This window comes from Drosophila innubila, chromosome 4, assembly GCF_004354385.1.
Source record: "Drosophila innubila isolate TH190305 chromosome 4, UK_Dinn_1.0, whole genome shotgun sequence".
Taxonomy (NCBI): Eukaryota; Metazoa; Arthropoda; class Insecta; order Diptera; family Drosophilidae; genus Drosophila; species Drosophila innubila.
The window spans coordinates 246,134-318,222 of NC_047625.1; the positions used below are offsets into that span (position 1 = coordinate 246,134).

Genomic DNA, 72,089 nt, shown 5'->3' on the forward strand with positions numbered 1-72,089 from the left:
CACCCACGCCTACCCTGCCATTAATCATTCAATTCCGTCTTGCCAGGCATAAAAGCAAACCAGGCAAATTTTTTTAATTTTCTGTCGCTGCTGTTGGCCTTGCCTATTGTGGAACACAATTTGCTTTTCCTCCCCTTTGCCTCTTTCATTATTAGTTCCTCTTCTTCGCTGTCTTTTAAATTTACTTTGCAAATAATTTGTAGTAGGCGGAAAGAACACAAATTGCACTTGAATTGCATGAAAATATACAAAAAAAAAAAAAAATTGGACCCAAAACCAACTTAAGGTTTTGTCGGACAATGGTTTAAGATTTGAGGGACTGTGGGAGACAGGAAGACAGGGGTTGGGAGTGGACGACATTGCGTGCAAATGGCTTTTCACATGCAAAGTTGTTGCAGCAACAACAACAACCAACAGCAATCAACGTGCAACAAGCCGATGCTGGCGACAAAGTCGCCAACGTCGCGACGTTGCCGCTTCTATAAATGGCTGTCAGGTATTGTTGTTATCCTCACGTTGCTATAGCTGTTAAGCATCGTGTAATTCATTTTGAGCGTACACAAGAAGGGCGACTGTCGTCCCTATATACCCCTGTATATTTTGGTATATACTCGTACCGTAGAGAATGAGACTGTGTTCTAAATGGGTTTTATGTAACATATTAAAACTCAGATCAAGTTTGTTTCAAATTTGATGATGGAACTTTCCCCTTGGTCATTCACGTTAGATATTATTTATATAATAGTTTTATTAAAACCTTTTAATGCGGTTATAAGATTTTAAGCACCTGAAAGTATGCAGTAATTTATACACAGCGAAAAAATGATCAGGACAGAGACCCGAACCGCGGTTCGACCGTTTTTCTAGGTACACATATACATATGTGTGTTTGCGTCAAAGTTCTTATTTTAAGGGGACTTTTGGCAATCGATTAACGATTCATGTATCTGCGCATTATTTGAGCACAGCTGTTATATGGGCATACGCCAATCCGTTATTCTGAGATTCACCTACGCTCCAAAATCAAACATCTGTATGCATGTACATGCGTGGACAACTGAATACCACAAATTTAAACATTTTTTTTTTTAATTTTTGCAATATTTCTTAGCTGATTTCTAAAATTGCCACCAATATGTATTTCCATTATTTTTATTTTATTTGCTTACCAGCATTTTTGAAAATTACAAACCATGCATTTTTAAAAAAAAAATATTCCTAAGAGACATTTTCTTATTTCTGTTCAATATTTATTTAGTTTATTATTTGGGCTTTTATTTAAAAAAATTTGATAGCTATTAAATAAAATCTTTTTTTTATATGTAGGTTTTATTCGTGCTATTTATCTCGGTCCATGGTTTAACATATGACATGTATATTAAATTGAGTTGGACGACAATGCGGTCACGTGCCTTATAGGCTGTGTCAACAACCTGCAATTCGCTCGTTCGACGCCTTCGCGCACGTTGACGCTTCTGCCAGGCGGTTGACGTTAAACGAAACGAACGACGTTGGCGGTTCGCGTGACAACGACGCTGGAACGTGATTTCGAACGCGCAACCGTATAATGTCATGTGCGGCGTGGCGTTACGACGTGACGACGTTATGACGTTGATTTTTTTTTTTATTTTAATTTTTTTTTTTATTTTTTTTTTTTTTTTTTTTTTTTTTTTTTTTTTTTTTTTTTTTTTTTTTGTTTTTTTTATTTTTTTTTTTTTTTTTTTTTTTTTTTTTTTTTTTTTTTTTTTTTTTTTTTTTTTTTTTTTTTTTTCGCGTTTATCGTAGAGCAGCGCAAGCGTTTTCGTGCGCCAGCAAGCCCTCGAACATTCTTCATGATGAACATATCTGTAAACAATGGTTTGGAACTATTGGGGTTTTAGTAGGTTAAGCGTTTACCCTTCGACTAAGCACAAAAGTCAAAACAAAGGTTCGGTTTTCAGCGAATATATAATCATTGTTTTAAAAGCTGGCTTTGATGCAAACAGACAAACAAACTGACTTTCATTTTTTTTGAGTCCACTAAAATTTTAAATTGTTTATCTTTTGAACCAGTTATCATCGGATTTGGGTCATTGAGGTATCAATCAACGCGTATTTTTAAGTAAAATTTTTAAAAAATAAAAAAATTTTACAAAGACCTAACAGCCCTATTAGCTGCAATCAATTAAATTTTCCCCTCCCACTTACACCCCGTATTTCATGACCAAGTTGGTAGAAAAGATTCAGTATGCTATTTTGTAAGTTAAGACTAAACCTTTCGATCGGTATATAACTCGATTTGATCGGATATCATGTAAAATTTTCAACTTAGCTGTATATATAGTTAGTCGCCTTTAGCACCCTTCGTGATGCTTTCGTCACTAACGCGAACTGCCGTCCGCAGTGATATTTGTTGACGGGCCAGCAACCGTTGATGTAGATGCAGACAAAGCAGATGCGTCTGTCAGCAAAGGTTTTAGACAGACAGACTTAATGACACAATAATATATTAATAAATTCCTTACAAGTGCAAAGAAATCAAAGAATCGAAGAAATCGAAAATCGAGAAATCAAGTTAATTTCTAAAACTTATATTTTACTAGTTACTTCAGCTGGTGCAGTATCCGTGATTCTGTGTCCCCTCGCAGACACTGACACTGGCAGACGCATGGGCACTTGAACAGTAGAAGAATAAAGCTCAGGTGAGTTTGTAGATTATTTTAAGTATTATGTTAAATAACTTCAATATTGCTGCAGGTTCATGAGGAAGTCGTCAATTTGCAGGATTCTGTATTGTCGTTAGTATACTTTAGGCTTGGAGACGTTTGGCTGGTGTTTTTAAACACGTGAACATTCGTTACGTTAATATTTACGTTACGTTAATATTTAAAGTAAGCTTGTACAACATCAGTTATAAATGGTTCATTTTTCTAACGCAGGTATGAGGAGACAAGTACCGTCGACCCGTTTTGGTACGCAAAACAATCACGTCGCAGACATCGGATCTGTGTTCATTACGCAGTGTTGTCAATATGTCGGTTTGATGTAATGCATTATTAAATGACTATAATTGGAATGAGCTGCATGTCTTGTATTGGAATCATTTGGAATGGCATGAATTTCAGCAGGCTGGCCATGGTTGATTTCTAATTATCCTTCGATAAGCCGAAGCTAGTTCGTTGCCGCCTTCTGTTTGATTTGTTATTAAGTTTCTTGCCTATACAGCTGCGGATGCGTTGCGTTTATTCAGTTAATTGCTGCCAAAGGCCTGGATCATTGGACCGCATGAACGTTGCTGATTGGACTTTGCTGGTCATTACGTTGTTGCTGTTCTGCCAAAACCCGCGGCAACGGTTGCGCAAGTTCCTCAATAGTTAGGCCTGCAACATATTCGCGCTCTCATTAAATATATTTGATCTTGTTCAAATTCACGCCGTGCGGCCTGCTGCATTGCCGAAGAGCCATGAGCTTTTGAATTTGAATCTGTGCATAGATGTGCTGACCTTCAATGTTGCGTCTTTCTTGCTGCTGGTCGCTCGCAAAAATCTGTTTAGTTGCTCCTGAAAATGTGGGTTCCTAAACGTGTTGGGCGCTCAGAGTTAGAATCGGCCTTGGAACATGCTCTGGTATCAGGTTTGATGGAGAGACAATTTACAGCAGCAGGCATAAGTCAACCATTCGTACATATCTTTGTAAGTATCTAAGTCTTTGAGGCACGTACGGGTACTGGTCAATTTTCCTGCTTCAGGGTTGCAGTGGTTAAACAATCTCTGAGCGTAGTTAGTACAAATGCTATTATAGACTTCATCAACTTCTTTAACTCGTAGGTCATGTTGAAAGTGTGGTTACTGACATACCAGGGGAACCAGCAATAACTCAGGCCTTTATTCTACATTGTGCTTATTTTATTGAACTTATTAGGAAACACAAGGGACCCCAGACTGCCATTGTGTACTGCCAAATCAGTGCAATCAACTGCTTTTAAATAATGACCTTCGTAAGAGTGGTAGTTTACTTTATTACTATTGATAAGCCAGTGAAACTTCTTAATTTCTCACTCAACTTGTTGACAACTGCCGTAATGTGGTAACTAAGAACAGCTTGGTATCAAGTTTTATCAACCCCTGCTAATGATCGTAAAATGTGCATAACTTGCGCTGTTTGGCAATGTTGATACTGATTCACCATTTGTTCGACCAAATACATAAAATTTTGAGGAAATTATTATTACGACTAATAGCAATGGTTTGTTTTGTGGAGTTGTGTGGCCAAGGTTGACGCGTAATGAATTTGCAAATCCACCTACAACAGAGCCAGCTCACACTGCATTGACAGGCAGGGGTTGCAAACAGGGGTGCAAATATACTTTTTCACAATATACAGTATTTTTAAGGAATTAATTGGTAACACAGTTTCTTAGTGGGTAAAACTAATTCTAGTTAGTTGTATTAAAATTAGGTGTAAATTCATGGCAAATGCAAAGAAAGTTTATACAATTCAAAATGAATTGTACATGCCGCAAGGCCAATTATTGGGTGAAACATCGGTGAATGCTCATAGTTTAATTTTTAAATTTTTAGATTTTTTCCAAAATAATCGCTATATTTCAAAATTAATTGATTTATTAATTCCAATTTTTTAATTAATCAATCAATCATTTCAATTAATTCAATGCAATTTATCAATATATGTTAATTTTAATTTAAATATATTCAATTAATTAATTAAATTAATCTAATTTACATTTTACCAATTTAATTAATTTATTTAAATTTAATGACATATAATCATTTTAACAAATTTGTTTTTTCTAATCGCAACGTTTATTTCAGCCCAAAAAAAAACAATTGGCGTGGCCGAAAACTGCTTGCCGCAGTGTAGAAGAGAAACGTGAGTACAGAACTGACGCACCATACATCACACGAGTGGTGAGTTTGTCGCACTATGCTCGTCTCCCTCTCTCCGCCGCAGGCAGGCCTTTTTTTTTTTTTGTGTTGTGGCCAAGGTTGACGCACATAATGGGTTCACAAATCCACCTACAACATAGCCAGTTCACTGCATTATTGGCGAGGAGTCGTAAGGGGGGTGCAAATATACTTTATTATTCCACAATATACAGTATTTTAAGGAATCGCACGTTTCATTTGCCATCCAAATATAATTATTCAACTAAATCTAAATTCCAGAAAACCCTTCTATTTATGGGTCAATCGCTTTGAAATTTTCAGGGTCGTTTAATACGCATACTTCTCAACTGATTGTTCAGTTAGAGTGCTATGTCAAAATTGCGCCTGTAAATCGTTTTTTTTCAATTTGTGGGCGAAGGGGCGTGGCATCAAAATTGAAACAAACTTGACCTGCGTATGGTATTCACAAACCTGCATTCAAATTTGAAGTCTCTAGCACTTACAGTCTCTGAGATCGACGCGTTCAAACAGACGGACAGACAGACGGACAGGGCTAGATCGACTCGGCTGTTGATCCTGATCAAGAATATATATACTTTATGGGGTCTGCCACCCTCCTCCTGCCTGTTACATACATTCTGCAAACACATTATACCCTTTTTTGCCCATTTTCAATGGAAACTCAGAATTATAAAATATAAATTTAGATATTGAACGTATTTTTCATATTTAAAAGAAATTGGTTTCTTTAATATAAAGAATAACTAGGGGTTTCGCCCCCTGCTCGCTTTACTCATTGCTACAGCCAGAGCATACTCTACTGTCGGAGAGCATACTCTACTGGGTTGTCACACAAAAAAAAAAATTTTCATACTAAGACTTGGACAGCTATATGATATAGTGGTTTCGATTAAGACCAACTTTGTCAGGATATATAAAACCAAGTTAAATGCATATTATATCAGTTTGGTTAGGATGTCTCATAAAACCAAAAGTTTTACGTACTAAAACGTGATTTTCGACCGATAGAAAAAATGTATTTATTCCCTTAACAGGTAATATCTTCAAAAGACCTTTAACGAAAATTAATGTTTCATATACAAAAAACTTGAGTGCCTGTTTACAACATATTAAAATTTAACAGAAATCATTAGAGCCGTTTTGTCAAAATCCCAAAATGTAAGCTAAAACTTTATTTCACCTATAAAATGTTACCTGAGTGCTTTGTAAAATTTAAAGGAGTGCATAAAGCCCTCAAACACATTCTTTGATATAAAGAACATATCTGTAGGGTTTGGAAACTGTTGAGGTTTTTAGCGGGATTTAGCGTTTTCCCGCTAAACTAGCTTTTTTTTTACAAAGTCGAAGAACAAAATTTCTAGATTTTCGAAGAATATATCCCCATCATTACATTTAAGCTTCTTTGATGCAAACAGACAAACAAACTGACTTTTCATTTTATTTTGAGAAGTCCACTAAAATTTTCAAATTTATTTATCTTTTGAACCAGTTATCAGTTTGGGTCATTGAGGTATCAATCAACGCGTATTTTTAAGTAAAATTTTAAAAAATAAAATTTTACCAAAAGACCCTTTAACATTAGCTGCAATCAATTAAATTTTCCCTCCCACTTACACCCCGTATTTCATGATTTAAGTTGGTAAGAAAAGATTCAGTATGCCATTTTGTAAGTTAAGACTAAACCTTTCGATCGGTATATAACTCGATTTGATCGGATAGTCGTGAATTTTCCAACTTAGCTGTATATAGTTAGTCGCCTTTAGCACCCTTCGTGATGCTTTCGTCACTAACGCGAACTGCCGTCCGCAGTGATATTTGTTGACGGGCCAGCAACAGTTGATGTAGATGCAGACAAAGCAGATGCGTCTGTCAGCAAAGGTTTTAGACAGACAGACTTAATGACACAATAATATATTAATAAATTCATACAAGTGCAAGAAATCAAAGAATCGAAGAAATCGAAAAATCGAGAAATCAAGTTAATTTCTAAAACTTATATTTACTAGTTACTTCAGCTGGTGCAGTATCCCGTGATTCTGTGTCCCCTCGCAGACACTGACACTGGCAGACGCATCGGGCGCCCGAACAGTAGAAGAATAAAGCTCAGGTGAGTTTGTGAAATTATTTAAGTATTATGTTAAATAACTTCAATATTTACTGCAGGTTCATGAGGAGAAGTCGTCAATTTGCAAGTTCTGTATTGTCGTTAGTATGCCCCAGGCTTGGAGACGTTTGGCTGTTTTTAAACACGTGAACATTCGTTACGTTAATATTTACGTTACGTTAATATTTAAAGTAGCTTGTACAACGTCAGTTATAAATGGTTCATTTTCTAACGCAGGTATGAGGAGACAAGAGGCACCGTCGACCCGTTTTGGTACGCAGAAGCAATCACGTCGCAGACATCGGATCTGTGTTCATTACGCAGTGTTATCAATATGTCGGTTTGATGTAATGCATTATTAAATGACTGTAATTGGAATGAGCTGCATGTCTTGTATTGGAATCATTTGGAATGGCATGAATTTCAGCAGGCTGGCCGCCTGGTTGATTTCTAATTATCGCTAAAATAGCCGAAGGTAGTTCGTTGCCGCCTTCTGTTTGATTTGTTATTAAGTTTCTTGCCTATACAACTGCCGGATGCGTTGCGTTTATTCAGTTAATTGCCAAAACGGATCATTGGACCCGCATGAACGTTGCTGATTTGGACTTTGCTGGTCATTACGTTGTTGCTGTTCTGCCAAAACCCACGCCCAACGCTTGATTGCGCAAGTTCCTCAATAGTTAGGCCTGCAACATATTCGCGCGCTCTCATTAAATATATTTGATCTTGTTCAAATTCACGCCGTGCGGCCTGCTGCTGCCATTGCCGAAGAGCCATGAGCTTTTGGTTAATCTGTGCATAGATGTGCTGACCTTCAATGTTGCGTCTTTCTTGCTGCTGTCGCTCCTGTTGCCCACGTATTTCTGCACGCTGCTGGTCGCTCATAAAAAATCTGTTTAGTTGCTCCTGAAAAATGTTGGTTCTAAACGTGTATGGGCGCTCGAGTTGAATCGGCCTTGGAACATGCTCTGGTATCGGGTTTGATGGAGGAAGACGAATTTACAGCGGCAGGCATAAGTCAACCATTCGTACATATCTTTGTAAGTATCTAAGTCTTTGAGGCACGTACGGGTACTGGTCAATTTTCCTGGCTTCAGGGTTGCAGTGGTTAAACAATCTCTGAGCGTAGTTAGTACAAATGCTATTATAGACTTCATCAACTTCTTTAACTCGTAGGTCCGTGTGCAAAGTGTGGTTACTGACATACCAGGGGGCACCAGCAATAACTCGGAGCGCTTTATTCTGCATTGTGCTTATTTTATTGAACTTAGTTAGGCTTACAAGGGGACCCCAGACTGCCATTGTGTACTGCCAAATCGGTGCAAGCAACTGACCTTCGTAAGAAGTGGTAGTTTGCTGTTACTATTGATAAGCCAGTGAAGCTTCTTAATTCTCGCACTCAACTTGTTGACAACTGCCGTAATGTGGTAACTAAGAACGAGCTTGGTATCAAGTTTTATCAACCCCTGCTAATGATCGTAAAGTGTGCATAACTTGCGCTGTTTTGGCAATGTTGATACTGATTCACCATTTGTTCGACCAAATACATAAATTTTGAGGAAATTATTCATACGACTAATAGCAATGGTTTGTTTTGTGAGTTGTGTAGCCAAGGTTGACATGTAATGAATTTGCAAATCCACCTACAACAGAGCCAGCTCACACATTGACAGGCGAGGAGTTGCAAACGGGTGCAAATATACTTTATTATTCCCACAATATACAGTATTTTAAAGGAATTAATTGGTAACACAGTTTCTTAGTGGGTAAAACTAATTCTAGTTAGTTGTATTAAAATTAGGTGTAAATTCATGGCAAATGCAAAGAAAGTTTATGCAATTCAAAAATGAATTGTACATGCCGCAAGGGCCAATTATTGGGTGAAACATCGGTGAATGCTCATAGTTTAATTCTTAAATTTTTAGATTTTTTCAAAAATAATCGCTATGTTACAAAATTAATTGATTTATTAATTAACCAATTTTTAATTAATCAATCAATCATTTCAATGTGATTCAATGCAATTTATCAATATATGTTAATTTTAATTTAAATATATTCAATTAATTAATTAAATTAATCTAATTTACATTGACCAATTTAATTAATTTATTTAAATTTAATGACATATAATCATTTAACAAATTTGTTTTCTAATCGTAACGTTTATTTCAGCCCAAAAAAAAAAACAATTGGCGCGTGAAAACTGCTTGCTGAGTGTAGAAGAGAGAAACGTGAGTACAGAGCGAGCGCACCATCACACGAGTGGTGAGTTTTGTCGCACTATGCTCGTCTCCCTCTCTCCGCCGCAGAGCGAGCCACTTTTTTTTTGTGTTGTGTGGCCAAGGTTGACGCACGTAATGAATTTGCAAATCCCACCTACAACATAGCCAGTTCACTGCATTGTCAGGCGAGGGTCGTAAAGGGGTGCAAATATACTTTATTATTCCCACAATATACAGTATTTTTAAGGAATTAATTAGTAACATAGTTTCCTAATGGGTAAAACTAATTCTAGTTAGTTGTATGACGCATGTAATGAATTTGCAAATCCCACCTACAACAGAGCCAGCTCACACTGCATTGACAGGCGAGGGAGTTGCAAACGGGGGTGCAAATATACTTTATTATTCCCACAATTTACAGTATTTTTAAGGAATTAATTGGTAACACAGTTTCTTACTGGGTAAAACTAATTCTAGTTAGTTGTATTAAAATTAGGTGTAAATTCATGGCAAATGCAAAGAAAGTTTATGCAATTCAAAAATGAATTGTACATGCCGCAAGGGCCAATTATTGGGTGAAACATCGGTGAATGCTCATAGTTTAATTTTTAAATTTTTAGATTTTTTCAAAAATAATCGCTATGTTACAAAATTAATTGATTTATTAATTAACCAATTTTTAATTAATCAATCAATCATTTCAATGTGATTCAATGCAATTTATCAATATATGTTAATTTTAATTTAAATATATTCAATTAATTAATTAAATTAATATAATTTACATTGACCAATTTAATTAATTTATTTAAATTTAATGAGATATAATCATTTAACAAATTTGTTTTCTAATCGTAACGTTTATTTCAGCCTAAAAAAAAAACAATTGGCGCGTGGCCGAAAACTGCTTGCCGCGAGTGTAGAAAAGAGAAACGTGAGTACAGAGCGAGCGCACCATACATCACACGAGTGGTGAGTTTTGTCGCACTATGCTCGTCTCCCTCTCTCCGCCGCAGAGCGAGCCACTTTTTTTTTGTGTTGTGTGGCCAAGGTTGACGCACGTAATGAATTTGCAAATCCCACCTACAACATAGCCAGTTCACACTGCATTGTCAGGCGAGGGAGTCGTAAAGGGGGGTGCAAATATACTTTATTATTCCCACAATATACAGTATTTTTAAGGAATTAATTAGTAACATAGTTTCCTAATGGGTAAAACTAATTCTAGTTAGTTGTATGACGCATGTAATGAATTTGCAAATCCCACCTACAACAGAGCCAGCTCACACTGCATTGACAGGCGAGGGAGTTGCAAACGGGGGTGCAAATATACTTTATTATTCCCACAATATACAGTATTTTAAAGGAATTAATTGGTAACACAGTTTCTTAGTGGGTAAAACTAATTCTAGTTAGTTGTATTAAAATTAGGTGTAAATTCATGGCAAATGCAAAGAAAGTTTATGCAATTCAAAAATGAATTGTACGTGCCGCAAGGGCCAATTATTGGGTGAAACATCGGTGAATGCTCATAGTTTAATTTTTAATTTTTAGATTTTTTTTTCAAAGATAATCGCTATATTACAAAATTAATTTATTAATTAACTAATTTTTTAATTAATCAATTAATTAATTAATCAATCAATCAATCATTTCAATGTTATTCAATCCAATATATCAATATATGTTAATTTTAATTTAAATATATTTAATTAATTTTTTAATTTAATTAATTTATTTAAATTTAATGAGATATAATCATTTAAAAATGTGTTCCTAATCGTAACGTTTATTTCAGCCTAAAGAAAAACAATTGGCGCGTGGTCGAAAACTGCTTGCCGCGAGTGTAGAAGAGAGAAACGTGAGTACAGAGCGAGCGCACCATACATCACACGAGTGGTGAGTTTTGCCGCACTATGCTCGTCTCCCTCTCTCCGCCGCAGATCAGGCCACAGTCGCCCCGCCCCGTCTCTCACACCACAGCTCAGCAACCGGTGAGCAGCAGTGCTGCCAGAATCTGTGAAGCAAAAATTGCTAGATTTGAAAAAAAAAGTTGCTAAAAATTGCTAAAAATGTTGTAAAAATTGCCAAAAAAAAATTGCTAAATCACTAAAATTTTAGTTTACAAAAAATTAGAATTTTATTAAGAAAAAAACACAAAACTAACAATATTTAAAATGAAAATGAACTTGATTTCTTATCCAAAAAATTAAATTAATAAGGAATATGCTTCTTATTGCTTAAAATAAATGATTTATTATCATAATATTTAAGAAAGAATACTAATTGCATCGTCTAACTCGTCAGCTTCACTTGTGGCCGCGTACTTTTCATTTCCTGAAATTTGAATCAAGTACTCATAGGGGAGATCATAATTATGGCAACATTTTCCATGTCTGTGTAGACCATATCTGTTAAAATATTTGAATGTTAAGTGTTCAATTTGTATTTCTATTATATTTATTGATTTTTAAGCCTTACCTTACATACAAAATCGCATTCAATGTTTTTATGCTCATGGCGTTGCGTAGTTTGCTCTTCACAATATTCATCTGAGAGAATATGCGCTCAACTTCAGCATTCGACCATGGCAGCGAAAGAATATTTAGGGCAAATTCCGCTAGGCCACTGAATGGGATGTTGTTCCCGGCGTCTTTGTAGTTGAGGACTTCCGCCCAAAATTTTATGGTGTCGTCCACAAACTCCCACTTTATGAATCTGATTTTATCAGGGACCGTAATCATTATAAGTTATATAATAAAAATTACTTAGTAATGATTATATTTTAATTTTTAACAATTTTGTTTAGTGATAATAATTATTTTTGAGTAATTTTATAAAACTTAATCCGTAATCATTATTTTTGATAAAAAAAAAATAAAACTCAAAAATAATGATTATTTATGATTTTTACTTTTTTCTTCACTGATAATAATTATTTTTGAGTAATTTTTTAAAACTTAGACCGTAATTATTATTTTTGATCAAAAACAAAATAAAACTCAAGAATAATGATTATTTATGATTTTTATTCTTTTCGCTCAAAATAAAACTCAACATTTAATTAAAGCATTTACTATTGTACATGTATATATTTAAAGTAATTGAAAATACGTCATTACAAATAACAGCATCCTATCGACAACACCAATTGCAATTGCAATACCTGTTATGTGTTAATAACAAGTAAAAGATAAGGAGAGCTACTCATAGTCGCAACGAAGGGGGTATTACGAAGACCCGTAGTTCGACTGCGCTTGACTACGCTCATGCGTGTGCTTAATCTATTTTAAGAGTGCTTATTGTATGCTGCAATCGTTTATGCATTGACACATATTTTTTGGTGATCATTCTTAATCGCTTATCAGGATGGGTCGCAAGTGTAATTGTGTTCTGCGCAATTATTTTACATTCCAAGTGGAAAGTAATGTTTCGGAGTGTAAAATATGCAAAGTGACATTCAGTGGCAACTATTTGTGCAATCTGAAGCGGCACTTAGAATAGAAGCACAAAAGCGAGTTCAATGAAGTGGCAGAAACCAAAGAAACCGAAGTGCCTGAAAAGAAAAAGAAGTTTTCTGTTGTAATGGGCCAAGACGAAGTCAAGAATGCCTGTATTGACCTGGTGACCGCCGCAAAAGTTCCGTTGGCTGTACTGGACTCAAAAGGCTTTAAAACATTAACAGCTCAAATATTTAGTGGCTTGGATATGATAGTCGACGAGAAATACAGGCAAATAAAATGCGAAATTGGGGAACGCATTAAAAACAGAATCCTCTGCCTTAAAATGGACACGGCCACAAGATGCAATCGCGGTATTCTTGGTGTTAATGTGCAATTCATCGATCGCGGTGTAATATGCGTAAAAACTTTGGGCATGATCGAATTGAGAACAGCGCACACATCCCAAAATCTTTGCAACGAAATAAAGACCATATTGGCTGATTTCAGCATTACAAAGGAACAAATTTATACCATCACGACAGATAATGGTCGAAACATGGTCAAGGCAGTGGAACTGCTAAGTAGTTGCGAGGCAGATGGGGATGACGAAGACGATTTGGACGATGAAGAGCTGCTAAAGAATTTAAAAATTCACTCAATTAGCTCTATAAAATGTGCAGCACATACCCTTCAACTAGCTGTTAAGGATTTTTTACAACGCCTCGAATCCTTTGATTTCTTCGAAAAAGCACGACGAATTGTGAAGCTTTTAAGAACGCCGGCGTACAGGTATTTTCATTGGATTCTTATGTTAAATATTGGTACAAATATTTATTTTTTTAAATACATAACAAACTAAGTTTTTAATATGAATAAATTAATATTTGATGCTTGTATACTTTACATAGATTTTATTACAAGAATAATACAGTTAGCGTCACATGTTAATTTAAAATATATTTTTGTTCAAATTAAATATGGAAATATTAGTAAATTATATTTATCTAAAATTTTTTTTTTTTTTTTCAATTTGCGGCGTTTTTTTTTTTAAATTTTAATATGGTTTTAATAATAGCATTAAATTTTATTATACAATCCCGATATTCTATGGGGTGTAGGTATTTGTTAACGGAGGAGTCATTGCCACAACCAGTGCTAGATGTTGCGACACGTTGGAACTCAACATACACCATGTTAAGCAAGCTGCAACAATTTGAGGAGTTTTGCGAACGGCGTCTTAAAAGTTCAATGAAATTGACTTCATCAGAGTGGGGTGATTTAAAAAGGCTTGTTAATACTCTGGAGCCGGCGTACTTCGCCACAGAAAAGCTGCAAAGCACTCAGTTGTTCATGGGTGACTTCTATATATTATGGATGGAGCTTAAGCTCACCGTTTCAGCAGCAAATACCACAGAGAGTCAAGCTTTGAGCCAGTGCATCAGTGTAAGGGAAGAGAGCCTATTGGGGTGCGATGCAATCATTTGCAGCATATATTTGGACCCGCGGATAAGACGAGTGTTGCTGCAGAACCCAATCAACCTAATGCTTGCCAGAGCCCAACTTAAGAAGCTTTTTTTTACAACTTTTTCAGTTAAAAGAACCCGTTAGTATTTATATCATTAATATATAACATATAACATATTGATATATACATTTCAGACTAGTCCAATAGCACAGCCTTGCTCTAGAAAAGATATCGCATCAACTTCCTTCGTGGCAGAGAATGCATTGCTTTCGCAAAACTCAAACACCTGCTCGCTGTTAAATGAGTTCTTGCAGACCATTGAGGTTACTTCAGATGATGAAACTGAAGATGGCGGGCCAACTGATGAAATTAAGAAGGGATATGCAGAAATTGACGGCTATAGCCCAAAGCCAATTTGCTTGACCTCCAATATTATGGAGTATTGGGAGGAAAAGCGATTTCTATACCCAACTTTATACCAACTGGCCAAAGTGGTACATTCGGTTCCTGCAACACAAGTGAGTGTTGAAAGATCGATTTCGGCCCTCAAAATGATGCTCACGGATCAAAGGTGCAACCTCGGTGACGAGTCATTGGCGAAATTACTTTTCGTAAAATTAAATAATAATTAAACGTGTCACAAAATCTGAGACAAAAGCTTAAAATAAAAAAAAAATTTAAAGAAAAGCAAATAAATGTTGAGTTTTATTTTGAGTGAAAAGAATAAAAATCATTTGAAATATATAATAAATAAATTATTTAATTTTTTTTAAAAAAATTTTAGAAAAAAAAAAATTATGCTATGCTATGCTTTATATTCCATTTATAATAATAAAAAATAATATTGGCAAAATATTTAACCCAGAGGCCGTAAGTTTCTGTTGAGTTTTATTTTGAGCGAAAAAAATAAATATCATAAATAATCATTATTTTTGAGTTTTATTTTTTTTTGATCAAAAATAATGATTACGGTTTAAGTTTTATAAAATTACTCAAAATAATTATTATCAGTGAAGAAAAAAGTAAAATCATAAATAATCATTATTTTTGAGTTTTATTTTTTTTTATCAAAAATAATGATTACGGTTTAAGTTTTATAAAATTACTCAAAATAATAATTATCATTGAAGAAAAACGTAAAAATCATAAATTTAAAAATCATGACGGAAACGCAGAGATTAAGAAAAAATAAAGATTTTGGTGTAAACCATTTTTTTCTAGGTTCACTAGATGTGTGTGATTTTTTTAGTTAAAAAAATAAAAATAATCATTATTTGCGGTCCCTGGATTTTATCGATTTGGATTTTAATATCGTCAATATTTTGACATTCAAAATATTCTAAAACACTAAGAATGTCTTTACTCTTAGAAGTTCGTAACATATTTTGAACTGAAAATAAATTGACGTGAACCATTACGTCAATATTATCCGGCAATCTGAAAAATAAATATGTGTATATATGTACGAGGGACAAAATCACCATATTACCTATCGCGGAGTTGGATTATTAGCTCTTTTATAAACACCATGCAAGTTTTTCTAATTTCAATCTCGTGCGATTGAAATTGAGCCTCTTTAATTTTTTTTCAAATGCATAGCCAAAATGCAAGTCTGGCACTGCTGCAGTTTCCAAATCATCTTTTAAAATATTGATTTCATTATCAGGTGGTATTATTTTGGACTTAAGAGAATCTATTGCAACCATTACATCCGAAAGTAATTGGGTTGGGTTTCCATTCGCACTTTGAAAATTTTTATTGAGGCCTTGCATGTCCTTTAATATGGGTCTTAAAAACACCAATTAAAGATAATTAATGTCATCTTTATATAGCCCGTTCAGAATATGTGCCTTATGACACTTTTCCGAAGTAGCTGCTAGTTCAAAATGGAGCTTCAACTCTGTCCACTGATCCACGATACGTGAAACAGCAGTCTCTATCGACAACCATCTAGTGTCACATACTTTCGGTATTTTTAAAGGATTCTAATGCAATAAATGATAAAAAAAAGCGATTAGTTTAAACTTAGAAAATGTTAGAAAATAAACATATAACTTTTACACACCACGATAACAATCAGCTCTACCATATCTATAAATCGTTAATACATTAGTATTAGACAGTTACAATTCGGATTATTTTGATAATACATCTGTTTGTATGTATACCTGCTCATCATTTATACATTGATACATTTTTCTATAGGCTGTCTGGTAACACCTTTGTGCAAGACTTTGTAACGGCTAGCTGAATTGAGTGGCATACACATTTGATGAGTTTCAAAGAGGGAACTGACTTTTTCAACTCCTTGTAAACACTCTTTTTTGAGCCAGTCATGACGCTAGCGTTGTCCGTTCCAATGCCGACTAAATTAGCTATGTTTAATTTATTTTTAAATATCAGGTTTTTGACGCCATCAGCTATGGAAATAGCATCTCCAGCTTCGATTTGTTCGAGGCCTAAAAATGTCGACACTATATCCCCTTTAGTCTTACTAAAGTAGCTAATAGCAACTCCTAAAGATTAAAGAACATCACTGCGGACGGCAGTTCGCGTTAGTGATTTTTTTTTTTTTTTTAACAATATGTGATAGCCTGTTGCAATATCACATATAATCGAGGCGAAACAATAACATACCAAATGGCGTACCATAAGAGCGGTATGTTTTGAATCAGAATCATCGCTTGCGCCCACGGTGGGGTCCACGCAATGCTTAAGGCGTCGAGGAGATTACATTGTCTTAGGATATGTAAGGCATTGCCTTCCATTTGATCAGTTCAAATAAATTTATTTGTCTATCGTAGGTGGCAGTAAGTCAGTTAACTCATTGGCGAAGGGCCATGTTGCCCAGGCTTTGTAAGTAGCATTATTGCATGGTATCTTAGGTATGCGTGCCATTACTTTTTCAGTTCGTATCAGTTACCTAGCGTAGGTTTGGACGGTAAGTCAAAAGACCCTTTGGCGATAAACTAATTTACCTAGACTGCACATGAGAATAAGACAGGGCTCCCAGTAATAAAATTTTTTTTTTTTTTTTTTTTTTTAACAATATGTGATAGCCTGTTGCAATATCACATATAATCGAGGCGAAACAATAACATACCAAATGGCGTACCATAAGAGCGGTATGTTTTGAATCAGAATCGTCGCTTGCGCCCACGGTGGGGTCCACGCTTTTTTTTTTTTTTCTCGTTTTAATGGCTGGGCCTTATTTGTTCGGCTTGCAACCCCAAGATTTATTTTATGACTTACAAAAGGTTAAACAATCGAGTCGAGTCTAGAGATTGGACATTTTCTCTAAATAAAATATTATTAATTATTTATATCCTTTTGTATATGCTTGCGTATGCAGCTTCAGCGCTATGATGCAAATTTAAAATTAGCGCGCCTTAAGCCAGCAGATGTGGATAATTTAGGGGAAAGTGTTTAATATGAGAGTTTTTTATTAGGAAAAAAGTTAATTGCAAACTAAATTAATGCCCAGATTTTTTGCAAAATTAATTATTGATATTTTTCGACCAGCACTCTCATTAGCTGGTGACGATTTTTAGTAAAAACTAATATTAATATTTAAAAACTAAAAAACTAATATAATGTATAACTAAAGATGTGGCGGTGAGGCGGTGGGATGATGAGTTGAATGGTGAGTTGATGATGAAGCGGTGGGATGATGATGATGGAGTGATGAGGCGTGATGAGGCGGTGGTGAAGCAGGTAGCGTGGAAGCGAGGAAAGCGGCAATGTGTCGGCAGTCCAGTCCAGCGGTGTATGGATGTTGGGATGATTGAAGCGAGTGTAAGTGTGACGGATGTGTAGTGTGTAGTGTTGTGTAGCGCAATGCGCAAGCGCAAGTGCGCGCGCTCAAGTGTGCGCAATATCATTCTCAATTATGCGCAGATATAGATGCCATGTCATCCTTGCGCTGATAACCGGCATCTAGAATAATTGAGGGGAAATAAAGACAGTGTGAGTATGATTGAACAAAATTTGAATATGTGTGATAATAATAATTCTCCAGAGAGATCCAGTGTGAGACAGGAAGGCAGGCAGGTAGGCAGGCAGGCAAGCGATGATGAGTGATGGGGGCATCATCATCGATTATCGATTATCGTCGCCGTCGCCGTTGTTGTTGTTGATTGCTGTTTACTATCCATATTCTTTATTGAATGGCGCCTTTCGCCGCTTAAGCTCCAGTGGCCAGATCCGTTTGAGATGTCGTCCATTTTGATTGTGTAGGATTTTTATTAGATTATTAGAGTGATAAGATAAGCGATTCCAATATCTCATAGAGAAAGAGTTGATAGTTTGAATAGATAGGTAAGGGTCAGAAAAATAAAAAGGGGGGGGGGGGAGAAAGGTATAAAAGAAGAAAATAGAAAGAGTTTTATCTATTATTTATTTATTAACACTAGCACCGCCGCCGACGCCGTCAGCATCAGTATCGATAGCAGCAACAGACGCATATGTGCGGCTGCTTGGAGAGTTGGTCAATGGGCTGCTCGTTTTAATATTTTTATTCTTATTATTACCCAGGATATCGTATAGTTCGTGTAAATGTGTTTGCATGTCAGCAATAATTGCTTGATGCTTTTCGAACATACGTCCAATCGTTGCAAACTGTTTATTCAATTCAGTGATAAAAGTTGAAGTCAAGGTTGTAGGTGTTTTTTCTTTCGATTTAATTGGGCGCAGACAGTGTGTTGCAAATTTTCATAGTGGCTGAGAATTTTTCTTGGCTTGCTCAAAAATACATTTTTGTTCAATTTGTTGTTGTTCATCAGACTTGGTGGCTTATTTTACAATAAGTGAGGGAAAAATTATAAGATTTTTCAAGACTGCAACATGGCGGAGCACACAAGGAGCACACACTGAAAACTATTACTCTTCACACACACAACACAACACCACCGGTCAGTTATTCGGTGTACGGTATTCAGTTTTTCCGTTTTCCGTTTTCCGTATTCCCTTTTCAGTTTTCGGTTTATTATTATTTTTTTGTTCTTTTTTAATTGTTAATTGTTAATTAATTAATTAATTATTCCCTCACGACTGCAATAACACGGTATCAGAGACGACTTTTGGACAAGAGTTGCATCGCTCTGCATAATTCTGAAGCGGACGATTGGACGATTATGGTGTAGCGTGTGTGTCGTGTAGCGTGTAGCGTGTAGGTGTAGGTGTAGGTGTTCGGAGCTTGAAATTGAGTGGGAGTGATCGAAAGAGAGGGAGATCCACTCAAATGGAAAAAAAAAGTTAGTGGGTGAGTGTGAAATGAAATGAGATGTGCCACTGTATTGTCACTCAATGTCAGAAAAAGCAACAAGTTGCTGGGCAATCACATGTTACGGTTAATTTCAGAGGGCAATGTATCTTGTTGTTGTCAACAGAAAGAGATATGTCAATTAACATAGCCAGCGATCTGCAGAACAATGTAAGATGCTCAACATTTACATTACTCTGCAAATAGATGCTGCCGGCTCTCTCATTCTGGGCAACAACATTAACAGTGTTGGGTACAAAATGTTACTGCTGCTGCTGCTGCTGTTGAAAACAGCAGCAGGCTGTTGGGGGAATAATATTGGCGCACCCTGTGGTGCTTGTGTATGTGTTTTTTTTTTTTTTTTTTTTTAATTCATTTTTATTTACTTCTTTTTGCTAAATAACTCTAAAAACTTAACATAATAATACAAATAACGTTGGGTAACGCTGGAAGTGGAGGAGCCTATCCCTGCGGAACTGATGTTAATCACTGCGTCGCAGGGACAAAGACTACTTCTACTCCCGTCTGTTTCGCTCTCTCTCGACTTTGCGTAGCTCCTGCATGATGGTAGCCGCAAAGTTACAGGCTTCCTCCCAGACTTCGAAGCGTTCTATCATCAGCTCCACCAAGTTCTCGGGGGTTATCTCTGTTCCAGCCAGCACAGATAGTCGCTGCCTCTGACCGTTAAAACGTCCACAGTAGAACGTGACATGCGCGGCGTCTTCGCTGACTTCGTCCTCGCACCAGGGCCTCGTGGCCAAACCTGTGGAGATACTGCCTGAAGCATCCATGTCCACTCAGAAGCTGCGTCAGATAAAAGTTGACCCTTCCGTGTTTTCGCTTGGTCCATCGCCTGATGTTGGGTATGAGGCGGTGCGTCCAGCGGCTCTTGGACGATGCGTCCCAACGCGCCTGCCAGGTTGACAAGGTCGCATCCCTTGCCTCCAAGCGTGAACTCCTTCTCGTGTGTCCAGCTAATACTTCAGCATCTACGGATTTTTCCTCGGCGGCCAGCAAGTCGATCGGTACCATGCCAGAAATGACCAGGGCCGCATCGTCTGACACAGTTCTGAATGCACTGCATACACGCAATGCACAGAGCCGGTATGTCGCTTTTATACCTCTGGCATAGCTCTTCACCTTCATAGCGTCTGCCCAAATCGGCGCAGCATACATCGTGATGGAGCGAGCGACGCTCATTAACAGCATCCGTCTCTCTTGCTTGGCACAGTGGATCCGCCCATAGGCCATAAATCAAAAAATCCATCACAAAATAATTTGACCAAATGCATTCAAATTGTCTCTAAACTGTCCAAATTTTTTGGTAACAAACCCGTTTTTTCTGGAAATCTAACGGAATGTTCTAGAAATGGCCTTGAAAGCACGAACACGTGTTCATTTTTGCAAAGCATTGCAGTAAAGTTAGATTTTTGTCACAACAAAAGCAAACTTCAAAGTGGTCAAACGTTTCATTGAGTGCTGCAAATTGAGTAATTTAAAATGGATTTTATAGTTGAAGGTATTTATAACATATTAAGATTTGAATAAAAAAATAATCTAATAAATTCTTCTCGGGAATTTATTTTAAGTGTTTTAATATTTTTTGTGTGTTTTTTGAGCGTCTTTTTCATGTTTAGTTAAACTTTTAGTTGTGATTCCACAAAATTCCACAAATGGTATGTATATGTATGTATTCGTCCAAGATTTTAGATTAAAATGTGTTAAAATGAACTGCAGAAATTTGCAGATGTATGTACAGTCGTAAATATACTAACAGCACCTTTTTTTTTTTAGAGGTTATTTTAAAGTTGTAAAAGTAGTTTTTTTTAACTGTTCTTGTGTTGTTTTGTCTACGTCTTTCGTCCGTTTGTATTTGCTTCAAAAACAATAAATTTATTTGTTTTTAATTTTAACGATTTAATAACTGAATATCCGGCGACCGTCCATAAGGTGTTAATCCATGGTTCAGCTGTGATAGAGCATGCATTAGTATCTATTGGAGAGCTGTCAGAGGAAGCTGCTGAATCCAATAACAAGGAGATAAAAAAATGTAGACTTCAGCACAGCCGGAAAGTGTCACGCACTTTATCAAACACCGACGTAATAAACAACTTACTTTTACGATCAGATCCATTTATAACTGGGCAAAGGCAACTTCCTAAGAATCAAAAATCTTCCTTATTAAAATCTGTTTTTGATTTATTAGATGATTCTCACTAGTTTTTATTTTTTTTGTTAGCCTAATTATGATTTTATTACTTTTGTTTTCCTAATGTACATTTTGTTTTTTGATTTGAATTATGAAAATAAATAACTTTTTGTTGCAAGATTCTTGCTTTAAAAAAAAAATTGAATTTTAAAAAGTAGATTGGATTCTATTTGACTTCATAGTTATGGTAGTAATTAGATTTATGTAATGATGATTTATTGTGTAAGTTTTGTTTATATCAGTTAAAAAGCAATTAGATGAATTTAAGACTGGTTATTCCTATGGCAGCTATATTAAATAGTGATCCTATTTGTCTAATTTTTATAAAATATTTTTTAAATATTTTTCTATAATTTTTGTGAAAATTTCAATGCGATATCACCACTAGAAGTATTTATGGCCGCGTCTCCATACAAGCGGATCCACTGTGCTTGGGTCCCCTGGTATTGAGCATAATCCTGGCCAGTGCGCGACTCGAGTGTGCTGCCTTTTCCTGCACGGATGCTAGGTGTTCCCGGAAGCTTAAGCGGGTGTCAATCATAACTCCCAGGTACCGGATGGCTCTTTTCGATATGACAACGCTGTCTCCAATTCTGATGCGAGCCGTCTCCACCCTCTTTCGGCTGCTGACGAGCACGGCCTCTGTCTTATGGGTGGCAAGTTCCAGGCCTACTGACCGGAGCCACTGCATCACCAGTGCAATTGCCGCACTACAGATGACTTCTGCCTCTCCTAGGTACTTGGCAACGACCACAAGTGCAACGTCATCCGCGTACCCGATTATTTGACAGCCAGCTGGGAGTGGCAGCCGAAGAATTCCATCATACATAGCGTTCCACAACAGGGGCCCTAACACTGATCCTTGAGGCACTCCTGCTGTGACGCTATGTGACACAGTACCGACCGTAGTTGAGTATCGCAGTTGTCTGCTACCGAAGTAGTACGGTGGGACGCCAAAGGATCTTAGCGCGTCCAGAATGCTTCTCCAGTCCGCCGTGTTGAATGCATTCTTGACATCCAGGGTAGCAATCAGGCAATATTGCTTGGATCCGCCTCTCCATCTGGTACCTTCCTTTGCTTTGGAAGCAATCTCCGTCACCTTCCGGATGGCGTCAATAGTTGAGAATGACCTCCTGAAGCCGTATTGATGGGGGGATAGCCCTCCGCTGCTACTGATTGCTAACTCAAGTCTCGAGCAGATAAGTCGCTCTAGCAGCTTCCCCATTGCATCGATCAGGCAGATCGGTCTGTACGATGACGCTTCCCCTGTCGGCTTGCCGGGCTTCGGAATCAGCACCAACTTCTGGATTTTCCATCTATCCGGAAAGATGCCTTCGCGTAGACATTGCGTATACACCTTCGCAAACAAGTCTGGTCGCAGCGAGATGGCAAGCCAGGAGCTTTTCCAGGCTTCATTCTCCGGGCGGCTGCGAGAACTTCTTCAGCGGTTACAGCCTCAACCTCAAAAGGTACCACTGGGTCGACGCTACTGTGCTCAAGACTGTTCTCTCGAAACGGGAAGAGTTTCTCTACAATCGCTCTAAGTTGTGCGGGGTCGCTCGGAGATTCTTGTCTATTGGCGTAAATTCGTTTGACGACCATCTTGTACGCCTTACCCCATGGGTCGTGTTCCGCCGAGTCACACAGTTTAAGGAAACACTCTCTCTTGCTTATACGAATTGCATTATTTAAAGCCCTCCTAGCTTCTCTAAATCGCAATTGAAGTGATTGCCAGTTTACGTCGTTCCTTCTTCTCGCGCGCTGGTATTGTCGTCTCAATGAAAGGCATCTCCCGCGTGCTTCGGCAATCTCGTCATTCCACCAGTAGGCTGGCCTGTGATGCCTCTTATATGGCCTACTTTTCACCATACTGGCGTCACATGCATGTATGAGGAGCTGTGACAGCTGCTCTGACATATGTTCTGCTGTGCCGGAAAAAGCAACATTGCTCATCATGCCAGCAAAGGTATGACAGTTGAGTGTGTCCTCCTTGTATGACAAGTCCCTCGGCGCTGGACTCCTGTCTCGCCTACTCGACACTCCAATGGAAAACAAGATCGCTTCGTGGTCACTCGCTGTGTAATGATCTCCAATTCGCCAGTTTGATGTGGAAAACAGGCAACTGCTGACAAAGGTAAGGTCGATGATTGACCCTGCTCCGGCGCGGCTGAAGGTGTGTCTACAACCATGATTTAATAGGGCTAAATCAAGAGTCGCGAATGCTTCGAGTAGACATCGTCCTCTAGCATTAGTGAGAGTACTCCCCCACTCTAAGGCCCACGCGTTAAAGTCTCCCGCAATGATGACCGGGCTGTGGTTCTGGGCATCAATCGCAATCTCGTCCAACACATAGCTGAAATCCTCAAAGCTGAGACTCGGGGGGAGGTAGCAGCTATAAATCCAATGCTCACCAAGCCTTGCTCTAACAAAGTGAGTTGCTCTCGAAACCGATTCGAGCTGCAGGGCAGGCTCACCACTCTTCCAGATTGCCGCCTTTCCTGAAGTGCTCCATATCCAATTTCCACCAGGGTTACATCTATAAGGCTCGCTGATGAGAGCCACATCTACGTCTAGTTCGTGCACGGTCTGCGTGAGAAGATCCTGGGCTGCCTCACAATGATTGAGATTCAGCTGCAGGAATCTAGTCATGACTGGTGTGCACTTTTCCTCCTTTGTCTGCTGCAGCAGGGCATCGCTGGCTTCCGGCTATGTGGCTTGAGTGCATACCATTTGCAGCGCAGAGAAAACACTTTGCCTGGTTCGTGCACTCACGCGCCTTATGTCCACAGTCGCCACATTTAAGACACCAGCCACTTCTATCGGTTGGTGACTGACACCTAGCTGCAATATGGCCAATCTCAAGACAGCGGTATGTTGTGTGTGTGTGTGTGTGCATGCAAAGCATGAAAGGGAAACAGAAAATATTCTGCATGTACTGGTTCGCTGTTCGTTTGTTGTGAGTCTTGAAAAATGGGAATATTAGAAATATTAATATTATTTCCATGTCTATCTTCTGTATCTAACTGCGAGTTACTTATTTTATAGACATTAATTGCTACATATTTAACAGAGAGTATTCAGGTAAGAATTACATTGCTATTTTAAGCAAATGGACAAATGAAAAATATATGGTGCATTGGGACATACATATTTTTCTTTTCAGTGGCAAATACATACATACATACATACAGTATGCGTACTTCTAACTCCTCTTCTTCTTCTTCAATAATTTTTTTGTTGGCTTTGTTTTTGTGTTTCAGAAGCTTGTGGCATGCAGTGAACCAGAAGAATATTAGTCAGGAGACTAATTTAGTTTTGCAAATTAAAAATATTTAGATGGGGTGTAAAATGTGAGTATAGGCAAAAATAGATGGCAAATTAACTGCACTATACGTATTAATCAAATTTTCTATCCATTTCAGAATTAAAAAGGGGCATAAATTCATAAATAAATTACTTAAAATTATATGCTGGAACATACAACAACAAAAATACACACCGGGACGCCGCAGAAGAGGAAGAAGAAGCAGAACAACAGATGGTAAGCTAATTGTGTTTATAAAGAAACTAAAAAATTGTTTCAAATCGTTTGATTAATGTTCTCTCTTTCTTCCGCTCTCAGCGTGTCGAGTGTGTATCCTGCCACCAATGGGAACGCCACATAGATTCACCAGTGACGGCAGTGTGTGTATTATATTTGCTGTTGGGATCTTCTCATTCTCCGTGTGGCTGCAGTTGCTGGTGATTTGTACCATAAGTGTTGTTGCTGTTGTTGTTGTTGGTGGGGCACCGTGGTGGAAGCTGCAGCGACACTGCGGCCGATCGCTGGGATGACTCTGCAGGTGAGCTTTGTTGCCGTTTTTTTCTGCTGCTAACGCTGCTGCAGAATGACACGCGTCCGGGGTGCCGTCTGCTATTAAATGAACACACGTCCAGGGTGCTCGTACTGGCATTGGGTGTGTTTTTTTTTTTTTTTTGTCCAACGATGCAATAACTGTATGCAGCAAGGATGTGCTGCATTTAGTGACTGTTCTGTGTTGTAACAATCTTCAAGAGACTGCCTACAGGTTGCTGCTGCTGCCACTTGCCGTTGTTGACACGCGTCCGGGGTGCCATGGCATTTAAATGAACACACGTCCAGGGTGCTCGTACTGGCATTGGAATTTTAGTCCAACTATTCCATTCTGTTTGCAGCAAGGATGTGCTGCGTTTTGTGGCTGATCGGTTTAAGCAGTCTACGCAGTCTACAAGAGGCTGCCAACTGCTGCTTATCAAAATGACACTCGTCCGGGGTGCCACAGCTATGAATGAACACACGTCCAGGGTGCTCGTACTGGCATTGGAAATTTAGTCCAACTATATCATTTCTACATGCAGCAAGGATGTGCTGCATCTTGTGGCCGATTGGTGTAAGCAGTCTACGAGGGATTGCCAACATATTGATGCAGAGTGACACGCGTCCGGGGTGCCGTCTACTTAAATGAACACACGTCCAGGGTGCTCGTACTGGCATTGGATTTTAGTCCAACAATTTTTTTTTTTTTTTTTTTCTGGTTTCTTGTCCAATCAACACAAGACACGGCACGAGGCTTGAGTCCTGATCATCCGATTGGGCCAGATCAATTTTTAATGGGATTAGTACGTAGCACAGCGGTACATACACTTGTTCGAGTGTTGTAGTGTGACGTACAAATGAGTTTTCTGTGGCATTAGCAAGGGGTTTGTTACGTTCTCTACCAGAATCCACTGCACAAAACTACGCATGCACTATTTTAACGACATTGTGTCCAACGCAAGAGCCTAAACTTGATTTCACATAGGCGTTATGCACGGGTGTGGTGGCCCATAAGAATGCACACGACCTATCGAAAAGGGCTAGCGTGATGTAACCAAATGCCGGGCAGGGATTAAGGGGATGGGTAACTAATTCGAGACAAGAGACACAGTTGTAAAAATTCACAGAATCGCGAAAGAGACTCGAGCCATTCTATTGGAATTTTCTTGCAACATGCACGTTGCACCACATTGGTGCTAGATTGTAACTTGGAACATGTATTGAAAATAAAATAGTAAAGAAAGTAAAGAGTGTAAAGGGGGGTAGTGAAATGAAGGCTGACTGGATGCATTGGATATTTGTGGGGAAAACAATGGACAATTTGCGGCAACTGGTGATTGCGATATTCTCGCAAAGCACACTCGTCACCTCTGCATGCAGCTCTTAATGATTCGGACCACGAATAGAAACACCTGAACTATTAATGGACAGCGAGATCTACTACTGTTGGTCCAGTTTTTAAAGGCGAGCATGCGTGCAGGGTGTACAGTGTGTGCGAAAATATCCAATCCCGTGCCATGTATGTAAATGGTACATATGCGCTGGAAGATTGCCATTAAGTCGGTCAACGCACAAATTACATCCGACCGATTGCCGTTAAGATAGGGGGGTAAGTAGAAAGAGTTTTAGATAGGTGGATAGATTTATAGGGTGAAGAGAAAGAAAGTTTAGAGGTTAGTAAGAGAGAAGAAAGATAGAGATAGAGATACATGTCCAATACAATGCGTGCATGCGCGTAAGGAAAAGCACAATTATCGCCGTAAGCCTCCAATGTTGATATAGGTTTAGCATTTTGACTTTTGACGTTTAACGAAAATAAAAATGGAAAATAAAAAAGAGTTTTTTTGTAAAAATAAAAAGTTAGAAATAGAAATAAAAAGAAATGAAAAGGTAAAAGAAAATAAAAGTGAAAACACTATGTGTTGAATATTCGATTTTTTGGAATCGCGAGTTGAGCAAATGGAGACGAGTGAAAAAGAGTCGAATCATGAATTGTTTGATTCAACTTTTGACTCGTCAATTTTGTAAAGTAATAATTTTGCCTTATTTTTATTATATTAAATTTTGATTAAGTAGCCTTGGTTTGAGGGACGTCGAAACGGATATAATGCCGGAACTTGATGCAATGTAACTGGGGTGTGGTATAAAATATAGTCAAATAAAAGCAAATAAGTAGAGAAATAATAAAAATAAAGTAAATAAATAAATAAATAAATTTGAATATAAATATAAATGACCCAGTTGTTCGAGATGAAATCGGTTTGAGAGTTTTATTGAAGTCATAGTGATCGGAGGATTTCGATCAAAAGAATTTGGACAATGTCAAAACGAGTGATAAATCGAATTGTATTGACAAGAAGTCAGTCTTTGATTGTTTGATTTTTTAAAATAATAATTAGATTGAGTAAAGATTGTTGCTTAATTAGATGTATAATAATAAAGCAGGATGTGGTGGCAGGCAATAATGTTTGTAATTTGGAGTAGCAATCGTTGTAGGGCGCATAGAGGATATTTAAATTCCATTTTCTATTTTTAGATGGATTTTTGATTTTAAAATTAGTTGTTTGGCTGAATAAGAAATTGCTGCTTAATAATAAAAGAGCAGGGTATGAGAGCAGTGAATTGAATTTATATTTATTGAGTAGCAGTCGTTGTAGGGCGCGTAAAAAGATTGAGAAATTTTAGACTTTGCGGTGAAGTCAAATTAGCTCATTTGCAAAGTTCGAATTTGAGATTAATGTACCATTTTTGGAAGGATTAGCGAAAGCTGAGAATATTATGTTTTGATTTAATCAACAAGATTGATTAGATAAATTCAGTGTGTGAAAATCGAGGATAGTTTTGTAATGAACAAAATCGTTGGATTGAGCAAAGTCGAAACTAGTATTAAATCGAATCATGTTGATGAGGAGTCAATTTTTGATTTTTGAGATAATAATTTGAATGAGTAGGAATTGTTGGTTAAAATATGTAATAATAAAGCGAGTTGAGCGGAGTCGAAACGAGTGATAAATCGAATCATGTTAATGAGGAGTCAATTTTGGTTTTTGAAATAATAATTTGAATGAGTAGAAATTGATGCTTAATTAGATATGCAATAATGAAGCAGGAATTATATTTATATTTTTTGAGCAACATTCATTATAAAGTGAATAAAGGATATTTAAATGATTGAGAAATCATAGTCTTTTGGGTGAAGTCAAGTTGGCTGATTTGCAAAATGCAATTAGAAATCAATGTACCATTTTTGGAAGGATTAGCGAAAGCTGAGAATATTATGTTTTATTTAATCAACAAGAGTTGATTGGATAGATTCAGTGTGCGAAGATCGAGGATTGTTTTTGTAGCGAGCAAAATCGTTGAGTTGAGCTGAGTCGTAACGAGTTATTAAATTGAATCATGCTAATGAGGAGTCAGTTTTTGATTTGTACGTATTTTAAAATGACGGTTTGATTGAGTAATATTTGCTGTTTAATTAGATGTGTAATAATAAAGCAGGGTATGATGGCAGGGAATTATGTTTATATATTTTGAGCAACATTCATTGTAGGGAGCATCAAGGATTTTTTGAATTGTTGAGAGATTAATAGATTTTTTGTAAAGTCAAATTAGCTGATTTGCAAAATTCAAATTTGAAATCAATGTACCATTTTCAATAGATTAATGAAGAGTGAGAATATTATGTTTTATTTAATCAACAGGAGCTGATTAGATAAATTCAGTGTGAGAGAGTTCAAGTTGGAATCTGATGTAGCGGTGTAAACCATGCAGTTTGATGGGTGAGCGAAAAGTTTTATCTTTGCTAGATACTGATGACTAAAGGATTTTTGGTTGTTGATTTAGCGGACGAGAATTAAATTTTGAGTGGAGTCAAATTAAATGATTTGAATAAATCGAATTTGAGATCAATGTACCATTTTTGAAAGGGTTAAGAAAAGCTAAGGATATTTTATTTTATTTAGTCGACAAGAATTGATTAAATAAATTCAATGTGAGAGAGTTCAAGTTAGAGCCTAAAGTTGCAGGGTAAAACATGTAGTTTGGTGGGTGAGCGAAAAGTTTTATCTTTGCTAGATACTGGTTTTTTGCAAAGTCAAGTTAAATGATTTGCATAAATTGAGTTTGAAATCAATGTTTCATTTTTAATGGGTTTATGAAGGCTGAGAGTGTTGTGTTTGATTTAATCAACAGGAATTGTTTGGATAAATTCAGCGTGTGAAAATCGAGAATAATTTTAGTAACGAATAATGATAAATTTTGCTGAATTTCCAGTGTAAATTTATTTGAATCAGAAAATATTTCAGCGAATGATAATACAAATATTATACAATATGTAATGTATTGGTCATGCATTGAGGCATTGAGCTTAAACAGTTTCACGTTGATTCCGTTGCAAATTTTTGAGCAGATAGCCCAGTAGTTGTATTCTTTGATAATTTCTGTTGAATTTTTAATGTGAATTCATATAAATCGGAAAATATTTCAATGAATGACCATACAAATACTATACAGTATATAGTGTATTTGTCATACGTTAAAGCAATGGTTTTAGACAGTTTCACGTTGGTTTCGCTTAAAACTTTAGAGAAGATGGCCTAATAATTGTAATTTTTTGATAAATTCTATTGAATTTTAACGTAAAATTCATATAAATCAGAAGATATTTCAACGAATGATAATACAGATATTATATAGAATAAAATGTAATTGTTACACGCTAAAGCATAGAGCTTAGACAGTTTCAGGTTGATTCCGTTTAAAGTTTTTTGAGAAGATAGCCCAACAATTGTAGCTTTTTGATAAATTCTGCTGAATTTTAAAGTAAATTCATATAAATCAGAGAATATTTTAGCAGATGATAATACAGATGCTATACAATATAAAATGCATTTGTCATACACTAAAGCATTGAGCTTAGACAGTTTCACGTTGGTTTCGCTTAAGACTTTAGAGAAGATGGCCTAATAATTGTAATTTTTGACAAATTCTATTGAATTTAAATGTAAAATTCATATAAATCAGAAAATATTTCAACGAATGATAATACAGGTATTATATAGAATAAAATGTAATTGTCACACGTTAAAGCATTGAGTTTAGGCAGTTTCACGTTGGTTTAGATTAAGACTTTAGAGAAGACAGTCTAATAACTGTAATTTTTTGATAAATTCTATTGAATTTAAACGTAAAACTCATATAAATCAGAAAATGTTTTAACGGATGATGATACAAATACTAAACAGTATTTAATACATTTGTCATGCGTTAAAGCATTGAGCTTAGACAGTTTCAAGTTGATTCCGCTTAAAGTTTTTGAGAAGATGGCCTAATAGTTGTGATTTTGACAGATTCTGTTGAATTTTTAATGTAAATTCATATAAATCAGAAGATATTTCAACGAATGATGATGCAGATACTATACGGAGTTCAATGTATTTGTCATACGTTAGAGCATTGAGTTTAGGCAGTTTCAAGTTGATTTCGTTTAAAGTTTTTGAGAAGATAGCCCAACAATTGTAGCTTTTTGATAAATTCTGCTGAATTTTAAAGTAAATTCATATATGTCAGAAAATATTTCAACGAATAATAATACAGACACTATAAAGTAAATAATGTATTTGCCATACGTTAAAGCACTGAGTTTAAACAGTTTCCAGTTGATTAAGTTTGAAGTTTTTTGAGAAAGTAGTCTGATAGTTGTAGTTTTGGTAAATTCTAATGAATTTTAATGTAAAATTCATATAAATCAGAAAATATTTCAACGAATGATAATACAGATATTATATAGAATAAGATGTAATTGTCATACGCTAAAGCAGTGAGTTTAGACAGCTTCAAGTTGATTCCATTTGAAGTTTTTGAGAAGATAGCCTAATAATTCTAATTATTTGATAAATTCTGTTGAATTTTTAACATAAATTCATATGAATCTGAGAATATTTCAACGAATGATAATACAAACACTATAAAGTAAATAATGCATTTGCCATACGTTCAAGCACTGAGTTTAGACAGTTTCACGTTAATTCCGTTTAAGGTTTTTGAGAAGATAGCCCAATAATTGCAATTTTTTTTTTTTTTTGATAAATTCTATTGAACCCCAATGTAAATTCATATAAATCAGAAAATATTTCAATGGATGGTAACACAAATACAATACAGTACAGAATGCGTTCGTCATGCGTTAAAGCATTGAGCTTGGACAGTTTCACGCTGATTCCGTTTAAAGTTTTTGAGGAAATAACCAAATAGTTGTAACCTTTGGATAAAGTCTGCTGAGTTTTTAAATGTAAATTCATATAAGTCAGAGAGTATTTCAACGAATGATAATACAAATACCAAAAAGTATATAGTGTATTTGTCATACGTTAAAGCATTGAGCTCAGACAGCTTCACGTTGATTCCGTTCAAAGTCTTTGAGAAAGAAGACCAATAGTTGTATTTTTTGACAAATTCCAACGAATTTTAATGTAAATTCAAATATGTCAGAAAATATTTCAACGAATGACAGTACCAACACTATTCGGTATGTAACGTATTTGTCATACGTTAAAGCATTGAGCTTAGGCAGTTTCAAGTTGATTTCGTTTAAAGATTTCGAGAAGATAGCCCAACAATTGTAGCTTTTTGATAAATTCTGGTGAATTTTAAAGTAAATTCATTTAAATCAGAGAATACTTCAGCAGATGATAATACAGGTGTTATGCAATACAAAATGCATTTGTCATACACTAAAGCACTGAGCTTAGACAGCTTCAGGTTGGTTTCGCTTGAAGTTTTTGAGAGAATAGATAGTTGCAATTTTTGGGTTTTATTGAATTTTCAGTGTAAATTCATATAAATCAAAAAATATTTCAATGAATGATAATACAGGTGTTATATAGTATATATTGTGTTTGACCAAAAAGTATATAGTGTATTTGTCACGCGTTGAAGCATTGAGCTTGGACAGTTTCACGTTGATTCCGTTTAAAGTTTTTTGAGAAAGTAGTCTGATAGTTGTAGTTTTTGATAAATTCTAATGGATTTTAATGTAAATTCATATAGATCAGAAAATATTTCAACGAATGATAATACAGATACTATACAGCATATAATGCATTTGTCATACGTTAAAGCAATGAGTTTTAGATAGTTTTACGTTGATTCCTTTTAAAGTTTTTGAGAAGATAGCCCAATAGTTGTATTTTTTGATAAATTCTATTGAATTTTAATGTAAATTCATATAGATCAGAAAATATTTTAACGAATGGTAAAACAGATACTTCACAGTATATAATGTATTTGTCATGCGTTAAAGCATTGAGCTTAGACAGTTTCACGTTGATTCCGTTTAAGGTTTTTGAGAAGATAGGCTAATAGTTATAACTTTCTGATAGTTTTGATGAGTTTATAAATGTAAATTCATATAAATCAGGATATTTTGTTTTCGCAGTTATCCCAAAGCATCTATTTAGTTGATAGTACAGAAGGACTTTGGTTTTGAATTTACATGATTTTTACAGTTTTATTTGTTAGATTTTGAGTCTGTTTAGACATTGTGACAGAGTTTGAGAGTTGATCAGTTTGAAATGTTAAGCATAAAGAGCATTTTGGATTGTACAATGATGTTTGATTAATTAGCTTATATTATTCTTAAGTTAATTTCTTGATTGTAGCTTTCCAAGTCATAATGTTGCGGATGACGGTGGGAGGATTTGAAGATGTTGAAGGTGTTGTTTGTGAGCAGAGAGCAGCAACGGTGCTTGATGATGGATGGGGCGAATTTAGGCAGCAGTCGGATGGAGATCAATGTAGGCGTCTGTGTTGAGAATAATGTCATTTACCTGTATTTCCGGCTGCATGTGGACACAGTTTGCTGTGAGGATTGTAAGAGGAGAGTGCATTTTAGTTTTTTATCAGAGAAAATCCATGACGTTTACAAGATAGTTTGCAGATTATCATTTGTGATGATATCATTTTGAGCGAGGATCTGGCATAGATTTGAAGGAGATATTTATTTATTTGCTCGTCGTTTTGGGCGGGAATGTGAGGTACATTCGAGCTTTTTGTTTTGGATAGAGTGAATATGTGCTGGCGTTTTTGATGCTTGTGGGCATAACAGAAATAGAGAAAGAATATTTAGTTTTCTTTATAGTATTTTGTTTAATGTGACTAGAGTATGGATTTAACAACCATGACGAGTTGGACTTAATATATAGCTTAAAGACTAAGGGTTGACAATTTATTGATAGTAATTGATTATAGGTTGAACGGTTTGATTGTGATTGTTGTAGACTGTTTGACAGGTATGATGTATTGCAGAAGCTTATGGAAAAGTGCATGATTATTGTATCTTTGTGATTGAATGCTAACGTGTAGGATACATTTGTTCATTTTGTATTTGGGGGTGTTTTGATAATTAGACTTAATATATAACTTAAAAACTAAGAAAATAGAAAATTTTTTGATAATAGTGGATTATAAGATGAATGATGATTTAATTGTGATTGTTGAGAGCAGTTTGACAAGTATGATGTATTACAGAAGCTTATGGAAAAGTAGCTTTGTGATTGAATGCTAACATGAGGGATATGTTTGTTCATTTTGTACTTGGGGGTGTTTTGATAATTAGACTTAATATGTAGCTTAAAAACTAAGAAGGTTGACAATTTATTAATAATAGTAGATTATAGGGTGAACAATGATTTGATTGTGATTGTTGTGAACTGTTTGATAGGTATGATTTGTTGTAGAAACTTATGGAAAAGTGCATGATTATTGTAGTTTTGTGATTGAGTGCTAACGTGTGAGATATATTTGTTCATTTTATATTTGGGAGTGTTTTGGTAATTGGACTTAATATATAGCTTAAAAACTAAGAAGGTTGACAATTTATTGGTAAAAGTGGATTATAAGATGGTTGACGATTTGGTTGCAATTGTTGTGATCTGTTTAACAGGTATGATTTATTGCAGATGCTTATGGAAAAGTGTATGATTATTGTAGTTTTGTGATTGAGTGCTAACGTGTGGGATACATTTGTTCATTTTGTATTCAAGAGCGTTTTGGTGATTAGACTTAATATATAGCTTAAAAACTAAGGAGGTTGACAATTTATTGATGAAAGCAGGTTATAAGATGAACGATGATTTGACTGTGATTGTTGTGAACTGTTTGACAAGTATGTTTTATTGCAGAGGGTGTGGAAAAGTGCATGATTGCATGATAGGGTAAAATGGAAGAAACTGGACATTTTGCTGTAGGATTTGTTGAGTGGTTGACTGATCAGCTTGAAAGTCAAGCGGTGATGGTGTGTGAAGCAGCGAATTAGTGTAGTGAAGGCAGGAACAGCAGCAGCGACAGGGGAGACAGCGATTGATGACTGGAAGGAATGACGTCGGTGAAGGCGAAGGCAAAAGGCGATGTCGATGACGGTGATGGTAAAGATGACAAAGACAGTGACGATGACGATGATGATGGAGATGCCGATAAGGGAAGAGAGCCACAGTAAAGGCAGCGGTTGACAGCATTAGCCGTCAGTGATTTTTGTTGCTGGTGGCTGCGGCGTTGTTGCGTGATAAAAATGATGGAGGTAACGACGTTTACAGAGAAAGTGGCAGCGATGACAATGGCGGCGATAATGAGGGAAATATAAGAAGAGCAGCTTGTTGGTTCCGGCTTCAGGATGAATGTGAGGTGAAGCAGTCATGACCGGATGTGGATGCAGCTATCCGAGGATTGTAGGCTGAACAGTAGTCCGTTTGTTGCTGCCGCCGTAGCAGCCAGTCAATTTGGGATTGTGAGGTGAGGCGTAGTGCGGTTTTGATCGTGTAAATGAAAAGAATGATAATAATGATGAGAGTTGAGTATTAAGTATATTGGGTTTTAGTAATGCTGAGGTTAAATTGTTGATTATGAATTTTATGTGTTGAGTAGCAAGTTGTGGCAAAGCAGACACTACAAGTCGGTCAGAGTGGAGTGGAGAAGAGAAACGGCTTTCAGTGAAAGCATAAGTTCGAAGGGCATTTGCGTTTGATGAGTTGGGTGCCTGGCCATGTACGTTTCAAGCGGCGTCTGCCATATGGAAATCTTATTCTGTTGGCTGACTTGTTGGGATGATTGGCAAGCCTTTCGAGATGCCGGCTTGAGTATTGATTGATTTCATCCCAGATTGATGGGATTTTAAAATCGCGATGTAGTGTCCTGGCGCTGACAAATTTAGGAGAATTGGCAATGAGACGAAGTGCTTCATTCTGCACAGACTGCAGTTTGCGCAAGTGTGTATCGGAAACGCAGCCATACAGTTCAATACCGTACTTCCAGATGGGCGCAATTATTTGCTTATATATTAACAGTTTGTTGATTGGTGAGAGGCGAGAACGGCTTAGGAGCCATTTATATTCTTTTAAACGAGTCCGTACAATTTGAGTGACAATTCTTGTGTGCGTGGCCCACAAAAGTTTGCTGTCAATGTTCAGACCCAGATATTTAACATGGCTTTGAGCCGGTATGATTTCATTGTTGATGTATACACTGCATCTATCGTCAGAGATGAATTGCTTCAGTGTGAAAATGACGTGTACTGACTTGCTGCTGTTCACTTGGATATTCCATTTGTTGCACCAGTCACCAAATGAGTCCAGTTGTCGTTGCATTCGACTGCAAGCAGCTTGTGCGTTGTGAGAGGTTGCTAGGAATGCTGTATCATCAGCATAGGTGGCCGTTAGAGCACTCGGATTGCGCGGATTATTATCCGCTGTATGGCTGGGCATGTCGGAGACGAAAATATTGAATAAGAGTGGAGCAAGAACACTGCCTTGAGGTACTCCAGCCAATATTGGTCGAATGGATGAGATGACGTTGTCCCGTTCTCTAACACAGAACGAACGGTTGGAGAGGAAAGATTTAATTATTAAGTAGAGTGATTCACTGACATGAGTGCGAAGTTTGAAGAGTATACCGTCGTGCCAGACGCGGTCAAACGCTTGTTTGATGTCAAGAAAGACACCAGATGTGGGAAAGCCATGCTCGAAAGCGGTATTAATGTGATCGACTATTCGATGAACTTGCTGAATAGTGCCGTGTCCTTCCCGAAAACCGAATTGATGTTCGGGAATGACACCGCACTCACCTCGACTATCGTCGAATGGTAGCAGCTCATCTTCAAGTCTTGAGAGGATGACTTTCTCGTATAATTTGGAGATGTGCGAGAGTAGACTGATGGGGCGGTATGATTGTAATTCATAACGGCTGCCCTTGGAGCCGCCTTTCGGTGCGGACTACAGCGCATTTCCATTGGTCCGGAAAGTGATGGAGCCGGAGCATGCTGTTGAATAGAAGGAGCATAAAGAGTAAACCCTTTCGTGGTAGTGATTTTATGACAAGAGTGTCGATTTTGTCTAGACCTGGTGACTTGCATGATAATAATTGGCTTATATAGACGTTTAATTCTTCAAGGGTGACAAGTCGCAGGTGTTGTTGGGGTAGTGAATTGGATAGATCAATGTGACGATTGAGCAGTGACTTAACTCTGCGATCATGATCAGCAGGGGCAGTGTTGAAAGGTTTAAAACGGCCCTCTAGCTCAGAGGCAAATGCCTCAGCCTGTTCTTTAGAGCTTTGGCACCATTTGCCGTTTTGATTTTTGAGAGTATGCTGTACATGGGGTTGCTGCTTAATGGCTTTGGTTGCTTTCCAGAGATTAAGTCTTCCTTTCTTTTGGGTATCGGCATTAGCCAAAGTATCGCCAAAGTATTCTTCGCGGTTGCGTTGAACAGTGTGACTGAGTTTACGACAGGAGCGCTGCCAATCAATCCAGTGGATGTGCTGACGAGTGCGCTTGTATCTTTTTTGAAGTTTATTCTTTAGGCGAGAAAGCTCAATTTGTTCCAGAGTCCTCAGCGTGGTGCGTTTTGAATGATTGGATCGGTTTGATTGATTATTTCTGTTATCGATAGTGGATCTTGGTGGTTTTTGATTGGCCGCTTTGGCAGCCAGATAGATATTGTTGACATACACTAAGAGCATGTCGTCAATGTCAGCAGTAGAGTTTATTTCAACGTTAAGGTTAATTAAGTTTTTTAAGGTTATGCGAAAAATTTCAAGATTAGACTGTTTGTTGAGTAGTCGGCCAGACTTGGTAAGAGTGAGATTGGGATTACTGTTGGTGGTAGATGAGAGTGGGCTATCGAAGTGAAATTGCCCGTAATAATAGCTGGCCCCGACTAGAGTGATATTAGCCTCAATGAGAAGGGGTAAGTGATCGCTGCCTAAGCTTTGAAGACGTCTAATTTTTAGGCGCTGTGGCGCAATGCCAGCGTATATGCAGAAATCAATTGTGCTGGGGGTGGAGCCATTTGCTGGGAAGTGTGTGAACTCGCGGGCAGAGAGGGTGTTGAGTGAGTGTGATGAGAGTATAGTGTTGCCTAGAAGGTTGCCACGGCTACAGGCGCGAATGCTGCCCCACAGATGGTGTTTAGCATTCCAATCGCCGCCGATTATGCATCGAGTACCCATGTAGAGGAAGAAGGAGTTATAGATCTCAGGAGAGACTTGTTGGCTGGGTGGCCAATAGCAAGATGCTATATTTATACTGCCCATGTTGGTTTGTACACGCACAATGGCGCATTGAACGTGAGCCAGCGATAATCCTGGCAGGGATTGATGATTGATCCGTTTGGATATGAGAATGCCGGCGCCACCAATACATAGATGCTTGTGAGGTGAATTGGCTGTGTGTAGGATGTAATCTGGAATAACCATGTGTGAGTGGAGATTGAAGTGAGTTTCGCTTAGAAGCATCACATCGATTTTATGGGTGTTGAGAAAGTCTGTTATTTGATTTTGCTTATTGGAGATGCCGTTGGCATTCCACATGGCAATGCGAATTCTGTTCATGATGAAGCAGGATGACGTGGCGAAGAGTGATTGACATTACTGTGATTGCCTGAGCTATTGATGCTATTGATGCTGGTATCGATTTTGCTGTGATTATCAATGTCGTTACCACTGTTGTTGGAGTTGGCGATTGATTTGCGATCGCAATCATTGCTGTTGTTGCTGTTGCCGGTGCAGTCACTGTCACTGCTGATGACAATTATGTCGTTTTGGTTTTTGTTGCTGTTGGCTGTCAATGAGGGGGAGACGGCCATTGGTGAGGTCTGCAGATCTGCAGAGAGAGTAGGGGGTGATGGCTGTGAGCACGAGGGTGATGGAGGCGAGGAATTTGGTGTCGCCACTGATCTGGCCTCAGGAGAGTGGAGAGAAGGATTGGGGCTAAAGTTCGGGCTTGGGTTCAGATTCGAGTCTGAGCTCCAGTTGACGTTTAGCCTATATGAGATGGGCGAAGACAAAGGTGAGAGAACTGGAGGAGAGAATGGGGAAGACAGAGGTGAGTAGACTGAGGGAGAGAATGGCAAATCTGGTTCCAGCTGCGGAAGATCAGAGGATGCGGATTGATTAGATGGTGAGGATGGAGTGGGTGCTGATGATGATGATTGAGGATCGATTATGTCGGAGTCATCATGCATCGATATTGTAGGAGATACACCTGCTGTGATCTGTCATAATCAAGAGTTTGTTGCAGTCTCTGCACGCAATCTAAGATTGAGAAGAGTGCGATTTTGATCTGCAACCAGGTTGAGCGTGAGTTCGGAGTTTCTATCAGCGAGACTCGGATGTTCAGCTGATTCAACATCAGTCTGTGCGGAGTGAGAAAAGTGCACGTTATGTACTTTGTGATCTGAGTGAAAGGAGCAGGTGGCCGGTGAGGGAAATTTAGAGTGGTTGTGCTGGCAGTAGGAGCAGTGGCGATAGCGGTGGCAGCAAGGGTGGCGGTGACAGCAATATTGTTTGTATGCCAGCCTGGCATGCTGACGATTGTACCGATGTCTGTGCTGATTTGAGCAATGAGCAAAATTGGATATTTTGTCCTTGATGATGCGAGTATTTCTGGACAGAATATTGCCATCGGGTTTTGTAGTAGGCAGCGATTGTGTTGAGCTGGGTAAGTGATCAGAATAGTAAGGATCAGTATTGTCGTCAGACGAAAGGAAGGAACTAGAGTAGTGTGTGCCCTCAGTCTGGCCAAAGTGTACTTGATTGTTGCTGGTGCTGCTGCTGTTGCTATTGATGCAATTGCCATCTGTGTTGATGGGTTTGAGATTTCTAGCTTTCTTCTTGTTAATTCTGATGTAAGAATTACTTGCAGGATTGATTTTAAAAGAGCGTTTCTTCCGTTTAGGGAGAGAATTGATAATGACGTCGAGCTTATTCTCTATGATTTGTAAGTGCTGTTCGCAGCTTCTGTGACTGGTGGAGTGAGTGCAATTGCAGTTGCAATTAGCAGGAGTTCCCACACGACAGAGGGATGATGTTGCTGGTGGGGAGCAGGAGATATTCGCCCTTTCGTAGGGATGGTTGACTGTCGCACGTGAAGTGGAGGATGCAGTGGAGATTGGAGTGTCAATTCCATCTGGGATGAAAACGGTTGGTGAATCGAATAGCTGATTCAGTGGTGAGTTTAAGTTTGTGTTTGCCATTTTTCCTTTGGATAAATGTCTATGAGTCGCCGATATAGTTGATAGAAAGAAGTAGGGGTAGGGAAAACATTGACAAGGCACAATTGACGGAGTCGAAAAGCTTCGAGAGAAGAATTGAGGTTCAGCTTGAAGCGGGTCAAACTGAGTCAATTTTAACGATTTGCGCGATAGGGGGATACCAATTGTGTATTGGCGCGAATTTGTTGCGATAATTTGAGCCTGCTCAAATTGAGTCACAAATTGTCAAATAGGTAGTTAAATTAGGATAGGTTAAACACAATAAATGAAGGCAAGCCACATCTATATGTGAAAAAAAGGGAATCGCTTCAGTGATTACTGAGGCGACAGAGAAATAGGGTGTGTTCGGTTCGATATGAAGAGAGTTTGCCGCAGACGACTTGGTGAGAGTGAAAGCAAGAAGTATTGCTGAGTGACCGAGTGCAACAGCAGATGCTTGTGTGAGAAAAATCTTATAAGGTTAAGTGATACGAAGACTGAATCTTATATATATATATATATATATGTAGAGAAAATACTTAAGTATGCTTAAAGTTATGAATGCTCCTCAGTGAGAATATATGATGTAATATTATGTAATATTAAAGAAGGTAAGTTATAAGAATACTTAAAGTATTGATTCAATAATAATTATGAGAGAAAATTGAATTGATATGAATTCAAGAGCGCGTCAATAGTAAAAACATTGAATATTGGACGACAAGCACTTCAGAGCAGAGTGCAGCAGCTTATGTTTGGGAACTTTGCGTGATAAGAGTACTAATGTGCACGAACTTACCTACACTCTTGATTATGATGTCATGTGACAAGGCAGAAGCAGATATGGAAGAAGAGTGATTGTGTGTCTTGGTGGCGAGAATTTTTCGTGCTGCTCTTTTGACAGATTTCAGGGTGGTGTTCTCTGTGCCACTTGTGGTGAGGGAGCGTTAACGTTTGCGCCAGCAAAGAAGAGCCAAGATGATGCGCAATGACTGCACGGGTTTACCGTTTGGCTCGTAGGACTCCAAGGGGAAGGCAGAGCAAGAGATGGATGCCGTTGTTTGTGTGCCTTGGTGTCGAAGATCTATCAAGCTGTGGGAAGAGAAAATGTCAGAGATTAATAGGAGACATGGAATGATGAGTATGTGCTAGCCTGTTTGCATAAATCGGATCAACAGTTTTATGAAGTCAATTTATTCACTATAATTTTATACTCAATTTGTTGATTTGATTAAAATAATTTCAGTAAACCTTTATGGCTTTGAAAAGAATGTGATTTATTAAAATGATTTGGCACCGAGTGCGTATGCGAACGATAAATATGTATATACAATTATATATACATATAAAGAGGTGAAAAATTTTGTGACAAGGGTATCGTATATGAATATGTAAAAGTGAATTAAAATGATTAACTTGTATATACAAGTGCGCTGATGATATTTTCAGTTACAGGGTATATATTACAGACGAGCAAAAACAAAAGCAAGTGCAGTTGCAAAAGCAGAAGCACATTTGCTGTTATGATAGAGTTAAAGTGAACCTTAGTTTATCGAATCTGGTATTGACCGTGACTCTGATTTTATGTTTTGCAATATGCATTATGCATTTTTGATTGTCTCCTTCGCACACTATTCTCATGCATATTTTCCACAGTTTTCACAGCTCATACTCTAACACCTGCATCAGCAGAATTATGTTATATTATATTTTATTATATTATATTATGCTGTATTATATTAATTTATATTGCATTATTTTTTAATATGTTTTTATTTATTGTATTATATTATGTTGTATTATATTATATTGTATTATTTTATATTATGTTATATTGTATTGTATTATTTTGCATTATTTTGTTTTATATTGTATTATGCAGTGTTGAGTTGCGTGGCGCTTACAGTTGTATAATTTGCACTTTACACACACTCTTGCACGTGTGTAAAGGCAAGGGCAGGAAAAAGGAAAAAGCATTGAAAATTTTACGAAGAAATTTCCAACTCACCTTGTGTGTTTTGCAGCGTCTTGATGAGGAAAAATTAAAAATGAGGTTATGCGAAAAATTTCAAGATTAGACTGTTTGTTGAGTAGTCGGCCAGACTTGGTAAGAGTGAGATTGGGATTACTGTTGGTGGTAGATGAGAGTGGGCTATCGAAGTGAAATTGCCCGTAATAATAGCTGGCCCCGACTAGAGTGATATTAGCCTCAATAAGAAAGGGGTAAGTGAACTCGCGGGCAGAGAGGGTGTTGAGTGAGTGTGATGAGAGTATAGTGTTGCCTAGAAGGTTGCCACGGCTACAGGCGCGAATGCTGCCCCACAGATGGTGTTTAGCATTCCAATCGCCGCCGATTATGCATCGAGTACCCATGTAGAGGAAGAAGGAGTTATAGATCTCAGGAGAGACTTGTTGGCTGGGTGGCCAATAGCAAGATGCTATATTTATACTGCCCATGTTGGTTTGTACACGCACAATGGCGCATTGAACGTGAGCCAGCGATAATCCTGGCAGGGATTGATGATTGATCCGTTTGGATATGAGAATGCCGGCGCCACCAATACATAGATGCTTGTGAGGTGAATTGGCTGTGTGTAGGATGTAATCTGGAATAACCATGTGTGAGTGGAGATTGAAGTGAGTTTCGCTTAGAAGCATCACATCGATTTTATGGGTGTTGAGAAAGTCTGTTATTTGATTTTGCTTATTGGAGATGCCGTTGGCATTCCACATGGCAATGCGAATTCTGTTCATGATGAAGCAGGATGACGTGGCGAAGAGTGATTGACATTACTGTGATTGCCTGAGCTATTGATGCTATTGATGCTGGTATCGATTTTGCTGTGATTATCAATGTCGTTACCACTGTTGTTGAGTTGGCGATTGATTTGCGATCGCAATCATTGCTGTTGTTGCTGCCGGTGCAGTCACTGTCACTGCTGATGACAATTATGTCGTTTTGGTTTTGTTGCTGTTGGCTGTCAATGAGGGGAGACGGCCATTGGTGAGGTCTGCAGATCTGCAGAGAGTAGAGGTGATGGCTGTGAGCACGAGGGTGATGGAGGCGAGGAATTTGGTGTCGCCACTGATCTGGCCTCAGGAGAGTGGAGAGAAGGATTGGGGCTAAAGTTCGGGCTTGGGTTCAGATTCGAGTCTGAGCTCCAGTTGACGTTTAGCCTATATGAGATGGGCGAAGACAAAGGTGAGAGAACTGGAGGAGAGAATGGAGAAGACAGAGGTGAGTAGACTGAGGGAGAGAATGGCAAATCTGGTTCCAGCTGCGGAAGATCAGAGGATGCGGATTGATTAGATGGTGAGGATGGAGTGGGTGCTGATGATGATGATTGAGGATCGATTATGTCGGAGTCATCATGCATCGATATTGTAGGAGATACACTCCGTTGTGATCTGTCATAATCAAGAGTTTGTTGCAGTCTCTGCACGCAATCTGTAAGATTGAGAAGAGTGCGATTTTGATCTGCAACCAGGTTGAGCGTGAGTTCGGAGTTTCTATCAGCGAGACTCGGATGTTCAGCTGATTCAACATCAGTCTGTGCGGAGTGAGAAAAGTGCACGTTATGTACTTTGTGATCTGAGTGAAAGGAGCAGGTGGCCGGTGAGGGAAATTTAGAGTGGTTGTGCTGGCAGTAGGAGCAGTGGCGATAGCGGTGGCAGCAAGGGTGGCGGTGACAGCAATATTGTTTGTATGCCAGCCTGGCATGCTGACGATTGTACCGATGTCTGTGCTGATTTGAGCAATGAGCAAAATTGGATATTTTGTCCTTGATGATGCGAGTATTTCTGGACAGAATATTGCCATCGGGTTTTGTAGTAGGCAGCGATTGTGTTGAGCTGGGTAAGTGATCAGAATAGTAAGGATCAGTATTGTCGTCAGACGAAAGGAAGGAACTAGAGTAGTGTGTGCCCTCAGTCTGGCCAAAGTGTACTTGATTGTTGCTGGTGCTGCTGCTGTTGCTATTGATGCAATTGCCATCTGTGTTGATGGGTTTGAGATTTCTAGCTTTCTTCTTGTTAATTCTGATGTAAGAATTACTTGCAGGATTGATTTTAAAAGCGTTTCTTCCGTTTAGGGAGAGAATTGATAATGACGTCGAGCTTATTCTCTATGATTTGTAAGTGCTGTTCGCAGCTTCTGTGACTGGTGGAGTGAGTGCAATTGCAGTTGCAATTAGCAGGAGTTCCCACACGACAGAGGGATGATGTTGCTGGTGGGGAGCAGGAGATATTCGCCCTTTCGTAGGGATGGTTGACTGTCGCACGTGAAGTGGAGGATGCAGTGGAGATTGGAGTGTCAATTCCATCTGGGATGAAAACGGTTGGTGAATCGAATAGCTGATTCAGTGGTGAGTTTGTTTGTGTTTGCCATTTTCCTTTGGATAAATGTCTATGAGTCGCCGATATAGTTGATAGAAAGAAGTAGGGGGGGAAAACATTGACAAGGCACAATTGACGGAGTCGAAAAGCTTCGAGAGAAGAATTGAGGTTCAGCTTGAAGCAGGTCAAACTGAGTCAATTTTAACGATTTGCGCGATAGGGGATACCAATTGTGTATTGGCGCGAATTTGTTGCGATAATTTGAGCCTGCTCAAATTGAGTCACAAATTGTCAAATAGGTAGTTAAATTAGGATAGGTTAAACACAATAAATGAAGGCAAGCCACATCTATATGTGAAAAAAAGGGAATCGCTTCAGTGATTACTGAGGCGACAGAGAAATAGGGTGTGTTGGTTCGATATGAAGAGAGTTTGCCGCAGACGACTTGGTGAGAGTGAAAGCAAGAAGTATTGCTGAGTGACCGAGTGCAACAGCAGATGCTTGTGTGAGAAAAATCTTATAAGGTTAAGTGATACGAAGACTGAATCTTATATATATATATATATAGTACTTAAGTATGCTTAAAGTTATGAATGCTCCTCAGTGAGAATATATGATGTAATATTATGTAATATTAAAGAAGGTAAGTTATAAGAATACTTAAAGTATTGATTCAATAATAATTATGAGAGAAAATTGAATTGATATGAATTCAAGAGCGTCAATAGTAAAACATTGAATATTGGACGACAAGCACTTCAGAGCAGAGTGCAGCAGCTTATGTTTGGGAACTTTGCGTGATAAGAGTACTAATGTGCACGAACTTACCTACACTCTTGATTATGATGTCATGTGACAAGGCAGAAGCAGATATGGAAGAAGAGTGATTGTGTGTCTTGGTGGCGAGAATTTTTCGTGCTGCTCTTTTGACAGATTTCAGGGTGGTGTTCTCTGTGCCACTTGTGGTGAGGGAGCGTTAACGTTTGCGCCAGCAAAGAAGAGCCAAGATGATGCGCAATGACTGCACGGGTTTACCGTTTGGCTCGTAGGACTCCAAGGGGAAGGCAGAGCAAGAGATGGATGCCGTTGTTTGTGTGCCTTGGTGTCGAAGATCTATCAAGCTGTGGGAAGAGAAAATGTCAGAGATTAATAGGAGACATGGAATGATGAGTATGTGCTAGCCTGTTTGCATAAATCGGATCAACAGTTTTATGAAGTCAATTTATTCACTATAATTTTATACTCAATTTGTTGATTTGATTAAAATAATTTCAGTAAACCTTTATGGCTTTGAAAAGAATGTGATTTATTAAAATGATTTGGCACCGAGTGCGTATGCGAACGATAAATATGTATATACAATTATATATACATATAAAGAGGTGAAAAATTTTGTGACAAGGGTATCGTATATGAATATGTAAAAGTGAATTAAAATGATTAACTTGTATATACAAGTGCGCTGATGATATTTTCAGTTACAGGGTATATATTACAGACGAGCAAAAACAAAAGCAAGTGCAGTTGCAAAAGCAGAAGCACATTTGCTGTTATGATAGAGTTAAAGTGAACCTTAGTTTATCGAATCTGGTATTGACCGTGACTCTGATTTTATGTTTTGCAATATGCATTATGCATTTTTGATTGTCTCCTTCGCACACTATTCTCATGCATATTTTCCACAGTTTTCACAGCTCATACTCTAACACCTGCATCAGCAGAATTATGTTATATTATATTTTATTATATTATATTATGCTGTATTATATTAATTTATATTGCATTATTTTTTAATATGTTTTTATTTATTGTATTATATTATGTTGTATTATATTATATTGTATTATTTTATATTATGTTATATTGTATTGTATTATTTTGCATTATTTTGTTTTATATTGTATTATGCAGTGTTGAGTTGCGTAGCGCTTACAGTTGTATAATTTGCACTTTACACACTCTTGCACGTGTGTAAAGGCAAGGGAAAAAGGAAAAAGCATTGAAAATTTTACGAAGAAATTTCCAACTCACCTTGTGTGTTTTGCAGCGTCTTGATGAGGAAAAATTAAAAATGAGGTTATGCGAAAAATTTCAAGATTAGACTGTTTGTTGAGTAGTCGGCCAGACTTGGTAAGAGTGAGATTGGGATTACTGTTGGTGGTAGATGAGAGTGGGCTATCGAAGTGAAATTGCCCGTAATAATAGCTGGACTAGAGTGATATTAGCCTCAATAAGAAAGGGGTAAGTGAACTCGCGGGCAGAGAGGGTGTTGAGTGAGTGTGATGAGAGTATAGTGTTGCCTAGAAGGTTGCCACGGCTACAGGCGCGAATGCTGCCCCACAGATGGTGTTTAGCATTCCAATCGCCGCCGATTATGCATCGAGTACCCATGTAGAGGAAGAAGGAGTTATAGATCTCAGGAGAGACTTGTTGGCTGGGTGGCCAATAGCAAGATGCTATATTTATACTGCCCATGTTGGTTTGTACACGCACAATGGCGCATTGAACGTGAGCCAGCGATAATCCTGGCAGGGATTGATGATTGATCCGTTTGGATATGAGAATGCCGGCGCCACCAATACATAGATGCTTGTGAGGTGAATTGGCTGTGTGTAGGATGTAATCTGGAATAACCATGTGTGAGTGGAGATTGAAGTGAGTTTCGCTTAGAAGCATCACATCGATTTTATGGGTGTTGAGAAAGTCTGTTATTTGATTTTGCTTATTGGAGATGCCGTTGGCATTCCACATGGCAATGCGAATTCTGTTCATGATGAAGCAGGATGACGTGGCGAAGAGTGATTGACATTACTGTGATTGCCTGAGCTATTGATGCTATTGATGCTGGTATCGATTTTGCTGTGATTATCAATGTCGTTACCACTGTTGTTGGAGTTGGCGATTGATTTGCGATCGCAATCATTGCTGTTGTTGCTGTTGCCGGTGCAGTCACTGTCACTGCTGATGACAATTATGTCGTTTTGGTTTTTGTTGCTGTTGGCTGTCAATGAGGGGGAGACGGCCATTGGTGAGGTCTGCAGATCTGCAGAGAGAGTAGGGGGTGATGGCTGTGAGCACGAGGGTGATGGAGGCGAGGAATTTGGTGTCGCCACTGATCTGGCCTCAGGAGAGTGGAGAGAAGGATTGGGGCTAAAGTTCGGGCTTGGGTTCAGATTCGAGTCTGAGCTCCAGTTGACGTTTAGCCTATATGAGATGGGCGAAGACAAAGGTGAGAGAACTGGAGGAGAGAATGGAGAAGACAGAGGTGAGTAGACTGAGGGAGAGAATGGCAAATCTGGTTCCAGCTGCGGAAGATCAGAGGATGCGGATTGATTAGATGGTGAGATGGAGTGGTGCTGATGATGATTGAGATCGATTATGTCGGAGTCATCATGCATCGATATTGTAGGAGATACACTCCGTTGTGATCTGTCATAATCAAGAGTTTGTTGCAGTCTCTGCACGCAATCTGTAAGATTGAGAAGAGTTCGATTTTGATCTGCAACCAGGTTGAGCGTGAGTTCGGAGTTTCTATCAGCGAGACTCGGATGTTCAGCTGATTCAACATCAGTCTGTGCGGAGTGAGAAAAGTGCACGTTATGTACTTTGTGATCTGAGTGAAAGGAGCAGGTGGCCGGTGAGGGAAATTTAGAGTGGTTGTGCTGGCAGTAGGAGCAGTGGCGATAGCGGTGGCAGCAAGGGTGGCGGTGACAGCAATATTGTTTGTATGCCAGCCTGGCATGCTGACGATTGTACCGATGTCTGTGCTGATTTGAGCAATGAGCAAAATTGGATATTTTGTCCTTGATGATGCGAGTATTTCTGGACAGAATATTGCCATCGGGTTTTGTAGTAGGCAGCGATTGTGTTGAGCTGGGTAAGTGATCAGAATAGTAAGGATCAGTATTGTCGTCAGACGAAAGGGAGGAACTAGAGTAGTGTGTGCCCTCAGTCTGGCCAAAGTGTACATGATTGTTGCTGGTGCTGCTGCTGTTGCTATTGATGCAATTGCCATCTGTGTTGATGGGTTTGAGATTTCTAGCTTTCTTCTTGTTAATTCTGATGTAAGAATTACTTGCAGGATTGATTTTAAAAGAGCGTTTCTTCCGTTTAGGGAGAGAATTGATAATGGCGTCGAGCTTATTCTCTATGATTTGTAAGTGCTGTTCGCAGCTTCTGTGACTGGTGGAGTGAGTGCAATTGCAGTTGCAATTAGCAGGAGTTCCCACACGACAGAGGGATGATGTTGCTGGTGGGGAGCAGGAGATATTCGCCCTTTCGTAGGGATGGTTGACTGTCGCACGTGAAGTGGAGGATGCAGTGGAGATTGGAGTGTCAATTCCATCTGGGATGAAAACGGTTGGTGAATCGAATAGCTGATTCAGTGGTGAGTTTAAGTTTGTGTTTGCCATTTTTCCTTTGGATAAATGTCTTTGAGTCGCCGATATAGTTGATAGGAAGAAGTAGGGGTAGGGAAAACATTGACAAGGCACAATTGACGGAGTCGAAAAGCTTCGAGAGAAGAATTGAGGTTCAGCTTGAAGCGGGTCAAACTGAGTCAATTTTAACGATTTGCGCGATAGGGGGATACCAATTGTGTATTGGCGCGAATTTGTTGCGATAATTTGAGCCTGCTCAAATTGAGTCACAAATTGTCAAATATGTAGTTAAATTAGGATTTTCTTTCGTATTTTATTGTTGTATTTGACTTTGATTGGGGTATTGGTGTGTGTGTGTGTTTTTGTACATGGGGTTCTTAATAGATTAGATTTACATTTTTTTTTTTTTTTGATTTCAATCCAACACTATTAACTATTTACACTATTATTATTAATGGCAAGTAGCGGATTGTACACACAAAAATTATTATTGACTATTCATATTGTCAAATGCATATGTCATGCCAAAGTCAGGCTTATGGCCATAGGCAAATGCACGCACGCTCGCAGAAACAAGTGAAACGCGCGAACTCTCACAATTTGCACACAGTTTTAGTTTCCGTTTTATTTAATTGACTTGATGATTTTATTTATTTATTGATTTTAATTTAATTGCAGTTTAATGTTCAAAATATTTTTATATGTGAGTATTAAATCATTTCTCTAATTTCGTATTTTTTTCGTATTTTATTGTTGTATTTGACTTTGATTGGGGTATTGGTATTGATGTGTGTGTGTTTTTTTACATGGGGTTCTTAATAGATTAGATTTACATTTTTTTTCGCTTTTCTATTTCGATCCAACAATTTGTCATATACACATGTGTCATGCCAAAGTCAGGCTTATGGCCATAGGCAAATGCACGCACGCTCGCAGAAACAAGTGAAACGCGCGCACTCTCACAATTTGCACACAGTTTTAGTTTCAGTTTTGATTTAATTGACTTGATTTTATTTATTTTCTGATTTTAATTTAATTGCAGTTTTTTAGTGTTCAATATTTTTATATGTGAGTATTAAATCATTTCTATTTTTTTTTTGTAATTTTATATTTTTTATTTTCAGATGGAATCGACCGGAGGAGAAGGAAAGAAAAAACCACGTCCGAACATCACGAGCGATCAGAGACGACCTCGATGACCAACTTCGAGACATTGTTCAGACGGAGCGAATAATGGAGACCCATCGTACTGAGTGAGTCCGAATTTTGATTTTATATATTGAGTAAAAGAGAGAAATGGAGAGAGAGATGGAGAAATTCAAACTCAATTGTCACTCAATGACATATTGAATTTGAATTTCTAAAAATTGCGGTAGATTATATTGAGTTTACAGTATCTTAGTGTTGTTGTGGTAGGTCATGGGCCCGGCTAACATAGCTACAGCCAGCAAAACTGCAGAATGTATAAAATTACATTACAGCTGCTGTATGTGTGGTTGGGGATAACAGAGTCATGTTAACGATCAACATTAACATGGCTCTCCCCTACATTATGCGCCAGTACCGCAGACTTGGGTACACAATTATGTGTGGTACATAAAACTAAAAGTGTGAGAGCGTGAGTGCGTGCATGTGTGTGAGATGAGAGCGAGCGTGAGAGCGTTTGCTTATGGTAAGTACGGATTGAAAGTGTTCACCTACTGTAACTATCTTAAAGTTACTTATTGTAAACATTAATTGCTTATATTTAACAGAATTAAAAACAGGGAAAGATACATCGCATTTTTTGGGACGAATGGACAAATAAAACATTTACATTAACATTTATACAAAGACAAAGGGTAAGTAAAATATTTCTTTGAAATGGCAATGATGCATACATGCATACATACATATGTGAGAGTATGTGTGCATGTATTTATATTCTTCTTCTTATTCTTTTTCATTTTCAGAAATTAATGGCAACAAAATTGTATAGTCAGGAGACTATTTTTGCAATTAAAAATATTAAAATGGGTCCTAAAATGTAAGTATGAGCAGAAAAGTGATCAAAATTGACTACTCTATACGAATTTACTAACATTTTTCTTCTTTTCAGTTATACAGGGGCATAAAATTATAAATTAAATGCTGGCATACGACCACAACTGGAAAAAACATACACGCTGGATAACCTTGCTGAACAAATTATTTCAAGGTGGTAAGTAATGTTATTAAAAACATATTTTTAAAGAAACTAAATGAATGATTCTTTTTGTCATGAATTCTTTTCAGCAAGGTGCATCCAGGGTGCATATTCTGCCGCCGTGGGACGCCACATAGTTCACCAGTGGCGGCATATTGTGTGTGGGTGTAATTGCTGCGTTCTTCTTCTTCTTCGCTTGAACTACTTCTTGTGGCTGGAGTTGCTGCATAACTGCAAGGTGTGTGTGTGCTGGGGCACACACGTAGATGGATGCTGGTGTGTGTTGGGATGCCAAGAGACCAGGTGAGTGTTTCGATCAGTGATGGTGTTTGGTGTGTAGTGTGCCACATGCCCTGGACGCTGTATCGTCGTCTGTGGTGGCATGCAGATGTGTGATGCCGCCAAACTTGCCAAGTAGTGGCCACTGAGGCTGCTTATAATGACCTGACACAGCGTCCGGGGTGCCAGCAGGATTGCGACGATTGAAGCCACATAATGGAAACTGACACAGCGTCCGGGGTGCCAGTTGGATTGAGACGATTGAAGCCACAGGATAATGGAAACTGACACAGCGTCCGGGGTGCCAGTTGGATTGTATCGGGATCGTGCTCGTGCTCGGTGTGCTTGACGATGAGCAACGATGGAAAGATGCCAACATATCGACACACGTCCGGGGTGCCGTGTGCATCAAGTAGTTACAGTGCCAGTTAAGTGTCATCAATTGTGTGTATGCAGCCAGATGTGATGCTGCTCAGTGGTTTCCAGTATCCAAAGGAAAGATGATGCTGTTCGCTGTGTGGCCAGATAATGATAAGTGTATCTTATCATTAAGTGTGTGTGGCGTAAATTCTGGCCGGGCATTGACAACCGCTGATATTTTGTTTATTCTAAGGCAGCCAATTGTGTTGCTTCTGCCTGTGAATAAACAAAACATTATTATACAAGATACTAATGAATTTGTACTTTTTCTTTTTCTTTTCAGGAAATTGCTGTTGATGCTGAACATTGGAGTCCGCCAGGAGGAGGCCCACAAGCCATTAAAATGACTGGATTTTATTCATCCTTGGATGGAGGCGCCTTGCCAAGGCACCGCTACTGCCTCACACTGCGGGATGCAGTGTGTCGACGAATTGGGTGAGACCGTTGACCGGTGCTGCCACACGCATCAGGATGTTGCCACATAGATGGGTTCTATGTGGAAATGCTGTCACTGTAGGCTGTTGCTGCTGCTGCTGCTGTTGCTGCAGATCATCATCAGGTAGCTGCAGCGTCATCGATGAGGGTGCATGGAGTCGCCGATTAATGTTGCCACAAGGAGTGGCATATTACAGCCAGAGTTGCCAATTGCCGTTTCGGACAGAGAGGAGAGCCACGTAGCACTGCCAACTGCGGATTGGAAGCCAGTGTGACCCAGGTTGGCAGTCGTCGAATCAGACTGTCAGAGTTGCCAGTATGGAAAGCTTGCTATTTTTATATTTTTATTTATTTTTTTAATTTCAGGTGCCGCTGGAGCTGTTGAATGCCGAGGAGGACGTCCATGTGTTGCATACAATTGGCTTCGAATTGACTTCGAATTGACTGGATGCTTATTTGGTGAGTTTTTCTCTGTATATTTCTTTTATTTAATATCGTTGTTGTTGTTTTGCTGATTTTGTTTCTTATTTTCTTTTCCATGTGGATATGCTTGGAGATTTTTTATGGGCAAAACGATCGATGCAACTAGTTGCTGCATTGTCAGGCTGGATAATTATTTGTATTATTCGATGGAGAGACGACTATTGTAATTCATCAACGATGCAGCTGCTCATCGGCAGGATAGTTATAATTTATTAAAAATTGACGGTAAATTCTGCCAACAAAATGTGTAAAATGTTGTTGCTTTTTGCGAGTGCAGAAATTTGTATTGTAAGTAAATTGTAAGTTTGTGATCTTATTTGCGATTTGTTTAAGTTTCTTTGAATTAATTGTGTTTTTATTTTTCAATTATAGTGACATTCCATTGGAATGAAAAATGTCGATTAAACGTATTATTTATTCGGGGGATTTAGAACGTGTGAAGCGACCAAATCCTGAATTCGGGTGAGTGATCGTTCCTGATTGGCTGTCTGACATAATTAGTTGCTGCTGCTGCTGATCATTGGCATTAGTGGGAGAAATCATGTTTTATATATTTTTTTTTTTTTTTTGATTTCTTTGATTTTTGCGACATGTCAGGGACACTATTATATGTGCCGCTGTCCACTGACATGTCGTTGGGGTCAGGGCTGTTGATTGTGACGATGGCATCGACATGTTGGAAAATTCCCTCTTGCTGGGGTTTCTGTTGTTGCTTCTGCTGCAGCTTCTGCTGCTGCTCTTGTAATGGCTGTGCAGTGCTGGTCAATTTTCCGGTTGCAAACAAAACGTCGATAATATCAATGAGTGCATCCAATCTTTTGCTCATATTATTGATATTCTCGGCATTTTGTTGCAACATGTCCGCCATCGTATTGTCTGGCTGGGATTTGGCATGGCTGGTGGTCTGGCAAGCACTTTTTTGGCTTTGGTGTTGTAGTTGCTGTTGTTCTGTTAGCTGCTGCTGCTGCTGCTGCTTCTGTTCACCCTGCAGCTTTTGCTGGAATTTGTGCAAGTGTCGACTTGCTGGTCCAGCATGAGTCTGCCGAACAATATTCCAGTTTTTGTTGTTGTTGTTGTTGTTGTTGTTATTTATTTTTGTATTATTGCTTTTATTATTATTGTATTTGTTGTTTTTGTTTTTGTTTTTGTTGCTCTCAGCGGGCGTATCTGGCGAGTTATTCTCAATTTTGGTATTAGCTTTTAGCTTTAGTTGCTGCTGCTGCTGCTGCTTTTGCTGCTGCTGCTGGTGTTGGTGCTGCTGCGGCTGCTGCTGCTGCTGCTGCTGCTGTTGGTGCTGCTGGTGACGCTTTGGGTGTGGATATTTAGTCAGTGGCCATTCATTTCGCAACAGGTTTGCAAATTCTGTTCGTGCTTTGTTTACGGACATTTTTGATTGGGCATCTTTGAATGCCCGACATCCCTTATAACTTGCCACATGTGCTCCACAGCAATTGGCACATTTGGCGTCCGTTTGCCTTGGCTTCTTACACATTGTCGTCATGTGCGGCTCGGCACATTTTAGGCATACAAATTGCCGTCGGCAGTAATTTTTTGTATGCCCAAATGCTTGGCATCTATGGCACTGGACAGGATCGATGCTCCTCCGTTGTTTCTCCACAGCAATGTGTTGCCTCCCAAGGCTGGTAAGCTCGAGTATTTGCTCATTCTTTCCATCAGCTGTCGGTTGAAGTTCAACATTAAACATATTCATGGGCTGGCCAGTGTAGCGATGCTTCATAACCCGAACATAGCGTACGGTGTAGCCCATGTCTGTAAGTTGTTCTTTAATTGTCTCTCTGTCTGTGGTATGATGCAAGTGACGAATGACGATTCTATAGCCACGTTCAGTGCGCGGCTGGTGTGTATGCACCTGTGTCTGTATATTGGTCATTTCTGATTTTATCGTGTTGTACGTCATCATGTCCATGCACTGGAGACGGATCGTGCCGTTTTGTGTGCACTTGGTAAAATAGCTGTCAGCGGTGATGCCTTTCAAGCTATTTATTTGATTCAGAACGGGCTGTATCGCATTAAGGTTAGGCATAAAGAGTGCTGGAACTTTAGCACTTTTCTTCAGATGCCTATCCTTTTGATGTTGAGTGAGAATCTGTTGTTTCTCAAGCTCTTGTTTGGCCGCTTCGAGCATATTGTCGAGTTCGTTGAGGACATCTTCTTGTTGTTCTTCATCACTGTCGCTGTGCTTCCTCTTGCTGGATTTAGATTTAGATTTATTGCTGTTTTTGTTGTTGTTACTATTTTTGTTGTTGCTGTTGCTGCCGTTGCCATTGCAGAGAGCAGCGGTATCTGCAGCAACTGCAGTATTGGTAGTGTGAGTAACAAGAGGGTTAATATTATTGGCAAAATCTGAGATTATATCTGTAGCAATGGGCATTGGGTCGGAGGTCATGTTACGTTTAATGGCTGGGGCATTAAAGGGCATATTTATGTCAAAATTATCAATATTATTCTTAGTATTAACAATATTAACATCATCAACATCATTATTAACATCATCATCATCATTATTATCGTCTACAGACATACTTTCCCAGGACTCGGCATGCCATGATGGATCATCGCTGGAACCACATGACTCCAAGTCGCTGGGACAATATGCTGGATCATAGGCCTCATCGTAGTCGTCTACGTCGTCACCGTCATCGCCGGCAAAGAGTCGAGACCATGTCTCATGATGTTCATATTGTGCTAGCAGTTTTTCAAATTCGCGCATTGTTGCTATTGACTGTTGCACGTTATTGGCCCTTCGTTTTGATTTACGAATCAGTGGCATGCGGGACTTGCGTTTGAGGCTAGCCTTGATGGCCTGGTTGCGTCGGCTGCTGCCGCCATCGTTGCTTTGTTTATTATTAATATTTTTTTTTTTTTTTTTTCTGGTTTCTTGTCCAATCAACACAAGACACAAGACACGGCACGAGGCTTGAGGCTTGAGTCCTGATCATCCGATTGGGCCAGATCAATTTTTAATGGGATTAGTACGTAGCACAGCGGTACATACACTTGTTCGAGTGTTGTAGTGTGACGTACAGATGAGTTTTCTGTGGCATTAGCAAGGGGTTCGTTACGTTCTCTACCAGAATCCACTGCACAAAACTACGCATACACTTATTTCTTTCAACGACATTGTGTCCAACGCAAGAGCCTAAACTTGATTTCACATAGGCGTTATGCACGGGTGTGGTGGCCCATAAGAATGCACACGACCTATCGAAAAGGGCTAGCGTGATGTAACCAAATGCCGGGCAGGGATTAAGGGGATGGGTAACTAATTCGAGACAAGAGACACAGTTGTAAAAATTCACAGAATCGCGAAAGAGACTCGAGCCATTCTATTGGAATTTTCTTGCAACATGCACGTTGCACCACATTGGTGCTAGATTGTAACTTGGAGCATGTATTTAAGATAGTATAGAGTGCAGAAGGGGGGTAGTGAAATGAAGGCTGACTGGATGCATTGGAATATTTGTTGCGGAAAACAATGGACAATTTGCGGCAACGAGGGATTACGATATTCCCGCAAAGCACACTCGTCACATCTGCATGCAGCTCTTAATGATTTGGGCCACGAATAGAAACACCTGAACTATTAATGGACAGCGAGATCTACTACTGTTGGTCCAGTTTTTAAAGGCGAGCATGCGTGCAGGGTGTACAGTGTGTGCGAAAATATCCAATCCCGTGCCATGTATGTAAATGGTACATATGCGCTGGAAGATTGCCATTTGTCGGTCGACGCACAAATTACATCCGACCGATTGCCGTTAAGATAGGGGGGTTAGTAGAAAGTTTATAGAAGTAGAGATTAATAGGGTGAAGAGAAAGAAAGTTTAGAGGTTAGTAAGAGAGAAGAAAGATAGAGATAGAGATACATGTCCAATACAATGCGTGCATGCGCGTAAGGAAAAGCACAATTATCGCCGTAAGCCTCCAATGTTGATATAGGTTTAGCATTTTGACTTTTGACGTTTAACGAAAATAAAAATGGAAAATAAAAAAGAGTTTTAGTAAAAATAAAAAGATGAAAATGAAAAATAATAAGAAATAAAAAGATAAGAGTTTTAGTAAAAAATAAAAAGATGGAAATGAAAAATAATAAGAAATAAAAAGATAAAAGAAAATAAAGTGAGACACTACGTGTTGATTATTTGATTTCTTTAGAATCGTGAATTGGGCAAATGGAGACGAGTGAAAAAGAGTCGAATCATAAGTTGTTTAATTCGACTTTTGACTCGTCAATTTAGATTAAATTTGAATTAGATAGCCTTGGATTGAGGGACGTCGAAACGGGTATGGTGCCGAATCTTGATGCAGTGCAACTGGGATGTGATTTAAAATATAAACAAATAAAAATAAACAAGTAGAAAAATAATAAAAATAAAATGAATAAATAAATAAATAAATAAATTCGAATATAAATATAAATGACCCAGTTGTTCGAGATAAAATCTGGTTGAGAGTTTTATTGAAATTGTTGTTTGAAATTCAAAGATGATTTTTTGTAGTGGAGAAAATCACTAGATTTTAGCAGTGAAGAAACGAGCGTTTAATGAAATCATGTTAAAGAGGAGTCTGTTATAGAAACACTAATTTGATTGAATATAAATTGTTGCTTGATTAGATGTATAATAATAAAGCAAGAGGTGATGACAGGGAATTATGTTTGTATTTTGGAGTAGCAATCGCTGTAGAGCGCGTAGTAGGTTTTTAGATTCCATTTTTTATTTTAAATGGATTTTTGATTTTAAAATTGATTGTTTGGTTAAATGAAAAAATTGTTGCTTAATAAAATATGTAATAATAAAGCGAGTTGAGCAGAGTTGAAGCGAGTGATAAATCGAATCGTGTTGATGAGAAGTCAGTTTTTGATTTTTAAATAATAATTTTGAGCGGATAAAGGTTAATGCTTAATTAGATATGTACTAATAGAGCGGGATATGGGAAGAAAGAATTTTAAATATATGTTTTGACCAACAGTCATTGTAGGGAGCATCAAGGATTTTTGAATTGTTGAGGGATGAATAGATTTTTTGCAAAGATAAATTGAATGATTTACAAAAATCAAATTTGAAATCAATGTACCATTTTCAAATGGATTATTGAAGGGTGAGAATACTATGTTTTATTTAATCAACAGGAGCTGATTAGATAAATTCAGTGTGAGAGAGTTCAAGTTGGAATCTGTTGTAGCGATGCAAGACATGTAGTCCAATAGGTAAGCGAAAAGTTTTATCTTTGCTTAATACCGATGACTTAAAGGATTTTTGTTTGTTGCTTTAGCAGAAAAGGAATAAATTTTTGCAAAGTCAAGTTAAATGATTTACATAAATTAAGTTTGAAAACGATGCAAGAATATTGTATTCAATTTAATCAACAAGAATTGATTAGATAAATTCAGCGTGTGAAGATCGGGAATAATTTTAATAACGAATAATGAAAAATTCTGTTGAATTTTTATTATTAGTTCGTATAAATCAGAGAATATTTAACGGATGATAATACAATACTGTACAGTATTCAATATAATTGCAATACGTTAAAGCATTGAGTTTAGGTAGTTTCATGTTGATTCCGTTTAAAGTTTTTTGAGAAAGAAGACAAATAGTTGTATTTTTTGATAAATTCTATTTAATTTTAATGCAAATTCATATATGACAGAAAATATTTTAACGAATGATAATACTAATACTATTCAGTGTGTAATGTGTTTGTCATACATTAAAGCATTGAGCTTAGCCAGTTTCAGATTGGTTCCGTTTAAAGTTTTTGAGAAAGAAGATCAATAATTGTATTTTGATAAATTCTATTGAATTTTAATGTAAATTCATATAAATCAGAAAATATTTTAACGAATGATAATACTAATACTATATAGTATATAATGTATTTGTCATACGTTAAAGCATTGAGCTTAGCCAGTTTCAGATTGGTTCCGTTTAAAGTTTTTGAGAAAGAAGACCAATAATTGTATTTTGATAAATTCTATTGAATTTTAATGTAAATTCATATATGACAGAAAATATTTTAACGGATGATAAAACAGATACTTCACAGTATATAATGTGTTTGTCATACGTTAAAGCATTGAGTTTAGGCAGTTTCGCGTTGATTCCGTTTAAGGTTTTTGAGAAAGAAGACCAATGGTTGTATTTTTTGATAAATTCTGTTGAATTTTAATGTAAATTTATACATGTCCGAAAATATTTTAACGAATGATAATACTAATACTATTAGGTATGTAATGTATTTGTCATACGTTAAAGTATTGAGCTTAGGCAGTTTCAAGTTGATTCCGTTTAAAGTTTTTTGAGAAAGAATACAAATAGTTGTATATTTTGATAGATTCTATTGAGTTTTTACAGTAAATTCATATATGACAGAAAATATTTTAACGAATGATAATACTAATACTATATAGTATTCAGTGTATTTGTCATACGTTAAAGCATTGAGTTTAGACAGTTTCAAGTTGATTCCGTTTAAAGTTTTGGGAAAGAAGACAAATAGTTGTACAGAAAATATTTCAGCGAGTGATTATACAGATATTATATAGAATAAAATGTAATTGTCATACGCTAAAGCATTGAGCTTAGCCAGTTTCAGGTTGGTTCCGTTTAAAGTTTTTGAGAAAGAAGGCCAATGGTTGTATTTTTTGATAAATTCTATTGAATTTTTACAGTAAATTTGTATATGTCAGAAAATATTTTAACGAATGATAAAACAGATACTTCACAGTATATAATGTGTTTGTCATACGTTAAAGCATTGAGCTTAGACAGTTTCAGGTTGATTCCGTTTAAGGTTTTTGAGAAAGAAGACCAGTAATTGTATTTTTTGATAAATTCTATTGAATTTTTACAGTAAATTTGTATATGTCAGAAAATATTTTAGCGAATGATAATACTAGTACTATTCGGTATGTAATGTATTTATCATACGTTAAAGCATTGAGTTTAGACAGTTTCAGGTTGATTCCGTTTAAAGTTTTTGAGAAAGAAGATCAATAATTGTATTTTGATAAATTCTATTGAATTTTAATGTAAATTCATATAAATCAGAAAATATTTTAACGAATGATAATACTAATACTATATAGTATATAATGTATTTGTCATGCGTTAAAGCATTGAGTTTAGGCAGTTTCAGGTTGGTTCCGTTTAAAGTTTTTGAGAAGGAAGCTTAACAGTTGTGTTTTTTGATAAATTCTATTGAATTTTTAATGTAAATTCATATATGACAGAAAATATTTCAACGAATGATAATACTAATACTATACAGTATATAATGTATGTGTCATATGTTAAAGCATTGAGCTTAGACAGTTTCAGGTTGATTCCGTTTAAAATTTTAAGAAAGAAGACCAATAGTTGTATATTTTGATATATTCTATTGAATTTTAATGTAAATTCATATATGACAGAAGATATTTCAACGAATGATAAAACAGATACTTCACAGTATATAATGTATTTGTCATACGTTAAAGCACTGAGCTTAGACAATTTCAGGTTGTTTCCGTTTAAAGTTTTTGAGAAGGAAGACCAATAATTGTATTTTTTGATAACTTCTATAGAATTTTAAAGTAAATTTATATATGCCAGAAAATATTTTCACGAATGATAATACTAATACTATTCGGTATGTAATGTATTAGTCATACGTTAGAGCATTGAGTTTAGACAGTTTCAGGTTGATTCCGTTTAAAGTTTTTGAGAAAGAAGACCAATAGTTGTATTTTGGATAAATTCTATTGAATTTTAATGTAAATTCATACATGTCAAAAAATTTTTCAACGAATGGTAATACTAATACTTCACAGTATATAATATATTTGTCATACGTTAAAGCATTGAGCTTAGGCAGTAACCAGTTGATTCCGTTTAAAGTTCTTTGAGAAAGAAGACAAACAGTTGTATTTTTTGACAAATTCTATTGAATTTCAACGTAAACTCACATATGACAGAAAATATTTCAACAAATGATAATACAAATACTATACAGTTATTCAATGTAATTGTTACACGCTAAAGCATAGAGCTTAGACAGTTTCAGGTTGATTCCTTTTAAAGTTTTTGAGAAAGAGGACCAATAATTGTATTTTTTAATAAATTCTATTGAATTTTAATGTAAATTCATATGTGTCGGGAAATATTTTAACGAATGATAATACAGGTACTATAAAGTATTTAATGTATTTGTCATACGTTAGAGCATTGAGCTTAGGCAGTTTTAGGTTGATTCCGTTTAAAGTTTTTGAGAAAGAAGACAAATAGTTGTATTTTTGATAAATTCTATTGAATTTTAATGTAAATTCATACATGTCAGAAAATATTTCAGCGAATGATAATACAAATACTATTCAGTATGTAATGTATTTGTCGTACGTTAAAGCATAGAGCTTAGACAGTTTCAGGTTGATTCCGTTTAAAGTTTTTGAGAAAGAAGCTTAACAGTTGTGTTTTTTGGTAATTTCTGTTGAATTTTAATGTAAGTTCATATATGTCAGAGAATATTTTAACGAATGATAATACTAATACTATTCGGTATGTAGTGTATTTGCCATACGTTAAAGCATCAAGCTTAGACAGTTTCCGGTTGATGAAGTTTGAAGTTTTTGAGAAAGAAGACCAATAGTTGTATTTTTGATAAATTCTATGGAATTTTAATGTAAATTCATATATGACAGAAAATATTTCAACAAATGGTAATACTAATACTATTCAGTATGTAATGTATTTGTCGTACGTTAAAGCATTGAGTTTGGACAGTTTCAAGTTGATTTCGTTTAAGGTTTTTGAGAAAGAAGACCAATAGTTGTATTTTGATAAATTCTATTGAATTTTAATGTAAATTCATATATATCAGAAAGTATTTCAACGAATGATAGTACTAATACTATTCGGTGTGTAATGTATTTGCCATACGTTAAAGCATCAAGCTTAGACAGTTTCAAGTTGATTCCGATTAAAGTTTTGGAGAAAGAAGACAAATAGTTGTATTTTTAATAAATTCTATCGAATTTCAATGTAAATTCATATATGACAGAAAATATTTCAGCGAGTGATTATACAGATATTATATAGAATAAAATGTAATTGTCATACGCTAAAACATAGAGCTTAGACAGTTTCAAGATGATTCCGTTTAGAGTTTTTGAGAAAGAAGGCCAATAGATGTGGTTTTTGACAGTTTCTGTTGGATTTTAATGTAAAATTCATATAAATCAGAAAATATTTCAACAAATGATAATACAGGTACTATAAAGTATTTAGTGTATTAGTCATACGTTAAAGCATTGAGCTTAGACAGTTTCAGGTTGATTCCGTTTAAGGTTTTTGAGAAAGAAGACCATTAGTTGTATTTTTTGATAAATTCTATTGAATTTTAGTGTAAATTCATATATGACAGAAAATATTTCAACGAATGATAATACCAATACTACTCGGTATGTAATGTATTTGTCATACGCTAAAGCATTGAGTTTAGACAGTATCACGTTGATTTTGTTTAAAGTTTTTGAGAAAGAGGGCCAATGGTTGTATTTTTTGATAAATTCTATTGAATTTTAATGTGAATTCATACATGTCAGAAAATATTTTAACAAGTGATTATACAGATATTATATAGAATAAAATGTAATTGTCATACGCTAAAGCAGTGAGCTTAGACGGTTTCAGGTTGATTCCGTTTAGAGTTTTTTGAGAAAGAGGGCCAATAGTTGTATTTTTTGATAAATTCTATTGAATTTTAATGTAAATTCATATATGACAGAAAATATTTCAACGAATGATAATACTAATACTATTCGGTATGTGATGTATTTGTCATGCGTTAAAGTATTGAGTTTAGACAGTTTTACGTCGATTCCGTTTAAAGTTTTTGAGAAGAAGACAAATAGTTGTATTTTTTGATAAATTCTATTGAATTTCTTATGTAAATTCATGTATGTCAGAAAATATTTTAACAAATGATAATACTAATTCTTTTCGGTATATAATGTATTTGTCATACGTTAAAGCATTGAGTTTAGACAGTTTCAAGTTGATTCTGTTTAAGGTTTTTGAGAAAGAAGACCAAAAATTGCAATTTTTAATAAATTCTATTGAATTTTAATGTAAAATTCATATATGATAGAAAATATATTAACGAATGATAATACTAATACTATTAGGTATGTAATGTATTTATCATACGTTAAAGCATTGAGTTTAGCCAGTTTCACGTTGACTCCGTTTAAAGTTTTTGAGAAAGAAGACCAATAGTTGTATTTTTGATAAATTCTATTGAATTTTAGTGTAAGTTCATATATGACAGAAAATATTTTAACAAATGATAATACTAATACTATTCGGTATGTAATGTATTTGTCATACGTTAAAGCACTGAGTTTAGACAGTTTCGCGTTGATTCCGTTTAAAGTTTTTGAAAAAGGAGACCAAAAGTTGTATTTTTTTGATAAATTCTATAGAATTTTAATGTAAATTCATATATGACAGAAAATATTTCAACGAATGATGATACTAATACTATTCGGTATGTAATGTATTCGTCGTACGTTAAGGCATTGAGTTTAGACAGTTTCAAGTTGATTCCGTTTAAGGTTTTTGAGAAAGAAGACAAATAGTTGTATTTTTTGATAAATTCTATTGAATTTTGGTGTAAATTCATATATGACAGAAAATATTTTAACGAATGATAATACTAATACTATACAGTATGTAATGTATTTGTCATGCGTGGAAGCATTGAGCTTAGACAGTTTCAGGTTGATTCTGTTTAGAGTTTTTTGAGAAAGAAGACAAATGGTTGTATTTTTTGATAAATTCTATTAAATTTTAGTGTAAATTCATATATGTAAGAAAATAATTTAACGAACGATAATACAGATATTATATAGTTTTTAATGTATTTGTCATACGTTAAAGCATTGAGCTTAGACAGTTTCAAGTTGATTCTGTTTAAGGTTTTTGAGAAAGAAGACCAATAATTGTATTTTTTGATACATTCTATTGAATTTTAATGTAAATTCATATATGACAGAAAATATTTTAACGAATGATAATACTAATACTATACAGTATATAATGTAATTGTCATACGCTAAAGCATAGAGCTTAGACAGTTTCAGGTTGATTCTGTTTAAAGCTTTTGAGAAAGAAGGCCAATTTGTTGTATTTTTGATAAATTCTATTGAATTTTAATGTAAATTCATATAAAATAGGAAAATAATTTAGCGAATGATAATACTCATACTATGTAGTATATAGGGTATTTGTTATGCTCAGAGCATTGTGATTAGACAACTGAAGATTCAGATTGGATAAATTTGGAAAAATCTTCCAAATAAGTGTGAGTAAAATCTATAATATTTTACAGTGTTGTACAGAAAGTAGAGTCGTTTGTGGCCTCTTTTCTGAAAGAGAGAGTAAAATACGCAAATGTACAAATAGACGGAATGAGAAGAGATATTGACATGTGTGATTTATTTAGAATATAAACATTTTCTTTATTCGTCAGTAAGGTATTTTAGTGAAGGAAGGTTTGACATAGAACTTAAAGAATTTTATTCATAGTTTCGAATGAGATTTTGATTGAGTAAAGCATATACAAGTAGATTATGTATTCATATAGTTTGATAATTAAATGTAGTTGTAGTTTGATGTATGTTTGATTGAGCAAATGTGACAGCAGCCTAACGTGTAGTTTAGTTATTAATAATGATTTTGATTGAGTAGTTTTACGAGTCGTCAATATGATTATAATTGCATAGATAAGGCTAAGTAAATATATCAAGTAGATTAACAAAAGACAACTTGTCCATAGCAAGTGTAACAAAGTATGTGAGAAATATTCATTTAAGTCTTAATCATAATTATAAATAGTTTTTAGGACGGCAACAAGCCGGAATGAAATCATAGTTGCAAAAACACTCGTGCCCGCTTCAGCCAAGCGCTGATGGGAGAGTGTATGCAAAAAAGTACAAATACAAAATGCTGATGGCGCAGGATGCTAACGGCAACATGGATGCAGCCAGCAGTCGGTCCTGATGCTTCTTTCGTTTGGAGCCCATTTCCAAGTAAGGGCAGGGGGTTCAGCCGCAGGTTGTAGTCCCAGCAAAGGAGAAGCAGGTTGTTGGAGCTGCCATATGAAAAAGTCAATGGCATTGCGGCCGGCAGGCTTATCTCTGTATGGCGTACGAATCATGTTTGCAGCATGTACAAGACTTGATGTATTCTGAAGATTTCTGAAAGAAATTTCAATGAGCATCGTTTTGATAGAGTTAGTTGTTTGATAATAATAGTATTGTGTGTCTGTGCACAATGTGTATGAAGGGATATGCATATAGCTTTATGATTTTTGGCATAAACTGAAAATATATATCTTGCGCATTGTGCTAAGGTAGAAAAGGAAAGTGTTGACCTTGACCCCCTGTAGGTGTAAAAAGTATTTTTATTCATCAGAATGAAGTAGGCTTACGCCAAGTGTTTTTGTATATGATATATATGCATGAATATAAATAGGGGTGAAGAATTTTGTGGCAAGGGCATCGCATACGAGTATGTAAAAGTAAGTTAAAGTTATTAACTTGTATATACATATGCGTTGATGATGTTCTCGGTTACAGGGTATATATTACCGACGAGCAAAAGCAAAACAAAAGCAAGTGCAAAAGCAAAAACACATTTGTTGTTGTGGTAAGGTCAGAGTAAACGCAAAAACAGTGCAGAGGCAGCACGAAGCAACTGTAGCATCAAACATGCTTGAGAGTGTGTGTGTGTATGCAGAAATGGCAAATGACAAATGCTGAATATGCGGGAGAGAATTATGAGAAGGTGGAGGACAAGATAAAGTGAGTGACGAAAGCATGAAGAAATGAATGAATGAATGAATTAATGAGCCGCGTGGTCAACGTCCTCATGCTGACCTTGACCTAGTTTATTGACTCTGGCAATGACCATGGCTTTGACTTTATGTTTTGCATTTTGCAATATGCGTTTATGCATTTTTTATTGTCTCCTTCGCACTCTATTCCCATGCATATTTTTCACAGTTTTCACAGCTCACAGCTCACACTTTAACATCTGCATTTGCAGTATTTATATTATATTGTATTTTATTATATTATATTATATTATGTTTTTATTTTGTTATCATATTTTGTATTATATTATGTTATTTTATATTATATTTTATTTTATTATATTATATTATGTTGTGTTTTATTATATTATATTATTCTGTAATATATTTTATTATTTTATGTTGTATTCTGTTATATTATATTATTTTATTTTATTTTATATTGTATTATGCTGTGCTAGGTTGAGTAGAGTTTACAATTGTATTATTTGCACTTTACACACATTCTTGCACATGTGTAAAAGCAAAGGCAAGAAAAAGAAAAAAAAAGCATTGAAGATTTAATTAAGAATTTCCAACTCACTATGTGTATTTTGCAGCGTCTAGATGAGGAAAATTATCCCCAGATCGACGGATTTATTGGGTAAATTTATTCACTGTAATTTTATATTCAGTTTATTGATTTGATTAAAATATGTTCAGTACGCCCTTATGGCTTTGAAAGGAAAATGATCGAGCGCATATGCAAATGATAAGTATGTATATGCATGTAAAGAGCATCGCATATGAATATGTAAAAAGAAAGAAATTAAAATAAATAACTTGAATATACATATGTGTTGTTGACAGGGTATATTCAGTTACAGGGTGTATATTACAGTCGAGCAAAAACAAAAGCAAACGCAAAGGCAAAAGCAGAAACGCATTTGTTGTTATGATAAAGTCAAAGTGAACGCATAGGCAGTGCAAAGACAGCACTAAGCAACTGCAGCATCAAGCAAGCTTGAGAGTGTGTGTGTGCGTATGCAGAAATGGCAAATGACAAACGTTGAATATGCAGGAGAGAATTTTGAGAAGGTGGAAGACTAGAAAAAGTAAATGAATGAAATCATAAAGAAATGAATGAGCCGCGTGGTCAACGTCCTCATGCTGACCTTGACCTAGTTTATTAACTCTGGCACTGACCATGACTTTGACTTTATGTTCTGCATTTTGCATTTTGCGTTGTGCATTTCTGTTTGTCTCCTACACACTCTAATCTCATGCATATTTTTCACAGTTTTCACAGCTCACAGCTCACACTCTGACACCTGCATTAGCAGAATTTATATTATGTTATATTTTATTGTATTATATTATATTATGTTTTTATTTTGTTATCATATTTTGTATTATATTATGTTATTTTATATTTTATTTTATTTTATTATATTATATTATGTTGTATTTCATTATATTATATTACTCTGTAATATATTTTATTATTTTATGTTGTATTCTGTTATATTATGTTGTTTAATTTTATATTATATTATGCTATGCTGTGCTGGGTTGAATAGAGTTTACAATTGTATTGTTTGCATTTTACACACACTCTTGCACATGTGTAAAAGCAAAGGCAAGAAAAAGAAAAAAGCATTGAAAATTTAATTAAAATATTTCCAACTCACTATGTGTATTTTGCAGCGTCTGGATGAGGAAAATCATTCGCAGATCAACAGAATTTAGTCAATTTATGCACTATAATTTTATACTTAATATATTGTTTTGATTTAATTGATCGAATTAATAAGCAATGCTCAAAACGTAGTTTGTTCAATATGCACAACTGTTCTTGTTCACTGCTAGAATCGTATTATTCAAACACACAAAATGACACAGCTCGCACTCTAACGCCTGCATTGGCAGAATTTATATTATATTATATTTTATTGTATTATATTATGTTATGTTTTTATTTTGTTATCATATTTTGTATTATATTATGTTATTTTATATTATATTTTATTTTATTATATTATATTATGTTGTATTTTATTATATTATATTACTCTGTAATATATTTTATTATTTTATGCTGTATTTTGTTAAATTATATTATTTTATTTTATATTGTATTATGCTGTGCTGGGTTGAATAGAGTTTACAATTGTATTATTTGTACTTTACACACATTCTTGCGCATGTGTAAAAGCACAGGCAAGAAAAAGAAAAAGGCATTGAAAATTTAATTAAAAATTTCCAACTCACTATGTGTATTTTGCAGCGTCTTGATGAGCAAGAATTATCCCCAAATCGACAGATTTATTAAGTAGATTTATTCACTATAATTTTATATTCAGTTTATTGATTTGATTAAAATAATTTCAGTACGCCCTTATGGCTTTGAGAGGAATATGATTTACTAAAACGATCGAGTGCATATGCAAATGGTAAGTATGTATATGCATGTAAAGAGGTGAGGAATTTTGTGATAAGAGCATCGCATATGAATATATAAAAGTAAATTAAAATAAATAACTTGAATATACATATGCATTGATGATATTTTCAGTTACAGGGTGTATATTACAGACGAAAAAGAAAGCATGTGCAAATGCAAAAACAGAAACACACTTCTTGTTGTGATAGAGTCAGAGTAAACGCAAAGAAAGTGCAAAGACAGCGCAGAGCAACAGCAGCATAAAGCATGCTTGAGAGTGTGTGTGTGTGTATGCAGAAATGGCAAATGACAAACGTTGAATAAGCGAGAGAGAATTTTGAGAAGGTGGAAGACAAGATAAAGTGAGTGACGAAAGCATGAAGAAATGAATGAATGAATGAATGAATGAGCCGCGTGGTCAACGTCCTCATGCTGACCTTGACCTAGTTTATTAACTCTGGCATTGACCATGACTTTGACTTTATGTTCTGCATTTTGCAATATGCGTTTATGCATTTTTGATTGTCTCCTTCGCACTCTAATCTCATGCATATTTTTCACAGTTTCCACAGCTCACAGCTCATACTCTAACACCTGCATTAGCAGAATTATATTATATTATATTTTATTATATTATATTATATTTTTGTTTTATTTTGTTATCATGTTTTGTATTATCTTATGTTATTTTATATTTTATTATATTATATTATGTTGTATTTTGTTATATTATATTACTCTGTAATATATTTTATTATTTATGTTGTATTCTGTTATATTATATCATTTTATTTTATATTGTTGCTAGGTTGAGTAGAGTTTACAATTGTATTATTTGCACTTTACACACATTCTTGCACATGTGTGAAAGCAAAGGCAGGAAAAAGAAAAAAGCATTGAAAATTTAATTAAAATTTTCAACTCACTATGTGTATTTTTGCAGCGTCTAGATGAGGAAAATTATTTCCAGATCAACAGAATTATTTAGTCAATTTATTCACTATGATTTTATACTTAATATATTGTTTTGATTTAATTGATCGAATTAATAAGCAATGCTCAAAACGTAGTTTGTTTAATATGCACAACTGTTCTTGTTCACTGCTAGAATCGTATTATTCAAACACACAAAATGACACAGCTCACACTCTAACACCTGCATTAGCAGAATTTATATTATATTATATTTTATTGTGTTATATTATGTTATGTTTTTATTTTGTTATCATATTTTGTATTATGTTATGTTATTTTATATTATATTTTATTTTATTATATTATATTATGTTGTATTTTATTATATTATATTACTCTGTAATATATTTTATTATTTTATGTTGTATTCTGTTATATTATATTATTTTATTTTATATTGTATTATGCTGTGCTAGGTTGAGTAGAGTTTACAATTGTATTATTTGCGCTTTACACACATTCTTGCACATGTGTAAAAGCAAAGGCAAGAAAAGGCAAAAAGCATTGAAAATTTTAATTAAAAATTTCCAACTCACTATGTGTATTTTTGCAGCGTCTAGATGAGGAAAATTATTTCCAGATCAACAGAATTATTTAGTCAATTTATTCACTGTGATTTTATACTTAATATATTGTTTTGATTTAATTGATCGAATTAATAAGCAATGCTCAAAACGTAGTTTATTCAGTATGCACAACTGTTCTTGTTCACTGCTAGAATCGTATTATTCAAACACAACAAATGACACGCCCATAGCACAGCTCACAAGTAAGAGAGGCAGGGATGAGCCGATATGATAAGAGAGTAGTTGAGTGAATGCGCGAGTGGATGAGCAAGAGCGCAAGAGAGAGTTGATTCAAGCATTTTGTAAATCTGTCGAATGGCAGGCCAAAGGCAGAAGCAATAAGCAGCAAGAGATTGAAATAATAATGGCGTCGATTGCCGTTTTTTCAATTTCTTTTCTTTGCTGCTTGGCACCTGCATGATGTAGGGGAGAGGGGGGAGAATGCCCAGACAGGGGGGGTGACATGAGCATAAAGCATTTTGCCAGCAATTGCCGACTGTACTTTTTTTGCATACTGAAAGAAAGAATAATTAGAGGGAGGCCAAATATGACATATAATATGGTGTATTATATTTTGATAGAATTTTGCAATATTAATAAAAATGTTAATATATGCGTAATTTCACATACATGTATATAAGTATATTAAAAAATATAAATGCGTGCTTGCATGTGTGAATGTGTATGTGTGCATGCGTATGTATGTATGTTCATTGCATTTGCACACACGCGCGTGCAACTAAAAGGGCACAATGCCAAACACCTACATAATGTAGGAGAGGGGGGGGAGAATGCCCAAGATAAGGGGAGGTGACATGCACATCAAGCATCCAGCCAGCAATTGCCGACCGTACTTTTTTGCATACTGAAAAAAAGAATAATTAGGGGGAGGCCAAATATGACATATAATATGATGTAATATATTTTGATAGAAATCTGCAATATTAACGAAAATGCCAATACATGTATATAAATGTGTTAAACCAAATAAAATAAGTAAGTGTGTGCTTGCATGTGTGAATGTGTATATGTGCGCGCGTATGTGTGTATGTTCATTGCATTTGTACACACGTGCGTGTAACTAAAAGGGCATAATGTTAAACACCTACATAATGTAGGAGAGGGGGGGGAGAATGCCCAAGAAAAGGGGAGGTGACATGCATATCAAGTATTTAGCCAGCAATTGCCGACTGTACTTTTTTGAATACTGAAACAAAGAATAATGGGGGGGAGGCCAAACATAAAATATAATATAATTTGATAGAAATTTGCAGTATTAATAAAAAAGTCAATATATGCATAATTTCAAATATGTGTATATGAATATAAATGTGTGCTTGCATGTGTGAAAGTGTATATGTGCGTGTGTATGTATGTATGTTCATTGCATTTGTACCCACGCGCGTGTAACTAAAAGGGCATAATTTTTTTTTCCACTAAATCCAGTAAAAAGAATATTCATCCATGTACACGTGTGTGTGTGTGTGTGTATGTGTGGCAGCAGTAGCGTATAAAATAATTTGCAGTTGAACAAATTCGTTGAAATTGCAGGGTATATTCAAGTCGAGCAGCATGGTTTTTGGTTCCTCATTTCCTTTTGCCAATTTCACTTGATTTAATTTGACACAAATTGTCAGGTGCAGGACACAATTTTCCAATTATATAGCCAGTTCACAAATATAACTTGTGAAATTTTGATTTTAGCACATTTTCGTTGACTCTAATTGGTTTTATATGCACATACACTAACATACACACACACACCTGCAGCAAATATCAGTAGCCAAAAAGTAATGTAATAATATAATAATATAGCAATAGGTAGAAACATGTTTGGCAAATGTAAAAGGGAGAGAACAATAATCATTTAAAAAGACTCACCCCGCTATTATTTGCAGTAATATTAAACACTTGTTATTTTTAATTAGAATTATTAGATTGTTGAATGTCTTTTAGCATATGCACTTATTATATTTGTATTTAATTTGTATTTATCATTCACTTTTAATTGTCCGTTTTGCACATTTGTACATTTATTACCATACATATATTCGTATGTACATACATTCGCATTTGCATTGGGGGGAACACAATATAAATCAACTGAACTCTCACTAGATCGCTGCTGGAATGAAACACTAGAGTAGGCCAAACATCACTCTCACCGTCAGCCAGCAGCATCCCACTCATTCTATGAACATACATTCAGCTCACTCAGTCACACTAAAACACACTCAAACACACTCAACTCGAGTGAAACGATGGGGACGAGTGGAATATGGGACACGCATTAGAGATGCACAGACTGAATTAGTGATGCACAAACTGAATCAGTGATGATCAATGGGTAGGGGTATTCCCATTGATGTGTGCAATTTCAAAGTAGATGCTAACGTATTTATTGAAGCAAAATATTTATGTACAGATGCATAGGTTGATATTTTGATGATTCGATACTTTAATAATTTTGATGATTTAAAGCAAAGTATTTATATACAGATGCATAAACTGACATTTGGATGATTTAATAATTTAATAATTTATGAATTCAAGATTGATAATTTCAAGTCAAATTATTTAGGAATAAAAATTGAATAATTTTACAATTGTATATAGATACAAGTATGATGATGTGAAAATGTAAAGTATTTACATGTTGTACATGCAGGTACTCACCAGTATGAAAATGTTGCCAATTGTTGTTGCTGCAGCTATTGCTGTTGATTGTTGCTTCCGTTAAATGTTGAATGTTGGATGCCTGCTAACT

At 36.5% G+C, this 72,089-nt stretch overlaps 1 protein-coding gene and 1 long non-coding RNA gene across 2 annotated transcripts; one reads left to right on the plus strand and one right to left on the minus strand.

The window, feature by feature from the left end:
* Nucleotides 1-12,821: 12,821 nt before the first annotated feature.
* Nucleotides 12,822-52,444, plus strand: LOC117783377. Its single transcript, XM_034620805.1, has 5 exons — nucleotides 12,822-13,468; nucleotides 13,798-14,122; nucleotides 14,339-14,662; nucleotides 51,849-51,983; nucleotides 52,367-52,444. The coding sequence occupies exons 1-5, from the start codon at nucleotides 12,822-12,824 to the stop codon at nucleotides 52,442-52,444; spliced, it is 1,509 nt and encodes a 502-aa protein (XP_034476696.1).
* Nucleotides 52,445-63,979: 11,535 nt separating this feature from the next.
* Nucleotides 63,980-71,437, minus strand: LOC117786550. The gene is made up of 2 exons (XR_004617641.1): nucleotides 71,204-71,437; nucleotides 63,980-64,742 (listed from the first exon to the last, which is right to left on the minus strand). It is a non-coding gene; the product is annotated as an uncharacterized LOC117786550 (long non-coding RNA).
* Nucleotides 71,438-72,089: the final 652 nt, after the last annotated feature.

Bases quoted from the DNA above. Each gene is read 5' to 3' on its own strand.
- LOC117783377 (XM_034620805.1), top strand. From the start codon at position 12,822: ATGGGCCAAGACGAAGTCAAGAATGCCTGTATTGACCTGGTGACCGCC. The intron at 13,469-13,797 runs GTATTTTCATTG...TATGGGGTGTAG, and splicing joins TTAAGAACGCCGGCGTACAG to GTATTTGTTAACGGAGGAGT. The intron at 51,984-52,366 runs GTGTGTCGACGA...TTTTAATTTCAG, and splicing joins GCCTCACACTGCGGGATGCA to GTGCCGCTGGAGCTGTTGAA.